The sequence below is a fragment of the Neophocaena asiaeorientalis genome, unplaced genomic scaffold (genome assembly GCF_003031525.2).
Source record: "Neophocaena asiaeorientalis asiaeorientalis breed wild unplaced genomic scaffold, Neophocaena_asiaeorientalis_V1.1 scaffold807, whole genome shotgun sequence".
NCBI lineage: Eukaryota > Metazoa > Chordata > Mammalia > Artiodactyla > Phocoenidae > Neophocaena > Neophocaena asiaeorientalis.
In genome coordinates this window covers 300,274-366,657 of record NW_020173723.1, presented here as the reverse complement: position 1 = coordinate 366,657, position 66,384 = coordinate 300,274, and the positions used below count along the sequence as shown (strand labels likewise).

General features: G+C 42.9%; 2 protein-coding genes across 7 annotated transcripts in view; both read left to right on the top strand.

Moving 5' to 3' along the window:
- Positions 1-10,372, top strand: part of TCTN3 (tectonic family member 3) — a 40,228-nt gene extending 29,856 nt beyond the window's left edge. For 2 of the 4 annotated variants that reach the window (XM_024750668.1, XM_024750665.1), the window contains exon 14: positions 9,511-10,372. In XM_024750668.1, the coding sequence (XP_024606436.1) occupies positions 9,511-9,765 (255 nt within the window). In that variant the 3' untranslated portion in view covers positions 9,766-10,372. Of the gene's footprint in view, positions 1-4,725; positions 4,841-9,510 lie in introns of those variants that run through there. The other 2 variants (XM_024750666.1, XM_024750667.1) reach the window with 2 other exon arrangements.
- A 4,841-nt stretch (positions 10,373-15,213) lies between these two features.
- On the top strand, positions 15,214-61,479 carry ALDH18A1 (aldehyde dehydrogenase 18 family member A1). Of its 3 annotated transcripts, XM_024750687.1 has the most exons (19): positions 15,214-15,441; positions 15,983-16,107; positions 18,672-18,787; positions 30,238-30,452; positions 34,912-35,061; positions 35,150-35,254; positions 38,951-39,109; positions 39,525-39,615; positions 43,158-43,282; positions 44,116-44,260; positions 44,946-45,019; positions 46,210-46,303; positions 48,788-49,008; positions 51,642-51,779; positions 54,442-54,637; positions 54,741-54,862; positions 56,865-57,051; positions 58,082-58,177; positions 60,449-61,479. In XM_024750687.1, exons 3-19 carry the CDS (start codon positions 18,700-18,702, stop codon positions 60,628-60,630), a joined length of 2,388 nt encoding a protein of 795 aa, XP_024606455.1. In that variant the 5' UTR covers positions 15,214-15,441; positions 15,983-16,107; positions 18,672-18,699; the 3' UTR covers positions 60,631-61,479. The 3 variants fall into 3 exon arrangements, with proteins under 3 accessions (XP_024606455.1, XP_024606454.1, XP_024606456.1); XM_024750686.1 differs by lacking the exon at positions 15,983-16,107; XM_024750688.1 differs by lacking the exon at positions 15,983-16,107 and having other exon boundaries at positions 38,951-39,103; positions 60,449-61,457.
- Positions 61,480-66,384: the final 4,905 nt, after the last annotated feature.

Here is a 66,384-nt window from a genome sequence, read left to right as displayed (position 1 = left end):
CGAACCCATGTCCTCTGCATTGGCAGGCGGACTCTCAACCACTGCGCCACCAAGGAAGCCCTAGCTAGTGGTTCTTAATTTTATGGATCCTGTTGAGAATCTGTTGAAAGCTATTCACTTACTAGAAAAATGCACAGACACACAACATTCTTTATATAGTTTCAAGGGATTTATTGATTTCTTGAAGCCCAGCTAAGAATCTCTGCCACAATCTCTTAATTAAACAGGCAGTATACTAGGAAAGATAAAGAACACTAAACAAAATAAGAATAATTCAGAATTAGATTTTTTGAAATAATTGCTGTGAAAGAAAGGACTAGGAAGTGGCTGGATTGGTAACAAACAGTTCTGTTTCTCGTTTCTGTTGATGTATTGGAGAATACCAAACGACCTCTCTTCTGAGAAGGGGCAACAGTAACACCGCCAGTGGACTTGGTTGCTATGACAGTCAGTAAAGTTTCTGTTACTAAAGTCTTTCTTTTTCAGGGATCAGTCAACCACTATTTGCTTCTCTCTCGATGAATGGTTAGACTATAGAAGTTCTCTGCCCCTTTCTGTGGTTCTTAGTAGCCTGTATAGAACTTTACCTAGTTCTATAGGTAAAGTTCTGTTATCTTATTACCTCTTTTCATTTTTTTAAAGAACTTTTTAAAGTTATACTCATTGTTCCATATGTTAAAATGTATAACCACCTAAGATCTCTCCCTGACACATGATGTTTAGGAACATTTACTCTAACATATGCATTCTCTTTGACTCATTTGAAAATCTTGATAACTTCATTGACATCTTTAAAATAAGTGAGGGTATTAAAATTTTTTTCATTGGTTTTTCCCTCAAATATATGTTTTTCCCCAAGAAAATATGGAGAAATAATGTATATGTTATCTGGAAAGTGTTATATATAAATAATTCATTAGTTATTTTTCAGAAATTATTATTGATTTTACTGTATTTAAATCACTAGTTCTCCTAAAATCAGTTTTAATACCAGATATCAGCAAACTTCTTAAAAATCATGTACTTATAAGTTCTAACAATCATAATAGATACCACCATTTCTGATTGTCTTAGATTAAATGAGACTCATGAATATAACAAGCAGATGCAGTTCATGTTTTTGCATTGGATTCTCATTTGGACAAACAATTGTAAAATATATTTTGGGATAGTTGAGGAAACTTGAATATAGACTATATTTTAGATAGAAATACCATTAACATGAAAAAATAGAGATTCATTTTTTTAAAGTAGATTATAAAACAGCCTGTACAGTATGATCCCATATAGTTAAAAATGCATATATCAATGTCTGTATGTATAGATAAAGATGTAAATGTTAGTAGTGGTATTCTTGGTGATGGAAATATGGTGTTTTTATATCTTGTTTATTTATCATTATTCTTTAATTTTTTTACAGTATAATTTACTGCTTTTGTAATAATTAAACTTACTCAAAGTCACTAAGAAAACATCTAAAAATAACTAGATGTTATTTTCAGGAATTCCCTGGTGGTCCAGTGGTTAGGACTCTGTGCTTTCACTGCCAAGGGCACGGGTTTGATCCCTAGTCAGGGAACTAAGATCCTGCAAGCAGCACGGCATGGCCAAAAATTAAAAATAATTATAATAATTAGATGTTATTTTAAAGATGAATTTATTCAGTTTCATTTACAATAGCATGAGAAAACATAAAGTACTTAGGAACAAATTTAGCAAAAAGAATGCAAAAACCTCTTCATTATAGAACATTACTGAGAGAAACTATAAGAGAACTAAATAAATGGAGTGATATACCATGTTCATGGAGAAGAAGACAGATCCATTATCTGTCCCCAGATGGATCTATAGAATCAATGCAAACCCCCAAAACTCCTAGTAGGCATTTTTGTGGAAATTGACAAGCAGATTCTAAAATTTACATGAAAATGCAAAGGACTTAGAATAGCCAAAACAATTTTGAAAAAGAAGAACAAAGATGGAGGACTTTACTGATTTCAGGATTTACTCTAAATCTTAGTGTGGTACTGGTAACAAATAGACCAATGAGAAAAAAACAGGAAGTCTAAAGATAGATCCACAAAAAATTCAATAGGAAAAGGACTTTTTTTAAAACAGTTTGTGCTGGAACAACTGGATAAAACTGGAACTACTGAATAAACATATGGGGAGAAAATGAACTAACTCGATACACAAAAATACTTATGCCTTGATCATAAACCTATATGTGAAATCCAGAGTCATAAAGCTTCTAAAAGAAACAGAATATCTTTGCAAATTTGAAGTAGGTAAAGATTTCTTGGGCAAGAAACAAAAATCATTAACCGTAAAACTAAAAACTTGATAAATTCGACCTCATCAAAATTTAAAATCTCTGCTTATCAAAAAATACCGTTATGAAAATGAAAAGCCAGACTGCAGTTTGGGAGACCATATTTCTCAATGCATTATCTGACAAAAGATCATATCGAGAATATGTAAAGAACACCAACAAATAAATAATGCAAGGACCAAAAAAAAAAAACCACTAGAAATGGGCAAAAGATTTGAACAGATACTACATAAATGACCAATAAACATGAAAAAGTGCTCAACATCTTTAGTCATTAGGGATATGCAAATTAAAAGCATAAGACACCACTCACTAGAATATCCAATAGAATATGCACTAGAATAGCTAAAATCAAAAAGACTGTGATAACGTGAAATCTTGCAAGAATGTAGAACAACTGGAGCTCCCATACTTCGCTAATGGGAATGAAAAATGGTACAATCACTTAGTCTTACAAATTCATCTTCTCTATGACCCAGCAATTTTTCCTGGTTATTTACCCAAAAGAAATTAAAACATATGTCCAAAACAAGATTTGTACAAGAATGTTCATCACAGCCTTAGTCTTAATAGCACATAGTCCATAGTCTGAAATATGTAGTTACAAAAACATAAATCTAAGAGATGGTATCCACAGCTTTTTCTCTAATAGTGATAGTTTTCATTTGTATTGATTTGACATAGAGGATTAGCACATAATGGTTTAAAAGTTATCATTATAAATATGTAATATAGTAACATATAGGGTGTACTTCTTATTACCAAAGCCAAACAGAATCTAATCCAAACTTTTCATGTTATGAAACAGTAAATCTTACTTGGGGACAAAGTATTTTGCTGCGTGTAAACTGAACTGAAGCAAATAAATCTCCTAAGCTTCACAAAGTGTTAAAACAGAATTGCTGGTGGTAAACATCATAAAATATTATAGCTTAAGGTAGAAATAAGTTGTCAACCATACATAACAGAACTAGATCCATAGTAAAAGAAATTGTGCTGACTTGGCTTTGTGCCTTTTGTTTTGATAAATGAGATGACCAGACTTTTTTTTTTTTTTTTGACTGTGTTTGGTCTTCGTTGCTGAGCGTGGGCTTTCTCTCGTTGCGGCGAGCAGGGTGCTACTCTTCGTTGTGGTGTGTAGGCTTCTCATTGCGGTGGCTTCTTTTGTCTCAGAGCATGGGCTCTGGGCTTGCGGGCTTCAGTAGTTGTGGCGCCCAGCTTAGTTGCCCAGCGGCATGTGGGATCTTCCCAGACCAGGGCTCGAACCTGTGTCCCCTGCATTGGCAGGCGGATTCTTGACCACTGTGCCACCAAGGAAGTCCTAATAACCGGACTCTGAGGGTTTTTTGGGGTTTTTTTTTGCCTGTTTGTTTTTTTGTTTTGTTTTGTTTTTTTCAGTATTCTTGCTATACATGCTAAACAGTGAATTCTCTAATTTTGCTTATATGTAACTTTTAAAATGCAAATAAAAAACTTTAGACTTAAGAATTCATGTGTAACACACTGAACTTTAAAATCTTTTTCATGTGGCACTAAAACACAGGTTCTAAAATGGGTCAGTAACATTCAGTATTATCCAGTGACCTGGCAAGTGCATTCAAGTTCCTTTTAATTATTGGATCATCTACTAGACTGCACTTGTTCCAAACCTCCACATAAATATGGAGGCATATTTTTAATATATGAAGAATAAGCATTTCATTTGAAATATTAACAAGTAAGTATATGAATGAATGAACCACAACCTTTAGAGATCCTAATTACAGTGTGGTGGGAAGGATAAGGAGTCAAAGTAACCTGTAATTGCTGACTCTCAAATTAGCTACGGCATACTTACTACCTTGTGATTTATTTACCTCTTCTTACTTTATATTAGTTCCCTGTCTCCAAAATACCTCTACTTATTTGTGCAAAAAAGGATCTTTGTTGAGTGCCTCCCCTGTGCCAAGTATCATGCTTGGTGCTAGGTACAGTGTGGTAAACAAGATAGACGTCATCCACCCTTACAGAAGGTGTGGAGCAATACCGAGGTGAGGTTTGGAACACTGTTACAGAAACTATCCAGGATATGCTGATAGCCTGGGCCCAGATGTGAGGGCTGCAGGAAGGAGACAGAGTTCAGATTTATCACAGATAGGACTTGATTGCTTGGATGCAGAGGTTGAGGGAGAGAATGAGTCAAGGATGATGGACAGTTTTTAGTTTGGGCGTTTCATTCAGTTCTTTTATGTCTTATATGGTAATAGCCTGTTGACTACCAAATGTAATCCTACTTTTTGCAATAACCCTTGTATTTTTCATCCCCTCCCCCACCCGCCACCACCACCACCCTTTTTTAATTTGGTAGGTATTCTGAAGTTTTTCTTTCTTTTTTGTTTTGTTTGTTTTGGAAGGCCACCCTCAAGCTACTGGAACCCACTTTACCTGTCAAGTGCCTGGAAATATACATCTCCCAGATGGCTCTTAACTAATGACTTAAGGGCATAGGAATATGAGAGCCCAACTCCCTTGCCTTGGGTTGGGAGCACACAATTGTTGGAACGGTAAATCCTACATTATAGCTCAGAATTCCCCTGCAGATTAGGCTAATGCTACATAATGGTATAATATATCAAATTACTTAATAATTGTATAATTTATCAAAATAATATGTAAACATATTTTTAAAGTCAAAAATGCTAGAAAAGAGGATCTCTTAACAAAAAATCAAGTCCCATATCCCCCCTGCTCTCCAGAAATTAACCTGTTTAACTCTTCCTCTTTCTTGCTGGTATTTGTCTCAATTTCTAAGCAATATCATACTCAGTTATCTCTTGAATTTAGAGTTTATATAATCTATTGACATCCTATCTTGGTAGATGAGTTTAGCTTTGTTACTCTTCTCCTACCCCTCCCACCACTCTCCCAGTATAGTTACATCAAAATGTTTTATTAAGTCAATATTCAGTGTTTCGTTTCTGTGATCATACATTTATGTTGAGCCAAGTAATTAAATTTTTGTGAAATGTTTTATCCTTCCTAAAATTAATAATTACCTCATATTTCATTTCTTTAATTTTCTTTGAGCTAATGACTAAAACTTCTCACATACTCTAACAGCTCTGTAAAATTTCTCTCAATGCAGTTTTCCAGCTGCATTGCCAGCTGAACTTGCCAATAGTGCTACTTGTTCTACCTTTCCTACGTATTTTCTTCATGGAGACCTCCATAACCTGATGTAAAATGGACTAGTTGCTGCCCAGCAGCTGTTTTGGAGCTTTCCTTTACTGTCATCTTGGAGATTCCCCCTTGCTTCCTACTTGTGTTAGAGTTGCTGTTAACTAGACATTACTTTTTCATTTTTCTTGGCTTATTCTCTTGTTTTGGTGGAGCTCAAATTCTAATAACATCTTTGAGAAAAGGAGCATGTAAAATACATTTTTTTCTTTAGTTCCCACATCTAAAGATAACTTTATTTAACCACCATCGTTATCATTATCATGATGCATAGTTGATCATTTGGCTAGGTATAGAATCCTAGATTGAAAATAATTTTCACTCTCAATTTTGAAAGCATTCCTCTAGTTTCCAATATTGCTGTTGAGAAGCCATTTTAAGATATTATTTTGACCCCTAATAGTCTGAAGTTTCCACAGAATGAGGCCTTGGGTAGTATTTTTTCTTCATTCATCATACCGAACAATTCATGGGATTTTTTTACTCTTTTAAAGCTCAGATCTGATAAATTTCGATTATTATTATATGTTTAATAATTTCCTCCCCACTATTTTCTGTTCTTTCTTTTTGGAACTCCTATTAATCTGTTACAGGATCAATATATTGATTTTCTAATTTTTTCTTTTCTCTTATATTGTCTCTCTGTTTATCTTTTTGTTCTTTCTAGAAGAGTTCCTCAACTTTGTCTTTGAGTCTTTTTACTGAATTTCTTTTGACTATCACATTTTTAATATCTGAGAGCTCACTCCTATTCTGTATCTTTTCATAATATCCTTTTCTTATCTATTTTTAAGATATTAACAATTTTTTGTCTTCATCTTTAATCTCTGTTTCCTCTGAATTTGTTTATCCCATTCATTTGGTACAGTTTTTCGCTTTAAGATGAGAAACTTCTCCCACTTACCTGGCAATCTCTAGCTGTCTATCCAAAATAAGAGTAAGGTGCTAAACTGATGGAAAGCTCTGTGATCATGAGTGAGACTTATTGACTTGTAGGCTTCACTGTAGGGTGGTTAGGTGCAGTAGCTTTGAGGGTTGTAGGACTGCCAATGTCATTATCTTTTTATCTTCTTATTGGGACTGTTAATTTTCTCCAGAAAAAAACCCCTCCTGGCTCCTGACTGAAGGGTATGTGTGTAAGACCATCTCTCACCATTTTGAAGCCAGACTGGGGGAAGGGATTTCATTATACAGAATAATTGCCCTATTTTTAGTTCCATACCTCACTCTGTCCTTTTCTTTTTAATTTATTTTATTTATTTTTTTATTTTTGGCTGCATTGGGTCTTCGTTGCTGTGTGCAAGCATTTTTTTTTTTCCTCTAGTTGCAGAGAGCGGGGACTACTCTTCTTTGAGGTGCGAGGGCTTCTCATTGCGGTGGCTTCTCTTGTTGCAGAGCACAGGCTCTAGGCTTGCGGGCTTCAGTAGTTGTGGCTCACCAGCTCTAGAGCGCAGGCTCAGTAGTTGTGGCGCACGGGCTTAGTTGCTGCACGGCATGTGGGATCTTCCTAGACCAGGGCTCGAACCTGTGTCCCCTGCATTGGCAGGCAGATTCTTAACCACTGTGCCACTAGGGAAGCCCTCACTCTGTCCTTTTCTATGTCCAGTGGCCCTAAATCCAGAATTTCTCTGGTTTAAATTTTCTAGTCTCTTGTTGAGATAGGGAAAGGGTGGTTGTCTGATTGCATTGAGGAGGGTATCATTCAGTAACCATTTTCTGTCCCTGCTTCATCCCTATTTCCCTGTTGTCTTCTGTTACTGAGTCTTTCAGGGTTCTACAGAGATCTTCTTCTAGTCTCTGAAGGCTTTTAGGTTTGGCCTTCTTTCCCTCTGTGAAACCTTGCCTCCATCTGTTTTCTGTATTCACATATTATGATATCTCTCCATTTCAGTGAAGATGGAATTTTGTATCTGTTTCTTATTGTATTGGAATGGTTTTAAGATATACAGAGAGAAGACATGTCTTTACATTGCCATCCTAAAATCAAGTCCAGTAGTAGCTCTTGATGAGCCTAATCCCAAGTGAGTCTGAAGAAAACAGTTCCAAGAACTTTTACCATGTGGGATTTCCCAGCCATTGAAATACCACTATAGACTTAAACATATATATACACACATATATATGTGTGTGTGTATATGTATGTATATATGTGTGTGTGTGTGTATATATATTTGGGTAGACATGGGCCTAAAGTTTGCCTTCTTGGGCTCATAGCTATCTAAGAGGTCAGTTCTCAGTATAGGCTGACCCCAAGGCTCCAGAAGTTCCCTGATTTTGGAGTTTGCAGGGGCTAATGACACTTTTCCCTACCTCAGCTTGAAACCAATTAAAAGAGTCAGGTGGAGATCAAAATATCAGCTTTATCACTAATAAACACTAGATAGGTAGATTTGGCTTGGGTGTGTAGCAGTGAGCTTCCTAATGTAGAACTACACTCTTCCATTATGAGGCCACTACCCTAGTTATAACCAGAACACCTGGGACTGCTTGTAGGCAGTTTAAAATCTCCCCTCCCCCTAAAGGCTCTGAAATGAGTCAGAACAGCCCATTAATTAAATCAACTCTTAGGCAACACTGAACCCAAGGCTGAAAATTCATTCCCTATTCTATTTCCCATCCCAAAGTGTTTCTAGCTATCCCAGCTCATATAGCTCATCAGGCATTCTGCAGTGAGGTTAAATAACAATGTTAACGTATTTCAATAATATCAACTGCAAAGATTTGCTCCAAAAATTGAATATATATCCTTTCCCCATTATAAAGTTCCTAGGGAAAAATTAAAATCCTAAACAGGAAATCCTTTTGTAAGTTAAAGTCCAAAGAAAGTTTATTACTTAATCTTAAGTAATAAACTCCTCCCCATTTTCTTTGGTTAGTCTCAGCCAGTTTTCAATGCCTGGCTAGAGTCAGGATACCCTCAGCATCTTCAGCCTAAGCTGGCTGTACTTGGAATGTATGTGGGTCTTTCAATGCCACAGAAGTTACATTAGTTCTGTGCCAAGTCCCATATGAGCTTCACTGTTTAAAAAAAAAAAATCCAAAGAGTTAGTATGACATGCAAGATTATCACAACACTGGCCCCATATCCATTTATTTTAAAAATGCCTGTGGAAGGGTATACCAAGCAAAATTATGTTCCCAGAGCCTGATATTTACTGTTGCCAAAGACCACAGCAGAGATATGTGGCATCAGAGTAAAGGAAGGTAAATAAAAATCTTCATTTCTGGTTCAACAAGATAGTTATTTACTGTCAAATTATAATCAAAAGTTTGCCTAGTGAGCAGAGTCAGAACAAAGGGAATTCAGTTTAGACAAACTTAATTCCAGTCATCAGGCTGCAACCATATCTACCCAAAGCTATGTCTGTTAGATCAGATACTTGAGTCAGCTTGACAAGGAGCATCTTTTTCATTTGACTTGAATTGGTGTTTTGTTGGGAGGATCCTTTCTAACCCTGAGATTCTGTGAATTTGATGGTTTTTCAATCTACATTACTGAGTTCTTTGCTTTTTCCATGAAGTTTCACATTTCTTTCTACAACTGAAGAAGGAATAGAAATACTGCTAGTACGTGTGTACTGTTTTAGAGCCTGGAACCTTTTGGGACCTGATAAGGTAGAGCTGCTAAACACCTAACAGCAGCAGTTTCTACCTGATAAGGTAGAGCTGCTAAACACATAACAGAAGCAGTGGCTTCTTTGATATCAGACAGGTCCCCAACTGCGGGAAGCTAGAGTCAGTCTTTTGGTAGGTGTAACTGTTCACAGTTCTGGTGTCCTCGAGTATTGCTAAGAAATTAATTTCCTTGTGTCTCACTCAGAAGGAGAACTACATAGGATCAATATGAGAAAAAGGTCTGTCTTGCTTAGAGCAGTGTGTTTTGAGTCTTTATTCAGGGAAGTAATAATAACAGTCAAATTGGAGGGCTATTTGAATGGGTACCAAGCACTAACCTGTCACAGACGAATTTCTTCCTGCAGGATTCCCAACAAGAAACAGAAGTACCTTTGACAACTGTTGTGACCTTTGTGGACATTACCCAGAAGCCAGAGCCTCCAAGAGGCCAACCCAGAATGGACTGGAAATTGCCATTCGACTTCTTCTTTCCCTTCAAAATGGTATTCAGCAGAGGAGTAGACTCTCAAAAAGGCTCAGTCTCTCCAATTCTTATCCTGTGTCTCTTACTACTTGGAGTTCTCAACCTAGAGACTAAGTGAAAAAAAGGAGAAGAAGCAGATTTCAATTTTTCCCATGGGAAGTTCAGAGGCACCCTGCTTATCTTGGCTAAACAGATCCTCACCTGCTCATGACCAGAGGAGAGCATTTAGGAAAACAGAGGACGTAAATGAAGGAGTGGAATTGCTGGGCAATATGGTAACTTTATGTTTAATCTATTGAGGAACTGCCAAATTACTTGCCAAACTGGCTGCACTACCAGCAGTATGTGACGGTTCCAGTTTCTCCACATCCTTCCCAATATTTGTTATTTTTATACTAGGCATCCTAATGGGTGTGAAATGGTATCTCATTGTGATCTACCATGCCTTTTTAAACTGTAGTGTATGAGATCTTACACTAGAAATGAGCACATCTGCTCTTCCAGGGCAGGAATACCCCAAGTATTCTTTTCCTCTCTACCCCTCTGCTAATTTGATTAGCTTGTAAGCCTAGTTTCCAATTACAAAGCTGCTTAACATAGATAAGATTTTATGATGTTCTTATCTCCAGTCACTCCCCTTGTAACAGACCTTTGAAAAACATTTTTTTTGTTTTTTGCGGTACGCAGGCCTCTCACTGTTGTGGCCTCTCCAGTTGCGGGGCACAGGCTCCAGACGCGCAGGCTCAGCGGCCATGACTCACGGGCCCAGCCGCTCCGCGGCATGTGGGATCTTCCCGGACTGGGGCACGAACCCGTGTCTCCTGCATCGGCAGGCAGACTCTCAACCACTGCGCCACAAGGGAAGCCCTGAAAAACATTTTTTAAAATCATCTAGAGAATAATGCAGTCTTCTTCCCTCCCTTTATTTATACAGGAGGTCTCTTACTGCACGAGGTCTCTATTGTAATCATGTATTCAATTTAAGGAGCAAGTTTTACTGTAAAGGGGTATATGCAATTTGGATAGAATGAAATTGAAATCCCAGCCGGCCCGTTACAGGTATGGAGAAACAGGTACTCTCAAATACTTTTAGTGAGAACATAAACTGGTAGAAACTTGGAGAGAAGGGCAAATAGCTATTTAATATGTATCAAAAGCCTTAAAAATGTTCACAAACTTTAACCCAACAATTCCACTTATTAGACATTATGGGGGGGGATGTCCAACAATAGGGAATTAGTTAAGTAAACTATGATGTATCCATAGATTGCAATGTTGTACAACCACCGAAAATTGAGTAGACCTGGCTTTATTGCCATAAGAAAACATTCATGATCTATTTTTAGTGAATAGGCTACAAAATAGTACATATACTTTATGGTGCTATTTTTGTAAAACAAAAAATATTTATACATATGTACTTAAACATCTGGAAAGCTAACATGTCTAAAATGGGAATTTTTTCTTAATAATAAGCATTTCTGATTTTTATAATCAGAGAAAATAAAACTGTATTTTAAAGAAAATATTTGTTCTCCAGGAAAAACCTCCCTGTTTATTGTATATAGGAATGTTCCTTATTTATGAGTAACTTCCCATTTCTGTTGATATATTTGCTTGTTTGGCATTCTGGGCCTGTCTTTTAAAGCAGGGGTTCCTAAAGGCCAGTCACATCATAAACTGGGGTTCTTTAAAATGCTGATTCCTCGGCCCTGCGTCTAGAGATTCTAATTCATTGGGGGCTCAAAGAATCTGTATCTTTTAAAGGCCTTCCTGGTGCTTCTGATGTTCAGCCTGGTTTGTGAAACTACAAAGTTATATTGCATAGTCTGGCTGAAACTGGTTAAGCGTTTGTCCTAACATTGCCAACTCACGTAACATGTCTACCGGCCTAGCCTACTCCCTTTTCTCGGAGAATCCCCTCCACACAGAGCTCTGCTGTGTTGGAGTTACCTGCATGACCCCTCCTCTCCCTGCCACAGCTGACTAGACCAAAAATGGAGTCCTGGACCAAGTTAGGCCAGTAAGATTTTTTCTCTAGGAATATGAAACTAGGATGACGTCTAAAAGTCAGTGGGGAGGAGGCACTAAAGATATTTTAGGGCTGAGGAAGACATTTTCCACCAGATGTTCACTAATGAAGAGTGTATCTTAAACGGAGAAAAAAGAAGCAGATTGCAGACAGAAGTGTAAATAGGAAACCCAGAAATGGAGGAGAATATTGGTTCCCAACTTCCAGTTCCTTGTACCCACCTCTTATGACATCCAATTTTACCTTCTGCTCTTCTTTACATTTTACTCTTTCTAGTAAATTGTTTTGTGTGAATAAGTTTCTGTTACTAACAATTAAAGAACCTGAGACTAAGATAACTTTATTTTTTAAAAGATTTATTTATTATTTATTTTATTTTTGTCTGCATCAGGTCTTAGTTGTGGCACGCGGGATCTTTCATTGCAGCGTGCGGGCTCTTCGTTGCAGCATGCGGGCTTCTCTCTGGTTGTGGCGTGCAGGCTCCAGAGCGTGTGTGCTCTGTAGTTGTGGCGCGTGGGTTCCAGAGCTCATGGGCTCTGTAGTTTGTGGCACGCAGGCTTTCTAGTTGAGGCGCACGAGCTCAGTAGTTGTGGCATGCGGGCTGTTACCCCGCAGCCCGTGGGATCTTAGTTCCCTGACCAGGGATGCAACCTGTGTCCCCTGCATTGTAAGGCAGATTCTTTACCACTGGACCACCAGGGAAGTCCCCTAAGATAACTTTAACCTAGTACTCTATGGCAGGTAAAGATGCAGTCTTCAATCCTGCATTCTTATAGTCAAGTTCTAAATAGTCCACTTCCTTTGTGACTTTCTGGTCATGTCCAGCCCTATTTCCACTTGCTGAGACAAAAGTTAAATCCCTCCAATCCAAATAGAATCACTTTTTTTTTTTTTAAGTTACATGAAGGAAAGATACCATGGCTGTATTATTTCCTTGATTTCTTTTTTCTTTCTTTCTTCATTTTTTTTTGGCTATATTCACTAGTTTGTTTTATTTTCTATTTCCTTCATTTCTATGGAAAGGCAAACTAGATTATAATTCTGGTATTTGATTTTTCCCAACCCACAGTCACATATCCCACTCCTTTCTCTTTATTGGTGAAGTAGAATATTAATAGTAAGACAGTAATGAAAATAAATAGAAAATATTTGGACAATGTTAAAGGATTTTCATATTTGATCTTTTTGTTTTGTTTTGTTTTGTTTGCGGCACGCGGGCCTCTCACTGCTGTGGCCTCTCCCGCCGCGGAGCACAGGCTCCGGACGCGCAGGCTCAGCGGCCATGGCTCACAGGCCCAGCCCCTCCGCTGCACGTGGGATCCTCCCGGACCGGGGCACGAACCCACGTCCCCGCATCGGCAGGCGGACTCTCAACCACTGCGCCACCAGGGAAGCCCCATATTTGATCTTAACAATGCTATAGGCTAATTTATGTAGAATATAGTATATAGAATATAGGCAAGTATAGAAGATAGACAAGGGCATTATTATTAACACGTTGCTTATTTGAGAAAACTAAGCCCAAGGAAATTATTTGAGAAAACTAAGCCCAAGGAAATTAAGTCCATTCATTTATCAAATATTTATTGGCTATTATGTGCCAGGAATATACTTCCCTGCTCTTGGGAGCTTATATTCTAGCAGGGAAGGCAGACAAACAATTAACATAAGGTGATGTGTGGGTTATGGACACATTAAGAACAGAACAGCACTTCCTGAGTGGAGAAAGCCTCTGTCCCTAATGATTTTAGCTATACCCACAGTTACCTATTTTGTTCTAAGTTCATGGTGAGAATCTTAAAAGCTCAAGTACCCAATGAAACTACTGGAGGGCAGTTTTATTTCTTTTGTATCCCCTACCCTAGTTTAAATCCAAAGTGCTCAAAACTTAACACATGTTCGGTGTTCTCATTCGTCACCCAAAAGAATTGCTCCCCGCATCTATTTCCTAACACTGTGTTGCAGCACCACCAGATTTGCAACTACCCCTCCTTGTCTCTCACGCTCCCCCTTTCAAGTATTTAGCGAGGTCACCTCTCCCTCCTTTATGCTCCCTGCCCCCTACTGGAGCCTTTTCCCCAGTCATCATTTCTTTACTTGGGCCTTTGCGATAGGCTAACCAAGCTCCCAGCTTATACCCCTCTCTACTGATTTCAGACACACAAATCTGATCATGCCACTCCAGTACTTTAAAAGTCATGGTTCTCTAACTTTGAGGATGATAAAACTTGAAACCTTTAGCATGGCACAGAAATTTTGCAAGATGCCCCTACCCCACCCAACACCCCACCTATCATGCAGCCTCTCCTCATAGGGTGTCTCCTGCCTCTGCATATTCCATTCCCTCTTCCTCCTGTGATCCTGCTCCCCTCTTATACGTGAACTACTTACTTCTTGTCCTTCAAAGCACAATTCGAGGGCTTCCCTGGTGGCGCGGTGGTCGAGAGTCCGCCTGCCAATGCAGGGGACACGGGTTCGTGCCCCGGTCTAGGAAGATCCCACATGCCGCGGAGCGGCTGGGCCCGTGAGCCATGGCCGCTGAGCCTGCACTCCGCAATGGGAGAGGCCACAACAGTGAGAGGCCCGTGTACAGCAGGAAAAAAAAAAAAGCACAATTCGAATATCTGCTCTTTTCAAAGCCTTGCCTGTTGTGCCCCTGGGCACCCCCTCCTCTAATATTAATCACACAGTGCTGTAATCTTTTGCTCACCTGTCTGCCTTCTCATAAGGCTATGGACTGATCTAGAGAGATGATGATGTCTTCCTCCAAACCTAGGGAATGCCTGCTACATGAAGTAGCCAACGTTTTAAGAGCGAGGGAATGAATAAATAGGCTCAGCAATGTTCTCAGGGACAACTACGCAAGGGGCAAGATGCCTTCCTCGTCACCGACCTCCACCCAAGTGCTCTGCCCTCCCCAACCCCCCGCGTGCCCAGCGTGCCCAGCAGTACCTCTGTGCCTATGCAGGAATGTGCCCTTTGAGGAAAACACAGCAAGTATAACAGAGGGAGAGAGTCTGAGCTCTAATTTAAAGGGTGGATCCGCATTCACCTTTGGAATGGTGTCAATTGCCAGGGATTAAATACAACTATTTTAAACTACAGTAGTCTCACCAATGCCCTTGCTGAACAAGAGTTGGGCTGGGACACTTGGGGAAATCTCCAGGCGACTAGGGGGCAAATCATTTTATCACAGTGCCAACATATTTCCATTGAGGCAGCAGAAGTTTGCCTGGATTGTGGGATCCTCAAATTGTGTACATTGATCCAACCGATTGATATTTCTGAGGTGTGCCTGGGATATGATGATCAACAGTGACAAACACACCGTATGGGATCGACCAGCAGCTGAGGGATCCAGGCATCTTTTCTGCCTCCCTGTAAGGCCCGATGGGCGACCCTCTTCAGCCCAGTTCCCGTCTGCTCCTGGGACATGGACATTCACCAAGAGCGCTCCAGCCCCGCCCCGTCGCCCCCGCCCCCGCAGTCGTTCGCCTGGCCTCAGCGGGCTGGGCTCGCCACGTGGAGCGCGGGCCCGATTCTCAGAAGGCGCCTACGCCATTGCCGCGGCGCAACTCCGGGCCGGCCCCTTGCGTCGCGTCAACAGCGGAGACCGCGCGGCCTGGGTTTACTCCAACGCTGTGGACGTAACGTCATCCTTGAGGGACGTGGACGGAAGAAAAGGGAGTGTAAGCCGGCTCCAGAATCCGTCTGCGTGTAGTACGGGCCGGGCGCCGGGGCTGGGCGGCTGCGTTCAGGAAGGTACGGGAGGGCGGCGAGGATGGCGGGGACAGTGGCGGGGATGAGGTGGCGCCGGTGCCTCCGCGGGGGCTGAGGCGCCGCCCGGGCTTGGGCGAGGGAAGGTGTGTGCGCAGGGTCGCGGGCGACCGAGGGGGCTGCCGGGGCGCGCGGCCGCAGCAGCGTGGCGGGTCGGGCCCGCGAGTGAGTGTGGGAGCGCGGAGGGATGGTGGCAGGCTGGGCCGCCCAGAGCGCGTTGCACCGCCACATGCCCGGACGCGGAGGCCCAGGCGCAGCGGGGACTGCGGGCACCCGAACTCCGTGGCAGCCCTCGGATACACCCAGATGCAGGAACTGATCCATGTGGAGGCTTGACGACCCAGCGGACCCCTTCTCCGCCCAGGAGTCCGGAGCCAGCTACCAGTGCACCTGCATGGGTGGTGGGGTTTCACCCTGTTTGTGACTGTCCACGCGGCGACTCTCAGGGGCGTGTGTGTGCAGTCCCTCGCAGCCCGCCCGGGCTTTCGTGATCCCCTCTTGAAAACCATTCCGCCCCACCCCGCAGCCGGAGAGCTCGCTCACCACCGCCTTTCGCAGCGTGGCATACGGTCTGTGAAGAGTTCCTTCTGGCACATCAGGGCGGACCCAGATCCATCCCCTCCCCCATCACCTTTCTCTGCTCTAGAGGCGGTGAGCTTTATCATTGGGTCTTTGTCTTAAAGTGGTGAACCATATACCAAGCCTGTGTTTCTGGGCGACGTTTGTTGAGACTAAAGTTCAGTTCTCTGTTCAAGTAAGAAAGATAAGGGTTTTCTATTTAGAACCTGTAAAAAGGTACTTGAGAAATGTCCTGAATCAAAACATGGAAACTTTTCATTTGATGACATGGAGTCTAGACAGACACACATAACCTTTGCTCCCTGGAATTAGCCGTGTACTTTTTGAGGGCATAATAAATTCTGGCACGATGAACTATCCTTTGCAGTGAGGTAGGGGTCAGTCAGAGGCCATGAGACAGGCAGGGAGGCCTGGTTTCTAGATCAGTCTTCAACCTGATAACTTACCTTAAACATTCAGAACTTTCAGTTATTCATAGATAAGAGAGAGGTAAACAGTCCATAAATATAATTTATGATTACATCTGTCTGTCAGAGGATATGGAATTCTTTGTGCCTGTGACAGGTCCTGAAAGAAATAAAGAAATGCATTGTAAGATATCATTAGTGTCTGAAATACAGACAGAGGAGAGCAGATGTTTATTGAGCATCTCTTGTACCCAGGCATTCCATGCATTCTCTCACAATAATTCTATGAGGTGCTTACTGTTATTGTCCCTAGTTTACAGATGAGGAAACTGAGACTTAGAAAGATTGGAAGACCCACAGCTAGCAAGGCACACAGCTAGCAGGTGCAAAGCTTGAACCTAAATCTCTCCAACTCCAAAATCCTTGTGTCCCATGTTTACCATGCTGTCAGTGGGAAGTTTATAATCTAGTTGGGAAAATCAGCAGTAGCACATGAACCAGTCAGAAACTAATGCTAGAGTTGCTGGGGAAAGTTTGTGAAGGAGATAGAATTAGAATTTTAGTGTCACTATTTGATTATTTTACCCTTTTGGCTCTTTCTAGGGTTATTTTGGAGAATTCATATGTAAATAATTGTTTAGCAATAATTACTGAAGGAATTTGTAAAAGCAGCAAACATAGATCATGGGCTCACATCATGCTTCAGCGTTATGCAAATAATTTTCTCTTCGGACCTTCCATACTGTCACAAACACTGAAGTCAACAGAGAGCACTTAACACTTTCTGTTGCCTATTAGAGGCCATATCTTTTACAACAGATGTATCCTGCCAGTCTCTTCTCTCTTCTTTCTGTACCTTTGTGCAGTATAAATTGAAGAGCATTAACCATTCCTTGTTTCTCTTCACTTTGGGGCAAAATGCTAGTCTTTTGAGGCATGTTTAAGCACGTTGAGACATGTTTAAGAGGGTTGACTATATCTACCAATACATAGAGAAGTTAAAAGGAGACCCGCAAGCAAAGAACACACAGTGTTTTTCTTATCTTGTGAAAACAACCATGTCCCTGTAGTGTAACAGCTGCAATAATGAATGGCATATTCTCTGTGTTTTTTTATATATATATGTGTGTGTATATATTTGTATATATATGTATATATGAAGATAGATAGATGAAGAAGCCCCCTACCTATTTGTGAAATAAACTAATCTTTGTCTAAAACTTGACCTACCGTGGGAAAATGCCCACAGCCACTATGTTCTCAGCTCTGAGATTTCTAGGTATGTACTCATCCTCCAAGAGATGTGCCCACGGTCATTTCAGATGCCAGCCATTTGCAGGCATTGCCACTCCTTCCCAGGGATTCAAGAGTGTGCTTTGGATTCCTGTGGACGGCAAGAAGAAAGACAAAAGAGCAGCCTCCCACCTTTCCTCCCTTTTCTTGTGTCAGCAAGGATCAAGCTGACATTTCAAATATGTGGTTTTCAGAGTTCTGTCGGGAGGTGCTAGCAGGAAGGTGGAGATGGCTGCTTACGGAATGTTGAATCTGTTTTTTGATCTGTTGGAGACTCCTTAATGGTGTAGGAATTGTGGTGAAGATTTAACATCAATACGTAAACATTATACCTTAAAGATTTTTTTGTCACTCAAAATATTCATAATCCTTAGTTTCAATTTGTCTACATAAAAACTAAAATGGTTGGGACTTCCCTGGTGGCACAGTGATTAAGAATCTGCCTGCCAGTGCAGGGGCCACTGGTTCGAGCCCTGGTCCAGGAAGATCCCACATGCCGTGGAGCAACTAAGCCCATGCGCCACAGCTACTGAGCCCGCACGCTGCAACTACTGAAGCCCATGCTCCACAACAAGAGAAGCCACCACAATGAGAAGCCCGCGCACTGCAACAAAGAGTAGCCCCCGCTTCCCACAACCAGAGAAAGCCCGCGTGCAGCAACGAAGACCCAACGCAGCCAAAACATAATTAATTAATTAATTAATTTTAAAGAAAAAACTAAGATGGTTGTAAGAAAGGAAGAATAGAGTCAGAGCCTGGGAAGGAGCCATTTGTTTTTTCTCTCTTTTCTATGTGTAGAAGAGGTGGGAGTTCCTCTAATACAGGGGAGTTTGGAGCAGGAGAGTCAAGTTTTTACTCTCAGTGTGGGGAGGTGGACGAAAATAAAATGAATTGTCTGGTATTTTGATTCTTCATTTTTTAAAATGCATTCTGCAGATACCTCGGTCAGTGACCACCTTGCAGCATGTTGAGTCGAGTCTGCCGCTCTGGGTCCCCGTCCTTCACCCACCGTCTCCTGCCCTGGGTCCAATCCACAACACTCTCCAGATCTTGTAGGTACCGTAGGAAACATAAATATGTGGGAGGTTTGGTCCAAGTGTGTTTCAACAAGGTTTTAAAAAGTAAAAAAAATGTAATTTGGCAGAATTGGACAAAGGCAGTAAGCCAGGAAGCAGCCTACTGGTGAAACGTCGTGTTTGTATTTACCAATAAAGGGAAATTTTTGGAGGGGATAGATAGGTTTGTGGCATAGATTATGGTGATGGTTTCACGAGTGTATACTTACCTGCAAACTCATCAACTTGTGTACATTAATTTTGTACAGCTTTTGGTATGTTAAATAAATAACTCAAAATTTTAAAAAAATTTTAAAGATAAAGTGTTACCTTTATTTAATCCCCCAGGATTTTTTGCATGCTATTTTTCTTCATTCCTTCTTTGTAATTAAGTGTTTAATTTTGAGATAATTATAGATTCACTTGCAGTTGCAAGAATTAATACAGAGAGATCCCTTATATCCTTTCCCCAGTTATCGCAGTATCTCAACCAGGGTATTGACCAGGGTGGATAGAGTCAAGATAAGATTTCCATCACTACAGGATCCTTCAAGTTTCTCTTTTCTAGTTGTCCTCTCCTTTCTGTCCCTAACCCCTGGCAGCCTCTAATCTGTGCTCCATTTTTATAATTTTTAAATGTTATATAAATGAAATCATACAGCATGTGACCTTTGGGGGTGACTTTTTTTACTCAGCATAAATCTCTGGAGATTCATCTAAGTTCTTGTGTCTGTCAGTCTGTTCATTTTTATTGCTGAATAGGATTTAATGGTATGGGGGTACCACAGTTAGCGTAACCATTCACCATTGAAGAACAACTGGTTGTTTAACATTTTTTGTCTGTTACGAATAAGGCTGCTGTGAACATTCGTGTATAGGACTTTGTGTGCACATAGTTTTGGTTATCTGGGATAAATGTCCAAAAGTTCAGTTTCTGGGTTGTATGTTAGCTGCATATAGTAGTTAGTTTTATAAGAAATGGCAAACTGTTTTTGCAGAGCGGCTGTACCATTTTACATTCATACCAGCAATGTATGAGTGATCCACTTTCTCTTCATCCTCACCAGCATTTGATGTTGCCACTCTTCGATTTTATCCATTTTGATAGATATATAATGATATCTCACTGTGGTTTTAAATTCCTTTTCTCTATTGACCAGTGAGGTTGGACATCTTTTCATGTGCTTATTTGCTGACTGCATATCCTCGTCAGTGAAATGTCATTTGCTCATTTTTAATTGGATTGTTTGGTTTTCTACTTTTGAACTTTGAGAGTTTTTTAATGTCTTCTACAGACTAGTCCTTGGTTGGATTTGTGATTAGAAAGTATTTTCTCCCAGTTTGTAGCTTGCCATTTCAGTCTCTTAACAGGGTCTTTCACAGACGAAAGTTTTTTTTACTTTGATGAGGTCCAGTTTATCAGTTTTTCATTTTATGGATTGTACATGTGAGGTCAAGTCTAAGAACTCTTTGTATAGCCTTAGATCCTGAAGATTTCCTGTTTCTTTTTCTAAAAGTTTTGAACTTTTGCATTGAAGTCCATGATCCATTTTTGTTTTCTTTTGTTTTTTTAGCATTTTTAGTCACCACTCTCTCACTTCATCCCAGCTTACCCTTCCCCTCCCCATGTCCCCAAGTCCATTCTCTACTCTGTGTCCTGCCCCTGTCCTGACCCTAGGTTCTTCAGAACCTTTTTTTTTTTTTAGATTCCATATATATGCCTTAGCATATGGTATTTGTTTTTCTGTTTCTGACTTACTTTACTCTGTATGACAGACTCTAGGTCCATCCACCTCACTACAAGTAACTCAATTTTGTTTCTTTTTATGGCTCAGTAATATTCCATTGTATACATGTGCCACATCTTCTGTATCCACTCATCTGTCGATGGACACTTAGGTTGCTCCATGTCCTGGCTATTGTAAATAGTGCTGCAGTGAACATTGTGGTACATGACTCTTTTTGAATTATGGTTTTCTCTGAGTATATGCCCAGTAGTGGGATTGCTGGGTCACATGGTAGTTCTATTTTTAGTTTTTTAAGGAACCTCCATACTGTTCTCCATAGTGGCTGTATCAATTTACATTCCCACCAACAGTGCAAGAGCGTTCCCTTTTCTCCACACCCTCTCCAGCATTTATTGTTTGTAGATTTTTTGATGATGGCCATTCTACCTCATTGTAGTTTTGATTTGCATTTCTCTAATGATTAGTGATTTTGAGCATCCTTTCATGTGTTTGTTGGTACTCTGTATATCTTCTTTGGAGAAATGTCCATTTAGGTCTTCTGCCCATTTTTGGATTTGGTTGTCTGTTTTTTTGATATTGAGCTGTATGAGCTGCTTGTATATTTTGGAGATTAATCCTTTGTCAATTGCTTCGTTTGCAAATATTTTCTCCCATTATAAGGATTGTCTTTTCGTCTTGTTTATGGTTTCCTTTGCTGTGCAAAAGCTTTTAAGTTTCATTAGGTCCCATTTGTTTATTTTTGTTTTTATTTCCATTTCTCTAGGAGGTGGGTCAAAAGAATCTTGATGTGATTTATGTCATAGAGTTTTCTGCCTATGTTTTCCTCTAAGAGTTTGATAGTGTCTGGCCTTACATTTAGGTCTTTAATCCATTTTGAATTTATTTTTGTGTATGGTGTTAGGGAGGGTTCTAATTTCATTCTTTTACATGTAGCTGTCCAGTTTTCCCAGCACCATTTATTGAAGAGGCTGTCTTTTCTCCATTGTATATTCTCGCCTCCTTTGTCAAAGATAAGGTGACCATATGTGCATGGATTTATCTCTTGGCTTTCTTTCCTGTTCCATTGATCTGTATGTCTGTTTTTGGGCCAGTACCATACTGTCTCGATTACTGTAGCTTTGTAGTATAGTCTGAAGTCAGGGAGCCTGATTCCTCCAGCTCTGTTTTTCTTTCTCAAGGCTGCTTTGGCTGTTCGTGGTCTTTCATGTTAACATACAAATTGTATAATTTTTTGTTCTAGTTATGTGAAAAATGCCATTGGTAATTTGACAGGGACTGTATTGAATCTGTAGATTGCTTTGGCTAGTATAGTCATTTTTGCAATGTTGATTCTTCCAGTCTAAGAGCATAGTATATCTCTCCATCTGTTTGTATCATCTTTAATTTATTTCATCAGTGTCTTATAGTTTTCTGCATACAGGTCTTTTGTCTCCTTAGGTAGGTTTATTCCTAGGTATTTTATTCTTTTTGTTGCAATGGTAAATGGGAGTGTTTCCTTAATTTCTCTTGCAGATTTTTCATCATTAGTGTATAGGAATGCAGGAGATTTCTGTGCATTAATTTTGTATCCTGCTACTTTACCAAATTCATAGATTAGCTCTAGTAGTTTTCTGCTGGCATCTAGGATTCTCTATGTGTAGTATCATGTCATCGGCACACAGTGACAGTTTTACTTCTTCTTTTCCGATTTGGACTCATTGTATTTCTTTTTCCATCTCTGATTGCTGTGGCTAAAACTTCCAAAACTATGTTGAAAAATAGTGGTGAGAGTGGGCAACCTTGTCTTGTTCCTGATCTTAGTAAAATAGTTTCAGTTTTTCACCATTAAGGACAATGTTGGTGTGGGTTTGTCATATATGGCCTTTATTATGTTGAGGAAAATTCCCTCTATGCCTTCTCTCTTAGAACTGCTTTTGCTGCATCCCATAGGTTTTTGGTCGTCGTGTTTTCATTGTCATTTTTTTCTAGGTATTTTTTGATTTCCTCTTTGACTTCTTCAGTGATCTCTTGGTTATTAAGTAGTGTATTGTTTAGCCTCCACGTGCTTGTATTTTTTACAGATTTTTTCCTGTAATTTATATCTAGTCTCATAGCGTTGTGGTCGGAAAAGATACTTGATACAATTTCAATTTTCTTAAATTTACCAGGGCTTGATTTGTGACCCAAGATGTGATCTATCCTGGAGAATGTTCCATGAGCACTTGAGAAGAATATGTATTCTGTTGTTTTTGGATGGAATGTCCTATAAATATTCAGTCAGTCTATGTCTTTTGGTTGGAGCATTTAAACCATTTACATTTCTGCAGGGTTTTTATCACAAATGGGTATTGAATTTTGTTGAAAGCTTTCTCTGCATCGATTGAGATGATCATATGGCTTTTCTCCTTCAATTTGCTAATATGGTGTATCACATTGATTGATTTGCGTATGTTGAAGAATCCTTGTATTCCTGGGATAAACCCCACTTGATCATGGTGTATGAACCTTTCCATGTGCTGTTGGATTCTGTTTGCTAGTATTTTGTTGAGGATTTTTGCATCTATGTTCATCAGTGATACTGGCCTATAGTTTTCTTTCTTTGTGGCATCTTTGTCTGGTTTGGGTATCAGGGTGATGGTGGCCTCATAGAATGAGTTTGGGAGTGTTCCTCCCTCTGCTATGTTTTGGAAGTTTGAGAATGACAGGTGTTAGATCTTCTTTAAATGTGTGATAGAATTCGCCTGTGAAGATATCTGGTCCTGGGCTTTTGTTTGTTGGAAGATTTTTAATCACCAATTTCAGTGCTCTTTGGTGTGTCTATGAACTTAATATGATTTTAGGCAGCCTCTCTGCTAATGGGTGGGGTTGTGTTCCTGTTTTGCTAGTTGTTTGGCATGGGGTGTCCAGCACTGTAGCTTGCTGGTCATTGAGTGGAGCTGGGTCTTAGCGTTGAGACAGAGATCTCTAGGAGAGCTCTCACCGATTGATATTACGTGGGGCCTGGAGGTCTCTGGTGGTCCAGTGTCCTGAGCTCGGCTCTCCCACCTCAGAGGCTCAGGCCTGACACCCGGCCAGAGCACCAAGACCCTTGATAAAGAATGCTGCTACACACGATGGTTTGACCGGAAGTGCCAGTCCCCCAATTTTTTTAACCCCTCACAGTGATGGCACAGTTCACACCATAGAAAGTGATGTGCTCTAAATGTCAAGGCTCACAGGTTTTCTTATCAGAATTTCCATGAATCAACACAACATTGCAGAGAAGCAAGTATTCTCTGCTGCTACTGTACTCCAGGGCTGGGCAGACAAAAGCAAGAGCATCCTGAGAAAGGCTACCATGATGGGGTCCAAGTTCACAGTAGCCAGCGCTCCCCACTCCAAAACTCAAGGTGTCCAGACAGCTGCTCTGAGCTGGGGTCTGCCCGCTCCCTCCAGCACTCCCTCCATGATCCATTTTGAGTTAATATTTGTATAAGGTGTGATGGTTAGGTCAAGGTTCATTTTTTTGCATCTAGAGGTCTACTTCCAGCACCATTTGTTGAAAGGCTGTTTATGATGTTTTGAGTTGCCTATCTCTTGATAACACCTAAATGTTATCAACAGTCTGTCTCAAAACCTTACTGCAAGAGGACTTGCTTATCAGCTAATCAAGCTTATCATCATTGGAAAAATCTGTTTCCTATTCGTGTAAAGTTTAAAAGTTCAGGGTCTGGAACTAGGCTCCCTGTGTTTGAAAACTATCTCTGCTACTTACTTAGTGACCACAGCTATGGATTTCGGTCACATTTCCATGAGTCGGCATTTTGGACCATGCTCAGCTACACAGTGGTTCCGTGTCCTTGTCAGCTCTCCATTGGCTCAGGGTTGATTGTTGAGGGCCACGGGAGAATCTGCTGGGATGATAGATCATCTGTGTTCCACATGGCCTCTCATCTTCCAGCAAGCTATCTGTGGCTTCTTCACATGATGCTTCCCAAGAACAGCAAGCTTGGCAGTGATAAGGTCTCTTGAGGCCTAAGCTCAGAATTTACACAGAGTTAGGCTTCTGCTACATTTTATTGGTCAAAGCAAGTCATAGGGCCAGCCCCTATTCAAGGAGTGGGAAAATAGACTCCACCTGTTAATGGGAGAAGCTTCAAGTATTGTGGCCATTTTTCCAATCTGGTAATGTTGGTAAGTTACTCAACTTGTCTGAGCCTCAGTTTCCTTATTTATAAAATGAAGCTAATAATAATAATAACTAATTCATAATAATACCTAACTCATGAGTCTTAACTCATGAGAATTCAGGAAGATGATGATAACAATAATGATGATGATAGGCATAGCTAACCCTTTTTTTAAAAAATAAATTTACTTATTTATTGGCTGTGTTGAGTCTTCCTTGCTGTGCACGGGCTTTCTCTAGTTGCAGCAGGCGGGGACTACTCTTCATTGCAGTGCACAGGCTTCTCATTGCGGTGGCTTCTCTTGTTGCATAGCACGGGCTCTAGGCGCGTGGGCTTCAGTAGTGGTGGCACACAGGCTCAGTAGTTGTGGCGCATGGGCTTAGTTGCTCCGTGGCATGTGGGATCTTCCCAGACCAGGGCTTGAACTTGTGTCCTTGCATTGGCAGGCGGATTCTTAACCACTGCGCCACCAGGGAAGCCCATAGCTAACACTTTTTTATATAAAGTGATGTGCTCTAAATGTCAAGGCTCACAGGTTTTCTTATCAGAATTTCCATGAATCAACACAACATTGCAGAGAAGCAAGTATTCTCTGCTGCTACTGTACTCCAGGGCTGGGCAGACAAAAGCAAGAGCATCCTGAGAAAGGCTACCATGATGGGGTCCAAGTTCACAGTAGCCAGCGCTCCCCACTCCAAAACTCAAGGTGTCCAGACAGCTGCTCTGAGCTGGGGTCTGCCCGCTCCCTCCAGCACTCCCTCCATGATCCATTTTGAGTTAATATTTGTATAAGGTGTGATGGTTAGGTCAAGGTTCATTTTTTTGCATCTAGAGGTCTACTTCCAGCACCATTTGTTGAAAGGCTGTTTATGATGTTTTGAGTTGCCTATCTCTTGATAACACCTAAATGTTATCAACAGTCTGTCTCAAAACCTTACTGCAAGAGGACTTGCTTATCAGCTAATCAAGCTTATCATCATTGGAAAAATCTGTTTCCTATTCGTGTAAAGTTTAAAAGTTCAGGGTCTGGAACTAGGCTCCCTGTGTTTGAAAACTATCTCTGCTACTTACTTAGTGACCACAGCTATGGATTTCGGTCACATTTCCATGAGTCGGCATTTTGGACCATGCTCAGCTACACAGTGGTTCCGTGTCCTTGTCAGCTCTCCATTGGCTCAGGGTTGATTGTTGAGGGCCACGGGAGAATCTGCTGGGATGATAGATCATCTGTGTTCCACATGGCCTCTCATCTTCCAGCAAGCTATCTGTGGCTTCTTCACATGATGCTTCCCAAGAACAGCAAGCTTGGCAGTGATAAGGTCTCTTGAGGCCTAAGCTCAGAATTTACACAGAGTTAGGCTTCTGCTACATTTTATTGGTCAAAGCAAGTCATAGGGCCAGCCCCTATTCAAGGAGTGGGAAAATAGACTCCACCTGTTAATGGGAGAAGCTTCAAGTATTGTGGCCATTTTTCCAATCTGGTAATGTTGGTAAGTTACTCAACTTGTCTGAGCCTCAGTTTCCTTATTTATAAAATGAAGCTAATAATAATAATAACTAATTCATAATAATACCTAACTCATGAGTCTTAACTCATGAGAATTCAGGAAGATGATGATAACAATAATGATGATGATAGGCATAGCTAACCCTTTTTTTAAAAAATAAATTTACTTATTTATTGGCTGTGTTGAGTCTTCCTTGCTGTGCACGGGCTTTCTCTAGTTGCAGCAGGCGGGGACTACTCTTCATTGCAGTGCACAGGCTTCTCATTGCGGTGGCTTCTCTTGTTGCATAGCACGGGCTCTAGGCGCGTGGGCTTCAGTAGTGGTGGCACACAGGCTCAGTAGTTGTGGCGCATGGGCTTAGTTGCTCCGTGGCATGTGGGATCTTCCCAGACCAGGGCTTGAACTTGTGTCCTTGCATTGGCAGGCGGATTCTTAACCACTGCGCCACCAGGGAAGCCCATAGCTAACACTTTTTTATAATACCAGCTAATGTTTATGGAGGGTTTACTTTGTGCCAATCCTTGTTCATGCATTAACTCATTTCATTCCCCACAACAACCTTATGAGATCAATGAGATAATAGCAAGTAAGTGAAGGAGTTGAGATTCCAGCCCAGGGAGTCTGACTCCAGAGCCTACACTTGTCCTTTCATATATCCTCTGCCTCTGTATAAGGTACATGAATAGTTAACACAGTTCCTGGTATATAGTAAGTATTCGCTTCAGTATTTTTATTGTTGATATTATTGTTTATTCTCATTAGACTCATTCACAGAAGGAGGCACTTTCTGATCTTATCCCTAGATTTTTCTTTGTATCCAGATTTTTCTGGAACCCCATGTTCACTGACCATGATAAGCAGAAGAGCAGAAAAGAAATTAAAAAGGCAAAGTGAAAAAGCATAGAAATACAAACAGAGGGAAGTGGAAGACCAGGAAGAGAGATAGAAACCATGTCAGGGTTCCTTCCTGTTCAGGCCTGGAACACAGCCTCATTTATTACTGAGAATTAGGACTCTGGTGCTGAAAAGCTAAAGGGCTTCTCCTCCCTTGCAGTGTGACCCATGGCACTTTTGAGGAATATGGACAACCCCCTCCCCCTAACACATTTGCATACACATATACCTCGGTATCCCCTCATCCTTAACAGGAGGAGATGTCTTTTCTTTGAGATTTAGAGCCTAAAGTTTCCTTAGAAGATGGGAAGAGATTACTCATCCAGAAGCCATGGATTTTTCTTAACTAATCAAGGCCTTCTAGTCCTTCATGTGGACCCTAAAATGTATAATACACTGCAGCACATAAAAAAATCCCCTCAAGAAAGATAGGGTCAATCTAGGAGGGTGAAAGCGTTGTTGAATAGGAAACCCAGAAAAGCCCTGGACCCCATGGAGCTCTCCTTGGTGCAGAACCCACTGGATATGACTGAGCTTTTACTTGCTTAAAACCTTGTTCAGGGACTTCCCTGGTGGTCCAGTGGTTAAGACTCCGTGCTTCCAACGCAGGGGGTGTGGGTTCGATCCCTGGTCGGAGAACTAAGATCCCGTATGTCACGCTGCCAAAAAAACACACCTTGTTCATAGATGTAGCCTCTTCTTGAAGCTTATCAGCCCTGATCTGCTGTGACCCAGTTGCCTGCCGCGAGAATGACCCTTGACTGCCTGGCACCAAGCCACGCCACCCTCCTCTGCTGATACAGACTGCAGATCAGGAGTTTCATTCATGCTAGTCTGGCCTGGTAGGACTGACCTGCTTGCCACCACCTATGTCCCTGAGGTTCCCTCTCAGGCTGCCCACCCATGCTCAGCACTTTGCCAGGCCAGGACATGCCCTGCAGTACACAGGAGAGAAAAGTAGGCAGCAGGCCTAGTTCTGACAGCTGTCAAAGAGACACGTGATACTTGGGTGCAGCTCTGAGCTGAAGATGATGAGGGGTATGATCGCAGGTCCAAACTCCAGGGGAGTAAGTCTCTCCCTCTACCACCCCTCCCTCCACCAGGTCAGCGAGGCCAGAACTATTATATGGGTACAACTTTTTTTTTTTTTTTTTCGCGGTACGCGGGCCTCTCACTGTTGCGGAGCACAGGCTCCGGATGCGCAGGCTCAGCCGCTCCGCGGTATGCGGGATCCTCCCAGACCGGGGCACGAACCCGCGTCCCAGCATCGGCAGGCAGACTCTCAACCACTGTGCCACCAGGGAAGCCCATGGGTACAACTTTTAAGCGTAGACTTAGGTGTGTGCATTGCTTAGGGTAATATTCCTGAAGGCGGGGCCAGGGCACCTATACTGATGAGCCTGATGGAGAACGGGAGCTCTCCATGGAACGGCCCTCACAACACACCGGTGCTTTCGTCCCCGGGGCTCCCCCAGCAGGAACAGGGCAGCCCATAGCAGGGGTGCCAAGCCCCAGTTCTATCCCAGATGACGGGCTTACTGTGCAGCTCTCTGCTGGGGACTGGACTGCAAGCCTGTTGTTAAAAAAGACCCGCATCATCTGTCTTGTTTCTCCAGCAGACTTGAAACATTGTCACTTAAAGAAACAGTTATTTAAGAGAGAAGGAAAGCCTCTTTATGACTTCATTTAAAATGTTCTTTCTCAAGTTTGTGCGTGAAGGAGGCAGAGAGGGGGGAGAACGGGGATCTTCTCGTCCGTGAGAATAGGATTCTGCCTGCTTTACCCACCATTTCTGTAGCGTAGAGAGAGACAGTGGGTGCTTGATTACAGCTAGATGGGTCAGAGTGGTCAGGCGTTAGAGGCACTGGGTAGAGAAATTCTGAGAAATCTGTCTGTAAATATAAAGGGAGGTGATAACGGTTGATTCAAGTGAAGGAAGTTACTCTGTAGTAATACAGTTATAGTAAAATAGTCTGAAAGGTGGCTCGGAATGATTACTTTAGTAACTCATTCCAATATTTATTAATGTCTATAGTGATACCTAGAGAACTTGTTGTGGGGGAAGGCAGTCAGCAGTGGTGAAGAGGTTCAGTGCCTGACATTCAGCAGTGATTGTTAGATTTTCAGCTTTTTAATCAAGTTTGGTTTTTTGTTTTGGTGGGGGTTCTTTTGGTTTTTTGTTTTCGTTTTTGTTTTACCTCTTAGAAATTTTGTTCCGTGTTACAAGAAAAAAGAATCAGGACAGAATTGATTAGGGGCAGATGTCTAAAGGGATACAAAGAAGTATCTGACTCCAACGTTACTTTCCCTTCAGAAAGTGCTCCAGTTTCTTTCATGATTGTTACAGGCAATTTGTAGGGAGATTAACTATGATTTTTTATTACTTAATACCAGTTACTTTGTTCTGTATTGTCTTAGCTAATCAGACTCACTTTTTTTTAATAGCGGTGTGATTTCTTTAAAAGCACACATATTTTTCTGATTGTGAAAGCAATGCATTTTTACTGCATAAATTTGGAAAACAAAACAAGAATAAAAAAGAAAAATAAATCACCCGTAACTCCATCATGAGATAAAATAATAATATTTTTATTTATTTATCTTTTCCTATGCATTTAGACATGTATGTGAAACTAACATATGAGCATTTTCCTATGTTATTAAAAATTCTAAAAGTATTTAAATCTTTCGGCCCTTTATTGGACGTTTACTCTGCTTCCATTTTTCCTGTTATAAATAATACTGATGAATAGCATGCTGATAAATCTCTTTGTCTCCATCTCTGATATGTTCTTTAGAATAAATTTCTGAACACGGAATTGCTGGATCAAAGTTGTAAACATTTTTAAGGCTTTTGATATATTTTGCCAACACGTCTTCAGGGAAAAATGTTTCATTTAAATTCTTGACCAGCAGTGTTTGAGTGTACCTGTCACCTGTGTACTGGGTACAAACTCCACACAATACTAGAATAAAACATGCTAGATCGGTGTGGCTTTTGATATACTGGTTTTATGCAGTTAAGAATGTTAAAGCTATTTTTTGGCGGCCAAACTGGTTACTATTTTGCACGCATATTTTCAATGAGAAATTATATTGTGTATTTCTATCCTTTTTTTCTTGCATTTGACTTTGTTCGGGGGCTGCAGGTCGTGTCCAGCCTTCAGCCATCAGACATGTTCGTTCTTGGAGCAACATCCCCTTTATCACGGTACCCCTCAGTCGTACGCATGGCAAGTCTTTTGCCCACCGCAGTGAGCTGAAGCATGCCAAGAGAATCGTGGTGAAACTCGGAAGTGCCGTGGTGACCCGAGGGGATGAATGTGGCCTGGCACTGGGGCGCCTGGCATCTATTGTTGAGCAGGTAATTGCCAAGATGGAAAATTCAACTGAACTAAAACAAAATCTGCTTTTTAAGCTGTCATTTCAGGTTTCTTAGCTCGTAAAAATAATTCTGATTTGAGAACAAAAGATTTGAACCCAGTCTGAAAACTCTGTTTCCTGATGAAGGTGCCACTGGGAGACAGCATCCCAGGGCAAGCAGAGGGGGTGTCAAGGAGTGGAGTTGATTTCATGCAGTTCATCCCTCAAGCTTCTTAGTGAGAACTAGCTTTGTATGTCAGTGATTCTTAATCCTGGCTGCACATTAGAATCGCCTGAGAGGCCTGGAGGTGCCTGGGCTTCACAGTCAACCATTTAATAAGTATCTCTGGGATGGGGCTCAGAAGCATCTGTGTTTTTTTTTTTTCGTTGTTGTTGTTGTTTGCAGTACGCAGGCCTCTCACTGTCATGGGCTCTCCCGTTGCGGAGCACAGGCTCTGGACGCGCAGGCTCAGCGGCCATGGCTCACGGGCCCAGCTGCTCCGCGGCATGTGGGATCTTCCCGGACCGGGACACGAACCTGTGTCCCCTGCATCAGCAAGTGGACTCTGAACCACTGCGCCACCAGGGAAGCCCAGCATCTGTGTTTTTAAAGTTCCCCAGGTGATTGATATGTAATCAGGGTTGAGTACCCAGATGGACTTGTGTGAATATTGAGCTTTTTTTTTTTTTTTTTTCCTGTTTTGCTGGGCTTTATCTTTTCTAGTTAGACTAGAAATCTTGAAATAAGTATGAGCTATCATTGCAAAGATTTCCCAAGTTCAGATTATAGTGAAAGGACTTACCAGACTCCACAGAGAATACCCATATAAGGCTTTCATTTAAAGGCAAAGGGATACAAGGCCACAGAGGGAGTGTAAGCAAGCATTGAGGGTCTGAGAGACATCCTATGCACAAGCCCATCCCCCACCCCCTAGGGTCTTTTATTTGCACAGAGACCACACTCTGTCTCCAGACTGAATCACCAGAAGATCTGTGCAAGGAATCTTGGCTTTGGAAGGCCTCACAGCAGAAGTTTTCAGTGGGAACTTTATGCCCCACTGGCCATGGAGTCAAACCAGGCTGACCACTGATAGTTTATCAGTAAAGAAACTGACCTTCGGGGTCATCATGGGAGTTTTGGACTTTAAATATCACATCGCAAATCCCACTACCTTTATCTTTTCCAAGAGCAGGGATCAGCAAATTTTTTCTGTAAAAGGCCAGATACTAAATATGTTAGTCTCTGTAGGCTGTACAGTTTCTGTCTCAGCTACCATTGTAGCACAAAAGCGACCTTAGACAATACATAAATGAACAAGCATGGGCTGTGTTCTGATAAAATTTTATTTTCAAAAACAGGCACAGGTCAGATATGACCTGCAGGCCATAGTTTGCCAACCCCTGACCAAGAGTCAAAAAATCCCAAACATCCAAGTATCCTGGAGATAAAGCTAGAGCTTTTCCATTCTAGCTGTAATTCAGCTCTATCTTCCATAGCCGTATTTTCAGTTTTAAAAAACAATTTTGGGCTTCCCTGGTAGCGCAGTGGTTGAGAGTCCACTTGCCGATGCAGGGGACATGGGTTCGTGCCCTGGTCCGGCGGCTGGGCCCGTGAGCCATGGCCGCTGAGCCTGCACGTCTGGAGCCAGTGAGAGGCCCACGTACCACACACACACACACAAAAAACAATTTTGCTGGAGTTGGTATTAGAAAACTACTAACCTGAAATTTGATGGAATTTTCTTCATATATTTTCTGTACTAAGTAATTATTATCAAATCTGCCTTTCAGATTGCGTCCCTCAGATCAATGCAGTGTAACAAATATTTACCAAAGGGCTACATTGTGAGGGCCTTAATAGACCTCTAACGGCTGTCTCTGCCCTTGGGGAGCCAGACTGGGACTCCCAAAATAATTAGGTGATTGTTCAAGACAGATAATATCCAAATGAGAGGGCACAAATGACAGTGACTGACAGGTCCAGAGGTGGGAAAGTCGAATGAGAGTGTGGTCATTCTTGGGACTTCCTAGGAGAGCTGAGACTCAGGGTGGGCCTGTGTGACTGATAGGATTTGCACCAGCAGAGGGGAAATGTTCCATGCTGCTAAGTGCACATTGTGAATGGTGCCCCTGGAATTGTGTAGCCTGATGTTTCTGGGGACGGGGAGGCTCTACAAGTAGTTTCCAGGTGGGAGACAAAAGCAGGAATGAGTATGGCATGCTGATGGGCCAGAGAGGAGGTGAGAGGAGTGGTGGCGATCTCATCAGGGAGAATGTGTATAATTCCATTAGGCAGGGCTTTGAAACCAGGTAGAGGACTTGGGGTTCAGTCTAGGAGGAAGATTGAAGATTTTGAGCAAAGGAGAAACTTGATGAAAACAGTGGGGAGAACCTGGTAATGGTTTGCTTAGGTTGCCAGCTCTCCTTCTGGGGACACCCCTGGACCTTAAGGAACAGTTTTCTAGATCAGTGCAGTACTAACATATGGAGTCAACTGTCTTGTCCAAGGGATCTGATCATGTTAGATGGACTCAGGAGCTGACTTAAAGAGGCTTCCATTGGTCAGAGATGGGAATATCTGAACATCAATAATTACTGCACTGGATTTAAACACATGAAATATGTTTAAATCTATGAATCACAATTATACTTAAAAAAATTCATTGGTCATCTTGAAGGATTCTAGAGAACCTACTCATTTTGGAAACTGGTAAATAAAGGGAAAGAGACACATATCTGTGCTGCCTTTCATATACAAACCATACCTCAAGGTAGCCAAATATTTAATGAAGGAAAGTTTCCCTTTATGGAATTATTCCAGCCTGTAAATAAAGAAGAAATGCATGAATTAGAATATCAGCATTTTATAGCCCCTAATGAATTAATGGTGATGATGGTGATGATGATCAACAGTAACTAACATCACAAAAAGAAAGACAGGCCTTATGTATCCCCTTGATGGACACCACGACCTGTAAAGAATTCTTGACAAAAAAAATCAAGCCTTCATACCTAACAGCAGTTTGCAAGAAATAGAATACTATACCACAGAGACAGAAGCAGGAAAGTCAAGGCTGAGAAACCCTAAAGGACAAATAACCCAGTTTCTTTAACAAATTACAAGGGAAAAAATTATAGAGAGGAACCTATGGATTAAAAGTGAATTAAGAGACACTTCAGCTAACTGCAATGTGTGGACTTAATTTTCACCTTAATTTGAGCAAGCTGAAAAAATTGGGGAAATGTGAACACTGACCAGATATTTGATATTAGGGAATTATTGAAATATTTTAGATAATGTTTTGTGGATGTGTGCCTATACCCTCTGTTTTAGCAATTGCTTTCTGAAATATTTACAAATGAAATAATGTGTCTGGAGCCTGGGATTTGTATTAAAATAATGGTAGAGGGACTTCCCTGGTGATCCAGTGGCTAAGACTGTGCGCTCCCAATGCAGGGAGCCCAGGTTCAGTGCCTGGTCAGGGAACTGGATCCCACGTGCCACAACTAAGAGTTCACATGCCTCAAGTAAAGATCCTGCGTGCCTCAAGTAAAGATCCTGCGTGCCTCAAGTAAAGATCCCGCATGCTGCAACTAAGACCCAGCGCAGCCAAATGAATACATAAATAAATATTTTTTAAAAATAAATAATTAAAATAAAATAATGGTGGAGCTATAAAAGGAATATTGGAGAGTGAGAAATTGGCCATGAGAGGTGGTTGTTGAGCTGGGTGAAGAGTACATAGGGTTTTGTAGTTCGATTCTTACCACTTCGGTTAAGTATGAAATTTTCTGTGATGATAAGTTATTTTTTTTAGATCATGGTTTATCATAGCTGTCTCCGAGTTCCTGAGCTAGGTTATAGGTTCAAGCATCAGGAGGAATGGACAGGTTAGGAATATTGAATCTTTGAATCTTTCATGTGGATCCGTCCTAGCTGGGAAACAAAGTAACCAAAACTGGTTCTAGGCAGACAGAGTGGAATAGCACTGTCCCTGGTCTAGCCAGAGGCAAAGCATGAGAATCAGACATGCCCCAGAAACAGCTTCATCTCCCCAGGTCATGCCTTAGAATTTGAGAAGCCACCTGCTAAGTTTATGTTGCAATCCCTGGCTCCAGACTTGTATTCTGGGCTTTATTTCCTGAAACAACTGGATCTTCCGCATTATAGACTCCTCCACATATCTTCAAGTCCTGTGGTTGCCAAACCTACCTACACACTGGAATCTCCTTATTAAAAACTCCTCATTTCTATCTGCCACCTACTTATCAGATTCGAGGAAGCATGTAGGACTCTGTATTTTTACCAAACAACCTGGGTGATACTTCCAGAGCCAGCCCAGTGCTGGTCTGTAAACCGGCATTTGGGATCCACTCATTAGTCCACCCTCCCTGAATCTCTTGTGATGAAAGGAAAGAGATATTACAAGGACTTGTGCCTTTTCCTTCCTCAATATCAGGTGTCCGTACTGCAGAATCAAGGCCGAGAGATGATGCTGGTGACTAGTGGAGCTGTAGCCTTTGGCAAGCAACGCTTGCGCCATGAGATCCTTCTGTCTCAGAGCGTGCGGCAGGCCCTACACTCGGGGCAGAACCAGCTGAAGGAGATGGTAAGTGTGGCTTCCCCACCCCCTATAACAGGGTCCTCAGGCCCCCTTCCCTCGCCCCAGCCACACCTTGTCTGTTGGCATGTTACAGGCAATTCCAGTCTTAGAAGCCCGAGCCTGTGCAGCCGCCGGACAGAGTGGGCTGATGGCCTTGTATGAAGCCATGTTTACCCAGTACAGCATCTGTGCTGCCCAGGTGAGAGGCTGACCTCCACAAGGGGGGTGTGGGACCTGTGAGGGTGATTCCCGTGGAGCAAGGTGATACGAGCAGGGCTCTGGAGCCATACTGCCAGGATACAGTCTCAGCTTCACTACTTGCTAGTTGGGAGATCTGGAGAAAGTTTTTAAGTCTAACCTTTTTGTGCTTCAGTTTCCTCGTCTGAAAAATGAGGATGTCATCAGTGCCTATTGCAAAGAGTTTTTGGAAGGGCTCAGTGAGAAAATATATGAAAAGTATTTAATATGTCTGTTAAATAGTACTTTCTCAGTAAGTGTTAGCTCTTGTTATTATACAAATAACTCTTAGGACTACTACAAGTACTGATACTTCTGAAGATAGAAAGGTTAGATATCTTTATTTCATTGGCTTCTTTGACTTCAGCTGGCTTGTTTCTCTTTGCACGTGGTTGCCTTATGTAATAGATATCTACTAAGTGTTGAAGGGAAATGCTGGTGGTTGGTTGTTTTTTGTTTTTTTAATTATTTAACTTTTTTTTTTTTTTTCCGGCTGTGTTGGGTCTACGTTGCAGTGCACGGGCTTCTCATTGAGGTGGCTTCTCTTGTTGCGGAGCACGGGCTCTAGGCTCGTGGGCTTCAGTAGTTGTGGCTCGCGGGCTCTAGAGCACAGGCTCAGCTCAGTAGTGGCGCACGGGCTTAGTTGCTCTGCGGCATGCGGGGTGTTCCTGGGCCAGGGCTCGAACCTGTGTCCCCTGCATTGGCAGGTGGATTCTTAACCACTGTGCCACCAGGGAAGCCTGGTTGGTTGGTTTTTAATTCATTTAGCAAATCTTTATTGAGCACCATGTGTACCAAGGAGTCTGTTAGACATTGGGGATACTGCAGTGAACAAATCAGCCATGTTCTAGTCCTCATGTAACTTAAAAAATTTTAATGGTCCCCCCTGAATGTGCTAGAACCTTCTTTCTACATTATTTCTTTTTTACCTAAATTTCCAGAATTTTTTCAGTTGTGTTTTTAATCAGCTATACAACTACACACTAAACAGAAACATCTAAATATCACAAAACAACTGAAAAAACCTTACTCCCCAAGGTACTTTCAAATTTGCTGCCTCTGATCCTATCATTTACACAGATGTTATTATACACAGATGATGTTACGTATACATCCTTTCAGGTTTGGCCCTTGCATTTCCTATCACTTTTTCTGTTCTCCATCATTTTTTTTTTTTTTTTTTTTTTTTTGTATGTGTTGGGTCTTTGTTGCTGCCTGTGCACAGGCTTTCTCTAGTTGTGGCGAGCAGGGGCTACTCTTCGTTGCGGTGCACGGGCTTCTCATTGCGGTGGCTTCTCTTGTTGCAGAGCACGGGCTCTAGGCACGCGGGCTCAGTAGCTGTGGCTCACGGGCTCTAGAGTGCAGGCTCTGTAGTTGTGGCGCACGGGCTCAGTTGCTCCGCAGCATGTGAGATCTTCCTGGACCCGGGCTCGAACCCGTGTCCCCTGCATTGGCAGGTGGATTCTTAACTGATGCGCCACCAGGGAAGTCCCTCTCCATCATTTTTAAGTTGTTATCCACAGTGACGTTCTGGCATTATACCAGAGTGTCCTTGAGTAAGGGAGCTGAAACAGAAAGGCATGGACTTGGATTCTTTTGTTTGTGGCTGGGACCCCACTCTCTGTAATCCTAGATTTTTTTTTCGGTTACATAAATGCAATGGAAATCTCAATTTTTGTCTCCTTTTATTATCAGCTCTTTTTTCCTCCATAGTGCAATAACAGTTTTAGTCTTTAATTTTTTTTTTAAGTGCATGGAGCCAGGTGTGGAAACTTAGATCCAGGAACTATGCTTTTGTTTTGTTTTGTTTTTTCCCAGGTATGATACTTCTTCAGGTTTTTTGTTCATTTGTTTGTTTTAGTGAAAGTATCATTAAAAATACTGTACATTAGCCGTTTTTATTAATATTGATGTAAAAGAGCTCTGTGCCCTCCAGTTTCCAGCAAGCCTTCATCCAGGGGCACCTTCACTCCCACACCTTTGCCTTCCCCATGATCTGATCTGTAAGAAATCTGTACCCTTTGCACCTTATCCTGTGGTTCCTTGTTTTCTTTAGTAATCTTGTTTTGAAGACCATTATCAGGGGCTTTTGAAAATCTCCCATAAGTTGTTTGTCAGATTAAAGACTTAAACAAGGACAACAGCTATTTTTCATTCATAGAAATGAAACTTATTTGCATCCTAACAGATTGCCCTTCTCCAAGCACATACTTTTCTCTCTGGTCTCTTGTCTCGCATGTCTTGTTAAGCTGTTGGAGCCACAGGTGTTTTCACTGGACCTTTATACCTCTGGCTTGCCTCTCCTACACACACGTGTTTACTTTTATTGTTTGACCTTCCACCACCAGAACCAGAATCTATATATTCACCTTTGTCCCAGGCCTTTTTCCTACAGGGCTAAACTTTCTGAAAAGACATTCATGATCTAACCCGTTCCATCTTCCCCAAATCATCAACATTTTTATTCTCTATCCCAAGAGCCAGTGCAGGGTCTGGCATTTCAGAGGTACTCAATAACTTTTTTATCAAATGAGTGAGTAAATTATTTCCCTTGGTGATGTTATCGTTTTGTCTTCTTCACCCACATTTTCCATATCATTAAGGCTGCTGTCATCTTCTCAGTTACCATAGCCAGACCCTAGTTCAGGGCTTAACCATTCCCACTTGGACTGTTTCAGTACCTTCCAAGAATTCTTGGCCATCCTCCTCCAGCCTTTTCCTACGTCAGCGCTGCCCTACATCACAAGAACCCTCTTCCACGAACGTTGCAGAGATTTCACTGAAACATTTATTCCTGAGCTTCGGAGTTTGTTACCATTTTGTTTCTTACTGTCACCCGCCTTTATCTTTCTCTCCTGCTAAACATTGCCTAATACCCTGATTCAAGCCAGGGAGTGGAGCTGTTAACCGGCCCCCACACCCAGCTCTCCACTCTGCCTTTGAGCAGCTTGTGTGCATCCCGTCCCCTGAACAAAGTTTTGTCAGCCCTTCTTTCAGTTTGTGACTAAAGACTCACCTCCATAAACCTCTCAGACTCATCCCACTTGACCGTGTCTTTGCTGACTCTGGCAGTGGTCAGCCACAGAGCAAAAACAGGAACAACATAGCCCTATTCCCTGTGGTTTAATACATTTTCCAGGCAGAGTAACCATTCATTCATTCACTCACTACATGTTTCAGCACCTACTATGTATGGCCAGACTTTGAATCAGATGCTGGGATACAAAGATATTTTAGAAATTTATGGCAGTCATTACTCCCTTCAGTATCCCTCTAAAGCAGATACATTCATTTTCTTAATTTTGTAAATGGACGAGATTTCATAGCTCTCTGAGGATTAAAGTACTTTTGCAAGTCTTAAGCATCCTAAAATAAATCTTCCAGGTGATTCTGACTTTTTTCCAATATCCAAAAGAATTGGATAAGTCTCCAAAGATGCGTGTTCCATTCTTAACTCCTCTACTCTTAGCATCCTTTGGATGCTGTTCCTCGGAAGTTCATCATTTTCCTGTCTCCTGCATTTTTCAATCTCTTTACCCCTTTTATTTTTATTTATTTTTTTAACATCTTTTTTGGAGTATAATTGCTTTACAATGGTGTGTTAGTTTCTGCTTTATAACAAAATGAATCAGCTATACATATACATATATCCCCATAGATTTTGGTGACCAATTTGGATTTTCACGATGAGCAGAAGCGCCGGAACCTCAATGGAACACTTCATGAGCTCCTCCGAATGAACATCGTCCCCATTGTCAACACAAACGATGCTGTTGTGCCCCCAGCAGAGCCCAATAGTGATCTCCAGGGGGTAAATGTGGGTAAAGTATTACCGAGGGTTGAGCATGCTGTAGACACTAATGCCATGCTATGCTGCATGTACTAACACTGGACGTTGGGCATAAACAAGATGGAGAGATGGGGAGAGAAGCTGGCATCCTGGAGCAGTGGCTGCATAAGCTCTTCTGAAGACGGGGGGTTTCGTTCCACTGGGTGAGGCGCAATAGTGATTTAAGGTGGTGCTGTGAGCATGGCTTGTGTATGTCAGTGGATAGAAGGGTGCATATTTGGAAAGGGGGTTGCCAGTAGGCATGGTGTTTTGCAAACTGAAAGGCCTGTAAGAGCTGTCATGCACATACTCAGGGTTGTTAATTTTTCCTGCCAGAGCCTAGCTGAGTACTTCCGTGAACTTTTTGAACTGCAAAGCTCACAACTTTTTATCTGCATTTTAGGTTATTAGTGTTAAAGATAACGATAGCCTGGCTGCCCGTCTGGCTGTGGAAATGAAGACTGACCTCTTAATTGTTCTTTCAGATGTAGAAGGTACAAAGTAATGCCTTTTCTTTTTATCCAGTCTTTGTTTTAAATACTGTATGTGTGAGCACATGAGTTCCCCTCTTTGTTTGAGTGCTTCTGATCTTTTTAACTGTGGACCATTATTTTCTGAGCCCTATGGTCCACAAAGGGTTTTATGATTCAAAAGAAGGTGGGGGTGGTCTGGGAGATGAAGTTTGAATGCTGAAATGTTGTTACCTCCAGGCACTTTAATTTTTTTTTTTATAACCGCTTTATGGAGATACAATTCACGTAACATACAACTCACCTATTTAAAATTTATATTTCAGTGATTTTTAGTATATCCATACAGTTGTTCAACGCTCACCACAATTTAGAACATTTCTTATCACCCCATCAAGAAACCCATACCCATTAGCAATCGTTCCTCACTTCCCCTGAAACTCTCCAGCCCTTGGCAACCTCTAGTCTACCTTCTGTCTCTGTTGATTTGCTTGTTCTAGACATTTTATATAAATGTGATCATACAGTATGTGATCCTTTGTGATTGGCTGTTTTCACTTAATGTTTTCAAGGTTTATTGATATTATAGCACATATTAGTACTTCATTTATTTTTATTGCCAAATAATATTCCACTATATAGATATACTACATTTTATTTACCTACTCATCAGCTGATAGACATTTAAGCTGTTGTGACTAATGCTTCTGTGAACATTTGTGCACAAGTTTTGGTGTGAAGATGCTCTTTATTTTACTTAGCAGTAGAATTGCTGGATCATATGTTTAGCCTTTTGAAGAAATACCAGCCTGGTTTCCAAAGCAACTGCACCTTTCTACATTTTCCCAGCAGTGTATGAGGGTTCTAGTTTCTCCACATTCTCACCAACATTTCCCTCTTGGTATCTGCCTTTTTGATTGTAGCCATCCTCATGGGTGTGAAGTGATACCTCAATGGGGTCTTGATCACTTTTAGTTTTAGTGTAAATCACAAGACACATTATTTTAAATTGGAGCCACTGCAGAAAATCCAGGCTGTATGACCACTGTGTTCTTCTGTGTTACTCTTTTCCTCTCTGCTTTCGCCTTCTTCGTGGAGGGGCCCCTCTTGGCTCCAACTTGGCTCTCCATTCACTCGTCTCACTTTCTGAAGCTGTTCCCGTTTTACATTTTGACCCATAGATATGGTAGATGTGTCTAAAATAGGCCAAACCTACAGGATCCCAAAAGTCTCCCATTACATTCCCAGGAAGTCAGAAAAACCTATTTAGTTCCCTGCCCACACCCATGGCAGGTTAATATGGCAGGACTTGTTCCCCAGTTTACACTTCAGCAGCATAAGTGAAGGTCAGGGGGCTGCCTGGTGGAGGCAGGGGCAGGTACCAGTGCTGTGATCTGTCTCCTGCGCACGTGGAGGGTCAGAGATATCATACTTACAGATCAGTATCTTTACCTGTATGAAGTCTTGGTACCATGTTTATTCACTGTAAATTTGAAGTCTCAGGATAGGAACAACTAAGCTGGGGTAAGAGTAAGCCACTCTGGAGAACAAGGCATTTTGGTTAGTCACAAGATTTTTTTTCAACTTCTGATGTGTACAAATACTGTGCTAGGTGCTTTATAAATGTCAATTTATTCACCCTTGTAGCAACCCTGCAAAGTAGGTAGGTTAGCCTATTATTCAGATGAAGAAATTAAAAATTGAGTTCACATTAGTTAAATGGTTTATTCAAAGTCACGTAGCTAATACTTGGCAGAGGCTGGTTTTGAATCTAAATCTTTTCAGTTTAAAAATCTACACTCTTCTCTCCTATACTGCCTAGCAAGGCAAAGGATATGCGTTTGAGAGATCAATATATAAAATCCAACCTGAACTAGACTCTAGTCAACCTTAGTTTTAATGCAGCCTCAAACACCAAAACTGCTCGTTGGCAGGCTTGTGCTTTTCACTCTGATTAGTTATCCACTGAATATTGATTTTTAGAACATTATCTGAATTTTAAATGCGCTCTTGGTGGGTTTGAGAGCTGCTATAAAGAAGAGGAGGAGGCAGAATATCAGAATGCTAGGAACTCCTAGGTGTCTCTGAGGGTTTGCCTTAGAATTGTCCAGTACTACTCATGGTCTCATAGCATAGTGCCTTCTGAGATGAACCCAGCAGAAGACCCTGGGAACTGTGGGGTGCTGGGTTGAGGCGGATAGGGGTTGTGAGAGGTTATTTCTCTCTCCCTGTAATTGCTGCTCGTGGTTTGCACTACTTTGTTATGCGCTGGACACTAATGTCCTCACTGCTCTGATTCACTTACTCTCCTAAGGATGCACATGGCACGGTTGTGTTAAAGATTTGGAATAGGGCTTCCCTGGTGGCGCAGTGGTTAAGAATCCGCCTGCCAGTGCAGGGGACACGGGTTCGAGCCCTGGCCTAGGAACACCCCACATGCCACAGAGCAGCTAAGCCCGTGTGCCACAGCTACTGAGCCCATGTGCCACAACTACCGAAACCTGCACACCTAGAGCCCGTGCTCCACAACAAGAGAAGCCACAACAATGAGAAGCCCGTGCACTGCAACGAAGAGTAGCCCCCACTGTCCGCAACTAGAGAAACCTCGTGCACAGCGACGAAGACCCAACACAGCCAAAAATTAATTAATTAGTTAATTAATTAATTTTTTAAAAATGATTTGGAACAGTGGAGCACAGGGGTATATTTTAGCACAGGAAAAGCAGTAACTTAAAACCCAAAAACATCACTGCCTAAAATGTCCTTCAGCCAGTTCCTGACCACTAGCAGTTCCTCCCTGTCTGTGTCCCTCTTAGACCTTGACATGACTCCATTTTCTCAGGCCCTCTTTTCCCCTTTTAAGGCTCAGACACATTCCTTTTTGAAGTGAAATTGTGAGGATTTTTAATCTCGGATGGTATGCATGTAACATTTTGTGTACCTCTTATTTTATGTCACGCTACTCAGCTATAAAGAGGACACAGGCTTTGTGGTGACAAATCCAGACTGAAAGCCAAGAGTCATGCGCTCTTCTGCTGACTCAGCCTAACCTTCAGAAAGGCTTACCCATAATGTGGGGAGTATAATGTGACTGTGAGAGTTAATGAGAACCTGTTCCATATGTCATGCCCTTGGAAAGAGTCACATTAAACAGTATACAGCTGCTGCACTGTTTGTGAAAAAGCCACTCATCTTTTTCAGTTGCATCCTTAAGGTTCAGCATCATAGTAGAAATGGCAAAGGTGAGGATAGCTTCCCTGTAGACTGTGGGCAGGGCCAGTAAATTCTGTGCCAGGGATATGGCCGTGCTCTGTTGCTGGCAAACATTCATTCATCAGGCAAAGTTATAAAAGTATGTAAGGTGCGTCCTCCCGGAGCTGGTTTTCAGTGTGAGTAGACTCCACGAATCCCTTGACCTCTTTTCTTGTTTGAGCTGGTGGAATAGCAGAATTTATCTGGATGAGTTGAGTACAGAGTAGTTATAGTTGGCAGGTCCCTGTGGAGGTCTGTCTTGGGGGATGCTCACTTCTGTTAAACAGCATTACCGACTCTTGTCCACTTTTTAGGCCTCTTTGACAACCCCCCAGGGTCAGATGATGCAAAGCTCATTGATATATTTTATCCCGGTGATCAGCAGTCCGTGACATTCGGAACCAAGTCCAGAGTGGGAATGGGTGGCATGGAAGCCAAGGTAAGAATCTGGTGCCTTTATTGCCTGTAACAATTTAAAAACCAAACTGTATTTTATCCTTCTTACTTTTGTAATTGAGGGCTGATGCACATACACACTTAAAGATACACATATCTAAATACAGGTTTAATGCATATTGTGTACTATATTTAGTCATGTCTTTCTATGTATTTTTATTAATATATTAAGCGTGTGTTCATATTATAACCTCCTCAAGGGCAGGGTCTATATATTTTCATAATTCATAAATCCTCTAAGTGTTAAGTGTTAATATTAGATCACGAACCCGCGCCCCCTGCATCGGCAGGCGGATTCTCAACCACTGTGCCCCCAGGGAAGCCCCAGAGCTCAAATATTTCTTGATGAAACCTTTAAAAAGTTCTTCTCTCCCATTAATTGTTCTAAGAAGTTATACCCTTTAGGTACAGAATCATACGTAGCAATGGCAGAGAGGAGGACAAGAACCCCAGGTACAAAAGCCCAAGAGTGCTCACGATCAGATTCCAGGCAAGCAGCAAGCTGGACGCTGCAAGCTGGCACAATAAGTCCAATGTAGAAGTTATGCGTCCCAGTACTAGAGAGTCTTTAGAGAACACGCTGAGCACAAGGGGCAGATTGGTTTATCTTTAGACAACACATGGCAGGGTTGGGTTGGGAAGAGTGCATGGGCTGGGCGTGTCTTGAGAGCTTCTGAACTGTGCAGAACCTTCCTACAGATAATTAAATTGCTCAGTATCACGTTGTATTTTCTATGTTTTTGCGTGTTTAAAGTGCAGGGGCCTAGACCCTACAAAGGTCTGAATCTCATCCATGGATCTAACTTCTCCCGTTAGGTGAAAGCAGCCCTCTGGGCTTTGCAAGGTGGTACTTCTGTGGTCATTGCCAATGGGACCCACCCGAAGGTGTCTGGGCATGTCATCACAGACATTGTGGAGGGAAAGAAAGTTGGCACCTTCTTTTCCGAAGTAAAGCCTGCAGGTAAGTAGTTCTTCATAGAGTCCCATGGTCTGTGGATGATTGCTAGTAACTCCATGGCCTAGATGGGTCTGAACACTGAGCTCTCCCTCTGGGAGGAGAGCTTAACAAAATTCATGTGCTAACATTATGAAATATGGTATAGTTTCGAACACTGCTTGCAAAATTGGATTCTACTTTGGTTTTGTAAAACTTATCTAACCTGCCTAACTAGGCCTCCTGTTCTCACTAAAATCACTAAGTGAAAGAATATCAGCATCCATTTTCTCAGGAAACATTTGCTAGGCCCATGCTGGATGCCAGATACTAATGAACACTGGAGATGCAAAGATGCACAAGAAACAGTATGTGCTCTCTCAGGTGTTCCCAAAGATAGCACTGCCATATAATCTGCATTCAGAAATGCAAACACATTCGAAAATGTAAGCCAAAGTGGAATTGAGCAGAACTCTAGAAGACATAAATTATATTGTCTGCCCCACAAATGCAGACAGGTTCTTGTGTTTCTGCCTGAGTTAATCTGGTATGCTCTTCTGCCAGTTTATTGGTCAGAGTGATATCTGGATGTGAAAAAAGCACGCCAAGACCCTGAGCATGTGCTGTGTGCCTGCAAGGAGCCCGTGCACGTCTGGGATAGTGAGGGGGCAGTGAGCTGACCGTGAGCTGATGTTTGCAAATGCTCTTGCAGGCCCTACCGTGGAGCAGCAGGGAGAAATGGCTCGATCAGGAGGAAGGATGTTGGCCACTTTGGAACCTGAGCAGGTAATAACCCTAGCTGATAGTTTTGTTAGTTTTCAGAGTGAGTCATAACTGTGAGGTTTAGTACACAGTCAAGCCCGATGTTTCCCCCTTCATTCCTCGAGTCCTGTAGAGTTATATCTGAGTTACAACTCTGATTCAGATTTGTTCTGCCTTTTTTCTTTTTCTAAATTTCATTTTCCCTATTGTCTTGTATAGGCTTGAAGCCTAAGGTAGCTTTGCATCACTATGATGTTTTGATCAAAAGTATCATGAAAATCAGACCAGAGAGGCTTCCAAATCCTGCCACATACTGGGCAGGGAAATGTAGGAGAGTAACTTTTCCCACCTCATCCAAATCACCAAGATTACCTAGAAGATGGAAGTTCAGAGCCTGCTCCATAGCCCTGCCCTGTCCACAGTGACTTAGTCAGTTGAAGTAGCAGACACGATGAAGTGTGAGAAGGTCAGGTGGAAGCAGGGTGCTGGCTTCCCAAGGGTTGTGGTGTTGAGGCTGGATTTGAAAGTGATGTATATAGGTTTCTTCCGGGGAGTACTTTGGCCTGAGAAGGGAGAAGAAAATTTTAAATAACTACAAGTAGGAAAAGGAAAGCCCAGGAGAACCCTAGCTTCTCTCTCTATTAAATCACTTCTTTTACTCCTTTAGTAATCACTACTCTGATTTGCCATGTTTCCTTATCTAGGTGGGTAAGGATTGGGGTCTCCTCCAGCATCCAGGACTGGGTTTTTCCCCTTTGACTGAATTCATTTAATAAATAATTGTCGAAAAAGAAGAACTAGATGCAAAAACTTACGTGGGAAATCAGCTTTACAGCTGGTGCTATTAAATAGGTGAGATGTGTATGTCATGCTGATTCAAAGTGCAGGTGCCTGTCTCATGGACAAACTGAAAAATTCGTCATACCCTCTCCCCCACCACAAGGCTGTGGTTTGCTAATCATCATGATCAAGAGTGGTAAAAGAGGAAGAAAAGTGAGAAGAAATGGGGAGGTTAGTAGTGAGAGAGGAAGGAAAAATGAGGGGAGCAGTGGTGGGAAACGAATGAGTGAAGTAAGGAGGTTTCAGTAGTTGATGACTGGGATTTAGGAGCAAGGCCTGGCACACTCAGAAGAGTAGGTTTAAAAGTGTGGTGTGCGTTCTTTATGGGGTAACATGTTTGCTTATTTGTTTTAATGTTTTACCTTTTTTCCTAGAGAGCAGAGATTATCCATCATCTGGCTGATCTGTTGACGGACCAGCGAGATGAGATCCTGTTAGCCAACAAAAAAGACTTGGAGGAGGCAGAAGGTAAAGACCAGGCAACTTAGTTATAGAGAGATTTATTTTGGGCTTTATTCTTTGTTTTACTAATAATTCTTATAGTCTGCCTAAAGTCAAGATGGTTATGGAAGAAATTACATACTGTATACATCATTTTTATTGAGGGTTGGTGGCTGGTATTCGTTGGGAGTTTTCAAAGTACACATACTACCTCCACTCCTTTTCTCAGATATTCCATATAACACCTACCCACCCCCCACCCACTGAGGGGCTTTTTCCTTCCATTCCCCACAGTCACAAGCCATGGCTACTGTGGCAATTTCAAGACAAAAAAGAAAAAGATTGAGGACCTCACTATTTTAGACATTAAGCTAATAGCAGCTAACATTTACTGAGGCCTTTCTGTGTTTCTGGGCATTATGCTAAGGGATTAAAAGGCAGGATCTGATTTTCTCTTCAGAACATGGTACCTATAAGGTACCTACTATTTATTATCCCTGTTTTACAGAGGAGAAAACTAAAGCGGAGAGAAGTTGTTACATGCCTAAAACCATACAGCCAGTGGCAGATCTGGGAACGAAACCCAGATGGACAGTGCATATAAAATAGTTGTGGAAATAGTTTGTGCAGCCTGTGTTGAAAGATAGCTTATCTCCTAGTTCCTTAACCAGTATGTAGTCTGCCATCTAGAAATGCCCTTGAGGTGCTAATGGTAGCATAAGTGAGATGGCTGAACTCTCATTGAAGACAGCTAAATATGTGGAGTCAGGTAGGCCCTCATCTTTCTCTCCTTTTCTTAATTCTCTGTCTTTTCCACCCTAAAATAATGGGGGTTGATTTTACGGGGTTTTTAATTTCCTTTTCTTGTGAATAAATGTGCCTCAAATTGAACATCCAAATTAGTGGTGTTCCCTTTAAAGAAACCTTGCAGGGCTTATCAACATTATTTTCATTCCTTAAAACATTTTTGAGCCATTACTTTGGAACTTGCTTTAGACTTTACATCTGGTCTTTTGAATTTTTGCAGTATTGGAAAGCCATAAAAAATTTAAATAAATGGAAGAAATCTTTATTACTATTATTGTCATCTTATCCAGTTCTTTAAGTTAAAAGAATTAAGACCCACAGGGGTTAAAGCTGCTGCTCAAGGTCACACACCTAGTTGTTGGTAGAACTCTGACTTCTGATCCCAGTTATCTCTCTCTGGAAATCCGCAAAGACACACATGGCTTAAGAACAAAGTCTCAGGTATACACAAGCGTGGTAATCACCTTTAAGTCCGTGAGCCCATTTCAGGAAATTTATCCCTAAGAAAAGATTGCAAGGGGAAAAAATAGCTCTGTATATAAAGTTTCTTAGAGCAGGATTATTTATACCATTGAAAACTGGAAACAACCTGAGTGTCTAATAACATAGGTACAGTCATGTACATTGAACTGTATCAACTCAATGGAATATTTAGTGGTAATTAAAATAATTTTGGCAACATGGAAAATGTACGTGCGTTGAGGTGAAAAACTAGAGTATAATATTTAATATGCACTACAATTAAAATGATTTTTAGCACATGGGGAGAAGTGAAGAAAATTAATTAAATTGATGTAATTGGTTGATAAAATTATGGTTTAATTTTTTTTCTTAATATAAGGTTGGCTCCTCCCCTCCAAAGTAGAAGTCTTTTTATAATTTTGTCTTGGTGGTTGTGACTATAAAAAAGAAGGGGAAATTCTTCATAATATCATTCAACATTAACCATAGTAATGATTTGTGATACATGATTCCAAATGGTTTTCCTGGGTATGTGTGTGTTTGTGTGTGTGGAGAGAGAGAGGATCACACTGTGCATGCTGTTATATGCAAATTTAAAGAAAATTCTGTATATGAACTTACCATAATTCTATTTAAGTTTTTATTTCAAAAGAAAACTTCTTTATTCCTTCTGCTTATAAAAATAATTCACTCATTATAAAAAATTTAAATAACGCAGAAAGATAGGCAGAGATCATCACTGTTCTTGATGCTTTCCGACATCTCTCTGCACATGTATATACAATGTGTGATAACTAGGGTGATGTCATACATGCTGTTTTATAGTTTGCCTTTTTCACAAACTACATCCTGGACAGCTTTCCATATCAGTAAATATAGACATTTATTTATAGTAACTGCATTGTACCCCATTGGCTGAATCTATAGGTAGAATCCAGTTTCCCACTATAATAGAAATGCTGTGATGAGTATCCTCACTACATGCAGGTTTGCTGATACAAATGACAAATTTCTGGAACCGAAATTGCTGGCACCAAGGGCGTGGGTGTGTCCATACCTTTACATGATGATGTATACTGCCCAACTGCCCCTCCCAGAAAAGCTGTGTAAATGACATGTCCTTGTCTCCCTGACACCCCCTGAGTTCCATGTCTGTTCCTAACACAGTGCCATGTGTTCAGTAAAACAGCCATAGCCCGCCCAGGTCTACCGCTTCATCATGTGCTCTTCACACCTCTTCAGGGAGACTCGCAGCTCCTCTGCTGAAACGTTTGAGCCTTTCCACGTCTAAACTGAACAGCCTGGCTATCGGTCTGCGGCAGATCGCAGCCTCCTCACAGGACAGCGTGGGGCGGGTTTTGCGCCGGACCCGAATTGCCAAAGACTTGGAGCTCGAACAAGTGACTGTCCCAATTGGAGTTCTACTGGTCATCTTTGAATCTCGCCCTGACTGTCTACCCCAGGTATGTGACTAATGCCTGCCATTAGGGTAGGGAATTGGAGGAAGAGCTTCTTTTCAGGACTCAGATAAATCTCCCGAAGATATCTTTCTTTTCTTTCCTTTCCTCCCTCCCTCCTTTCCTTCCTTCCTTCCTTTCTCCCTCTCCCCTTCCTTCCCCCCAACCCCTTTCTTTCTTTTCTTGGCAGTAGGACAGTTCCAGCCATTCCTTCCTTCCCCCAGAGGTAATTTTTGAGACTTTATTCTCAGGTTGCGCTTAAGGCAATTTATGTTTTTGATTTTTCTGGTAATTCTAAAAAAAGTAATTCATATGTCCATTTTACAGTTGAAGAAACTGAAGCTTATAGAAGTTAATTTTCCTGTGACATTTGTAAGGATGGAGCTGGGCCTCCAGCCCTGATGAATCTCCCATGCCATGACACGGGAGTACATTTCCAAAAAACTTAGGACTTCCCTGGTGGTCCAGTGGTTAAGACTCTGTGCTTCCACTGCAGAGGGTGCGGGTTCAGTCCCTGCTCAGGGAACTAAGATCCCACATGCCGTGCAGTGCGGCCAAAAACAAAAACTTAGCTCACTGGAGCACTTTGTTCCCTGACCACAGGGTCCCTGCTAAGCTACTGCAGGCTCATTCATCCAATAGCTGGTTTTGCCCATGTGAAAAAGACCCATTTATTATCAGTGTCGCAGATGGCTTCCTGTAGGTACATCTCTTAGGAAAAAGAACTTTCAGTAGTTAATGGAAACTAGCGTGTGACCCCCTTTAAGAAATCTGACAAATCACAGGCTAATTGAGGCAAAACCATGTGGCAGAGGTTTTGCCAAGTGGCCATGCTCTGAAGTACAAGGTGGTATTAGAGGGTGGTCTTGCTCATTGCCCTAAATTCTCGCCCAGAAATCTGGAACCACTTCCCCACTGTACTGTCCAGTAGGATGATACCAGCCTTTTCTTTGCACTAGCCCCAAAGTCTCACAGAGAGATTCTATTTAAAAACAAACAAAAGGGACTTCCCTGGTGATGCAGTGGTTAAGAATCCGCCTGCCAATGCAGGGGACACGGGTTGAATCCCTGGTCTGGGAAGATCCCACATGCCGCAGAACAAGTAAGCCCGTGTGCCACAACTACTGAGCCTGCTCTCTAGAGCCCGCAAGCCACAACTACTGAGCCTGCGTGCCACAACTACTGAAGCCCACGTGCCTAGAGCTCAGGCTCCGCAACAAGAGAAGCCACTGCAATGAGAAACCTGCACACCGCACGAAGAGTAGCCCCCGCTCGCTGCAGCTAGAGAAAGCCAGCGGGCAGCAACGAAGACCCAGCACAGCCAAAAATAAATAAATAAATAGATAGATAGATAGATAGATAAATAAATAAATAAATTTATTTTTTAAAAATAATTTTAAAAATAAATAAATAAGAACCAGTACCTTTTTACGCTAGGGCATAGGTGACCATGGGAGTTCCCCATGCTCTGTGGAGGCTATTCCCTGACATGACCTAAAACCAGCTGGTCCACCAAGGGACTCTCATACCATTGGGGTCTGTCCTCAGCCCCTTTCTGGCTGTATATCTGTCTCACAGAGAACCCCCAGAGATAACTGCAGAACTCCCATCAGCTGGTAGAAGTGGGTCCTAAGTCTCTCTTTAGGCCGTGTTCATGAAGTTTTCTCTGCTGCCTTTTATCCATACTAGCGAATACTTCATGAGGGAAAGGTTTCCTCTTCAGCCAGTTACAGCTGAGGTTCCTCACATGGCATCACAGAATCCATGAATCCTAAAAGTTATATGTAGAATGCTGTGTGTTTGTGCATTTATCTGGGAAAAGTTTACATAATTTTTGTAAGGGGTTCATGAGCAACAAAAACAAAAGGATTAAGAACCATTAATCTGGAGATTAACGTGTTCAAGCAAGTTTTTTAAAGTTTCTTTTGATACATTACAAAAACGGGAAGATTTTCATTCATCCTGAGAGCATTCAGAAAGTTCAGCTTCAGGCCTTGGATGATCAGGTGAGTGTCATTAGCTCTTGGCTCTAAGAGGGTAACTAACCCCCCTCCTGGATGGCCTGCTTCTTCCTCCCAGCAGTCTCTGCCCCAGCTGTCCAGGGGCTGGCAGCTCTAGTCCTCTCCAGGGTCTCAGCACCAGCCATTAGAGCTCTCGGAACAATGACAGGGCCAGGGTACGATGTGGCCAGAGATGCCGCCCAGCCTGAGTCAGGTGGAAAAACACCTGAGTCAAGAGGCCGCTGAGCACCTGTCCTCCACCGTGGCCAGAGAGGGGAGTGCTCATGTGACCCTGGGCACTTAACTCAGGTTACAGCGTAATGGTGCTAAGGAAGCTGTACAGTAGAGTTCCTAAGGTCCGGGGCTTTGGCTCTGGAGTCAAGGCCCCCAGCTCTGCCGCTTATAAGCTGTGTGACCTTGGGGAGTCACCAACTTCTCTGTGCTTCAGTGTCCTTATGTGTAAAGCAGAGGATAAAACAGGTACTTAATTCACTGGAATGTTGTGAAGATGAAACATGGTAGGCCTTACAAAGTGATTAACAGTGGTTGGCACAGGAAATGTGCTCAGCGAGCACTAATGTTACCCTTACTTTTACTGCTTTTTCCCTTTGGTTCATTGCTCTCCTCTTTGATCTGCAGGTGGCAGCCTTGGCTATCGCAAGTGGTAATGGCTTGTTACTCAAAGGAGGGAAGGAGGCCTCACACAGCAACCGGATTCTTCACCTCCTGACCCAGGAGGCCCTCTCAATCCATGGAATCAAGGAGGCCGTACAGCTGGTAGGTCCCTGGGAATGAGCCAGGTCAGGCCCGGAGGGGCCAGGTCAGGTCTTTGGGTGTTTGAAGCAAAGCTTAGGCCACATAAGGCCAAGCCAGTGCAGACAGGTTTGATTGGAGGAGCAGCAGGTCCAGTGTGCCGGTGACATTAGACAATGGCAGGGCTGCCTTGACCCAGATGGGTCTTGAGTGGCTCAGGAAGGTCCCTCTCATACGGCTGTGTCGTGGTACCGCTGATTTACAAGAATGCCTGTTAGCCCTTCATTCTTAAGGTCCCAGGCAACAGGAATACCAGACCCAGACTGTGAGTGAGGCCTGGGTTCTGCTCACTGGTGGTGATTTAGGCCAAGTCAGACAGATACATTTTATGAAGGTTTGTCGGAAACCGTCATGCAGCTTGTAAGTATGAGGTCATGCTGTTAACACTATTATTATGGTCATTATTTTAACCATTGTGTCACTCTCCTCAACCGTCCAGTGGAGGTTTTGTAGTACTAGATAGTTTTATTGAGTACCTACTGTGGGCAAGGCACTTTCATTTCATTATCTCATTTAATCCTCACAACAACCTTGTGAGAAAAATTATTAGGTCCATTTTATAGATGGAAGAAAAATAGGCTCATTGGTACAATAACGTAGCCAGAATCACCCAGAATTTAGATTTGGCCCTAGGTTGACTCCAGATCCTTCTATTTTTCCCTTGAGGCCCACTCACTCCAACATTCCAGGATTCCGTTGGCTGCTAGGAGGGTGTCTACAAACCTGCCTTGTTACATGCTCCCTGACAAGAAGCTGGGTTATTCTTACAGCAACATAGTGGGTAGAAAGAGCACAGGCTGTAGGGGCTCCAATCCCAGCTGCTCCATACCCTAGTTTTAATTCGACAGATTTCCTCCTCTCCTCCTTCTTATTGATGTATAACATACATAAAGTACCCTAATCACATGTGAACAGCTCTGTAATTGTGTCCGCTTACATACACGCATATAACCACCCCCCGCATCAAGATACAGACTATTTCCAGTACCCCGAAGTCTCCCTTGTGCCCTTCCCCATCAGTAGGCCCCACCCCACCGCCAGGAAACCACTCTCTTTTTACTTTCTTCACATTAAATTTCTTTTGCCTATTCTTGAATTTCATATAAGTGAAATAATACAAAACGCACTCTTTTATCTGTATTTCTTTTGTTCAGGTATTTCTTTCTCATGTCCATGAGATTCATCCTCATTGTTGCATCTAGCAGTACTTTTCCCTTTTTTATTGCTGTGTAGTATTCCATTTATATGCACGTACTACAGCTTATCCTTTCTTCTGTTGATGAACATTTGGGTTGTTTCTGGTTTGGTGCAATGCAGATTAAAGTTGCCATGAACCTTCTTGTACATGTGTGTATATTTGTACTTCTCTTGTGAGTAACATGTCCATATGGGGGAAATTAAAAATCAAGAGGAAGGAAAAAATGTCCATAATCTCAGAGTTCTAACACAAGCACTTTAGTCACTCCAGCCAGCATCCCAGGGTAGAGGTTGTCAGCATAAGTCGTGGAGAACCGTGACTCCCTAGCAAGACCAACATGTCATTAGGCTGTGATTAGAGAGCCAACGGAGCAGCCACTTCCTTTTGTGATCTTCATAGTCTGGCATACTCTGTACCTCCTCGACCTTCCAGAGATAGCACGTTGTACTTCTTCTAGCATCTTAAAAATGTCTGTCCTGTGTTATGGCTAGTCATAGGGTAGTCCTGTCTTCCCTATCAGACTCTTGAGTTCTTTGAGGGCAGGGACCCTGTCTTGCATGTTTTGTAATGCAGAGCACAGGACCTAATGTGTAGAGTTTGATAAGCATTTGCTGGACAACTTTCAATTCCCATGATCAGGAACTTAATCTTGTTTTTAATATTTATTTATTTTCCTTATTTATTTATTTATTTTTGGCTGTGTTGCGTCTTAGTTGTGGCACATGGGATCTTTGTTGAGACATGCGGGATCTTTTCATTATGGCGTGCGGTCTGCTCGGGTTTCTCTCTAGTTGCAGCACGCAGGCTTCTCTCTAGTTGTGGCGTGCAGGTTTTCTCTCTGTAGTTGTGGCACGTGGGCTCCAGGGCACTTGAGCTCTGTAGTTTGTGGCACCCGGGCTCTCTTGTTGAGGTGCGTGAGCTCAATAGTTGGGGCACACGGGCTTAGTTGCCCCGTGCCATGTGGGATCTTAGTTCCCTGACCAGGGATCAAACCCACATCCCCTGCATTAGAAGGCAGATTCTTTACCACTGGACCACCAGGGATGTTCCTTAATCTTGTTTTTGGAATAAGTTTTCAGAGCATCAGACTTAGTTCTCAGGAGATATAGACATTTATCTGTGAAAGGGATGCTGCTACTTCCATATTTTGTGTGATCAGAAGATGTCATCTTTATCTTTTTTTTTTTTTTTTTTTTTTTTTTTGCGGTATGCGGGCCTCTCACTGTTGTGGGCTCTCCCGTTGCGGAGCACAGGCTCCGGACGCGCAGGCTCAGCGGCCGTGGCTCACGGGCCCAGCCGCTCTGCGGCATGTGGGATCTTCCCGGACCGGGGCACGAACCCGTGTCCCCTGCATCAGCAGGCGGACTCTCAACCACTGCGCCACCAGGGAAGCCCCTCATCTTTATCTTTTATTCTCTGCCTTTTCAGGTGAATACCAGAGAAGAAGTGGAAGATCTTTGCCGCCTAGACAAAATGATAGATCTAATCATTCCACGCGGCTCCTCTCAGCTGGTCAGAAACATCCAGAAAGCTGCTAAGGGCATTCCAGTGATGGGGCACAGTGAAGGCATCTGCCACATGTACGTGGACTCAGAGGCCAGTGTCGACAAGATCACCAGACTAGGTGAGCTCAGTGGTGTCCCGTTTTATGCAGGCAAAATACTTGTCATGTCCTTGGCGGCTCAGGATCATGTTAATAAAAACCATTTTTTGTCCTCCTCTTTCAGTTAGAGACTCTAAATGCGAATATCCAGCCGCCTGTAATGCTTTAGAGACTCTGTTAATCCACCGAGATCTGCTGAGAACACCATTATTTGACCAGATCATTGACATGCTGAGAGTGGAACAGGTAGGACAAGTCCATCACTTCCTGTCTTCCCTCCCGAGATTTAGAAGCCTGTGGGATCAGACTGGGAGCAGCTGCCATACCATTTAAGGAAGTGTGAGAAGCAATATTTTTGAGCATCTGCCATATACAAAGTTCTGTGCTGAGTACACAGTGAGTAAGACATGCCTATGCCTCTGACAGTCTAGTGGATGGAAGAAACCCATACACAAGTAGCTTCATTCCAAAGTGGTGTGTGTTCAGTGTTAAGAGGGTTCAAAGATAAAGCAGGTCACGTGGCAGCCCACTGAATGGACTCTTTCCTGCCACCTCTTATTCAGGTGGCATACAGTTTATGTTTCTGAACACACATTCTTGTTGGGATTTGATTTGAAAAGATTGTGCAGAAATGTTTTCAAACCAAAGATTTATATATAGCTGCTCCTCCACAGATGTCTTCAATTACCGATATTAATGTGCTTATTGACACAGTGATATTTGGGAGTGAGCAGTTTGTATAATGTCCTCTCTGGATTATTTTCTTACCATGTCATTAAGATTATAAGCCACCAGTGCCAGTAAGTTTTGAGTATAAGTGTATGCTCCATCCTAAATTCCTGATTGCAGGCAAGATAGATGTTCTCCAGGTGAAACTGGACAATCTTAAATTTTCTGTCAGGATGCATTTTAGGCTTTAATATCGGATGTCAGAATTATGTAAACTAGCACAGCAGTAGAGAAAGTGACTGCTGGTCTTCGTTGCTTTGACCCTGAGCTTGTGTCTCTTCCCTTCCATCCTTTTGCTGAAAAGGAAGACCTCAGTCAGCTTATGAATGTGGCATGGTCCCAGTTTGGAAAATGAAAATAAAGGTACCCCACAAATTATAAGGGAGTTAGATCACATGATCACTTCGTTTGGGGCCTAACCTTCCACTGGTGGCCTGTTTGAGTGCTGACGTATGCCAGGCAGCACACTGGCCTGGACTGGACAGGAGGAAAGCTCTCCTGTATCCAGGAATAAAGCCCCCAGTTCTGATTCAGACAAACCCACAATATCCTCAGTCATCCTCATCATTGCCTGGAAATCCCTCAAGTCAGAAGGAGCCAGTATGTGTACTTCCGCACCTTGTAGTGCAGGAAGTACACCAGAGGACGACTTGCACGTGGACGGGGTTCCAGCCCCTGGGGAACATGGTTGGACCCCAGGCCTGGAGGAAGTGTGGTCCCAGATAGGAAAACATTCAAGGCCTTGGGAGCAATGAGGACATGACAAATGTGGTTTGTTGTGACTTGAGCCAAGTCAAGAGCTTGGCCCTAAAGAATCAAGGCGTGAACGCTGCCCTGGGAAGGTCTCGGAGAACAAGGCCTGAGTGGGATCACACTGTGACCGGGGTCCCCAATGACCAGCCTCAGCATCCTTAAATTCCTCCAGCCAGAAGCAGGATTAGCCCCAGAATCTGGACCTGAGCTGAACCTGGAAATGGGGCCAGACTGACAAAGTCAGAAATCTAACGACTAACCACAGTTTGAAGTGGTTTCCAACCAAGTACTGTTTTCCTCTAAAGCACGCCTAGGACTTCTCCAGGGCAGAGGGAGTAGAAGTGTGTTTATGGCATCTCCCTCTTTCCGTCTGAGTCCAGTGCCTAAGTCCCACATGCTAAGAATGGGATTTTTCTCGTCACGTGTTCGTTTTAGTAAAAGGCCAGCAGTCAAGGGCTTATGTCAGTAGCCCATTAAATGCCTTGCACATTCTTCACATTCAGAGGCTTCCTGCTGAAATCCCTGCTCCAGTTTTCCTGGGGGCCCATTGCTGACAGGTGGCCGTCAGCATTTCCCAAAGCAGAGCATCCTGGAGGGTGGAAGGCTGCCTCTAAAAGGAAGCAGGGACTAGTTTAGTTTCCAGGCCACAGGAGCCCTGGACTCGTCATCTTCAGGCTCATCTTGCTGTTGGATCCCAGAGGGAGGAGTGTGTGCTTGCCTCTTTCTGCTGTGTTTATGTCGTTGCCCCGGACTTCCTCTGTCCCAGGTGAAGATTCACGCAGGCCCCAAGTTCGCCTCCTATCTGACCTTCAGCCCCTCCGAAGTGAAGTCCCTCCGAACTGAGTACGGGGACCTGGAACTGTGCATTGAAGTGGTGGACAGTGTGCAGGAGGCCATCGACCACATCCACAAGTACGGCAGCTCGCACACGGACGTCATCGTCACAGAGAATGGTAAGTGTGCAGGGGCTGCAGCACACGGGGTCTGCGGGGTCTGCGTTTTCTGCCTTGATCTCCAAGCTGACCCTGCTCCTCTCAGCCCCTCTTAGCCTGCAGGAGAACGTAATCTCAGTGGACTGATAACAATGCCTGGTGTGGGCGGCACTTGCTGGTTTGCTGAGTGCTTTTACATCTGTTATCTCGCTGTGTTGTCACAGTGGCCCCGAGGGAAGAGGCAGGGAAGAGGTGATTCGCTCCACTTTATACGTGGCTCACTCTGTCTCAGAGGCGTTACCATTTAATCCATGCAGCAGTCTTTCCCGGTTGCTGAAATAAACCCATTTTACAGCTGAGGAAATCAAGGTTCAGGAGGTTAAGCGCAGAACCAACTAGTTTAGGGCAAAACCAACTCTCTACAGTCACTCATTCCCTCCACAGGTGAGCCTGGGTGTCAGGCACTGGAGGCCCGATGGTAAAGGATGCCAGCATGGCCCCCTCAGGGAACTTCCAGTCAGTTTACTGGGGAATCACAGCACCACCAGTGAAAACAGTTAATACTTGAGCACTTGCCATCTGCTAGGCTCTGGGATGAGTGCTCCATGCTGTTGGTTCATTTTATCCTCTCTGCAAGCCTGGGAGCTGGGTGATATTGTCAGTCCCCATTGTACTCAGGCACAGAGAGGTTCAGAAGCCTGTCCGCAGTCACCCAGCTGGTGGGTGTGGAGTTGGAGTTGAGACTTTGGCATTTGACTCAGAGCCTATAAACAGATAGTGTAGACAGGCCATTGCAGCACTGAGGGTATGTCTGCAGGGAGATCTGGATTCCAACCCAGTCTTTCCCAGGTACCTACTCCTTCAACAACAGGACTGATGAAGCTGGTTTGCTTTCTTTCTGTTTTAGATTTTTCACAAGTCTGCATGTTTAATACGTGGGGAAGCACCTCAGGGGCCTGGGCCCTGCCCCAGTCAGGCCCTGTTGAGTGGCTGGAAGCAGGGATGTTCTCCCTGGGCCATCCTAACTCAATTTCTTCCCTTTATGCTGTAGAGAAGACAGCAGAGTTCTTCCTCCAGCACGTGGATAGTGCCTGTGTGTTCTGGAACGCCAGCACTCGCTTCTCTGATGGCTACCGCTTCGGACTGGGTAAGAAAGAGTCTGGTCGGGGAGAAAGGAGTCCCTTGTGGATCACTGTGTGGCCCCCAAGGAGCATGGTGAGGGTGGAGGAGACACCTGGCCTTTACAGTCACGTGCATGATCAAGACGATGCAGACATACCGAGGGAAGGTTGGTTTATGAGAGAGAATGATAACAGCTACCATGAACTGGTAGAAGTCCTGTGTTCTAGGTATTTCACATGCTAAGAAGGTAGGTACTTGTATTTCCTTTTTCATAGATGAGGATACTGAGATTCAAAGAAATGAAGTAACTTGCCCAAAGTCATGCAGCTGGTGTTCAGACCCAGACTTCCGTGAGTCCAGAGCCTGGACTCTGCCACGTACAGCAGACCACAGTGTGTCTGCATGCATGGATTATGACAGGTGTGCGTGAGAGCACTGCCGCTGCAGACTTACTCCTTCAGAGGGACACAGCCAGGTTGCCTCAGAGCTAGGAATCCACCCTGAGGACAGGACAAAAGAAGGTGTTAGTACCTATGCTGGGCTGAAGTATGAGCATCAGAAACAAACAGGTAAGTCCAGAGGTGCAAGGTTGACTTCTAATGCAGACTTTGAAATAGAAAGCTTCACAAAGACACCCTCCCCACTTCCGTCATTAGTAATAAATTCTCCATCCCCCAGTAGTATGAGGAGCCCTCAGACAGTCGCTGGTTTTCAGGGGTACCATTTTACAAAGCTCCAGTAAGGCATTTGTGGCACATCTGAGAATTATTTCAACTACTTAAAACATTTTAATACCGCTGAACGTTTGAATAGAGAACTGCCAAGAGAAATAGTTCTCACTGAATTGTTCAAGGTTATTAAAGGGAATTTTGCTGTTATTCTTAGTCATTGGACTCTTTATTTTTAGTTCCCTGTTTCTGTTGTGTTGGGGTTTGATTTAATTATCACATCACTTGCACTGATCTTTGTATTCCATGTTCTTGAAGAAGACATAGCACACTTGTAAGGGCTGAGGTGCCCAGCTTTCAAGTGAAAGTCCAAGATGGGGGAGGAGCAAAGACCACTCCATTGTCTTTCCATCAGCCGCTCAGAGCAAAAGCTCAGACTCTGGTTGGGTTAAGTTCCTGTGAAATGCATGAATAACAGTAACAGATAATATTTATTGAGCATCTGCTATATTTCCGGCACCGTGCTAAGTGCATCACATGCATTATCTCACTTAGTTCTACATAATGGATTCTATTATTTTCTTCCTTTTCCAAAAGAAAAACCTGAAGCAAGAGATGGTTAGGTAACCTGCCCAAAGTCATGTGATCTCTACGCTATTCACCCAGAATTTGAAGCCGGTGGTCGCCATCTCCTTGCCGACCACTGCCCCAGGCACCTCTGCATTCGGGTCCTCGCTTGCTCCTCTCTGCCCGCAGCGGCTCTCCACTGCTGTCCCCTGGCCAGCTTCTCATTCAGGTTTCAGCCAAAGGCACCTCCTCAGGGAGGCTCCCACTGACCACCCTATCCAGGGTGCTGCCTCCCTGCCACACAGTCTCCATCCCAGCACCCTTCACTGCACCCCATCACCACATGGAATTATTTGTTGAACTGTTCTTTGGCTACCTTGCCCACAAGAATACAAGCTCCGTGAATTACATCAGTTGTTCACCACTTCATCCCCGGGTCCCAGCCCAGTGCCTGCTCAGTGAAGTCGTGATGAGCAAAGGAGCCCTGCCTCAACTGCACACGGTGCAGAACACCAAGGCAGACCAGGGAAGAGCCCCGCTGCCCCACGTCTGAGGCTGGAGCAGGAGGGAGGAAAATGAAAAGCTCTCTGATGTAGTCAGCAGCCATCTCGTGAGCACCTGGGAGCTAGGCGTTCTAGGGAGTACCTAGAACATGTCCCTCACCATCTAGGGTTTAAAGGATACTCGGGGAGATGAAACCTCTATACACTGTCGTACACCAGAAACAATACCCAAATGTCAGATGATGGTACGCCATCCAGACACAAGACAGATATCGGAGACAGCACTTGTAGTATTGTCAAAATGGACTGGGGGTAAAATACAAAAGAGAGGCCCACGGTCAGGCCCCTTCTTCTTTTCTTAAAGAAGGGGCCTGACCGTGACTCACAGCAACCAGAGAACATGTTTATGGGGACAGTGGAAGTCAGGCTAGCCCAGGGAGGATGGGTCAGGAGAGGGCAGAGAGAGGGGGCCAAGTGAGAAGGAAGAGACGTAGACCTGGCGGGCGGTCAGGAAGCAGAGGCTGGGAAAGCCACACCCTCATCCGTGCTTTTCCACAGGAGCTGAAGTGGGGATCAGTACATCTCGAATCCACGCCCGGGGACCAGTGGGACTGGAGGGACTGCTTACTACCAAGTGGCTGCTGCGAGGCCGGGACCACGTGGTCTCGGACTTCTCAGAGCACGGAAGTTTAAAGTACCTTCACGAGAACCTCCCTGTTCCTCAGAGAAGCACCAACTGAAAGCATTCAGAGGAGAGCCGGGCATGTTCCGAGCGGTCTTCACAGTTAAACTCACCTTAAGCCTCTCAGGGGGTGAGCCAGGTCTTTTCTCCCACCTCCTGGAAGGGCCTGCCTGTTGGAAAGTGCCCCTCAGCATTTACTGGGCCGTGTGGCAACATCAGCCTGGGCTAAGGACTCTCATTGCCGCTCACCCTTTTCTTTCTTTCTTTTTAAGGTAGAAAATAATTGCTCTGGATATAGGGATTTTGCTTAATTGCTGCAGGGGGACTTCGCTTCACATAGTGCAGTTCCCTTCAGTGGTAGAAACAGAAAGGTGCGGTTTCCCCACATAAAAGGCAATGGAAAAATCATGGTCGCTTTTTACCTTTTATCACCTCAATGAGGTAGAGTCTCCCTTGGCATGTGGTGGTTATAAGAGCCAGTCGTACCTGATAAGTCTCCACATTTCCTTTCTTTCACACTTAGTCGTCTTCACAAAGAAAAGATTTGGAATTTAGAGAGAGGCAGCTCTTTTTAGCATTCTCATTAGAAACAATCACAAAAATAGACTGAATCATCTGCACTAGGAAGACTGACCTTTTGTATTTATTTGTGGAGTAAATATAAATAAGCGTTCCAGATGCTGTAAGCCTCTGAATCCAGGAGCTTGGCACTACCTGTGACATGGCTGGAACCTGGAGCTGCAGACAGGAGGTACAAGTTTCAGGATGAAGGACCTACAGCCATTGTGCTTGAAATTTTTATATGAATTATTTTGTCATCCTGTCCTCTCCCTCCAAAACAAAAATTAGAGGATTATTTTAATACTTTGGATTCTTGCCCCCTTTTTGAGAAATAAAGTTCTTATGAGAAGCCTGTGTGCATGATTTAAGCTTTCTCCGTCACTTGTTGTTACCCTCTTCCTCTTCCCTCCCTTGTGGCCCTCACACCCCACTGTTACACAGTCTCTTCTCTGGAAGTTGGTTGGGGACAGAGGCCATCTGCCTCAGCAGTGTCAGTGGAAGCAGCACAGGCAGATTCCCAGGGGAGGGACTCAGGCTGAGAGAGAGGAAAGGAGAACATGATATGAAGCCCCAGGAGCTTAGGGACTAAAAACACGGTGATGGTCTGAAGTTCATGGGTGTGAGTGACATGAGCATGCTGTCCTTGTGCCGTGTCCACACGGCATCCACGTGGATTGTTCTGCCCGTCGCGTTGCCTCAGGATCGCCTGCCTCAGTGACAGCCCTAAGCCCTCCCTGCCTCCCTCCATCCTGTTCTTAAGGTCCTTGGTGCCTGACAGTCTGCAGTTGAAAGATTTCTTGTCTCATGGGGGCCCTCCCAAAGAAATAAGTACTGACTTACATGTTTCTTTTTATCCTCTGAGGAGGTTTTATGAGCACAAGAATTATGGTGTCATGTGGGGAACATGTTCCCGGCTGGCTCCAGGCTGCACCTCTCATCCAGACCCTTACATGGTCGGCCACGTTACCCTGCCTGCCCCGCCCTCTGAGTGGGGAGTTCTGGCATAGCTTGCCTGAAAAGGCAATAAACAAAGTCCTGCCTGAAACTCTATGGCAAATACCACAATCAGCTCCCCAACCACACAACAAACGCCCCTGGAATCGAAAATAGAAAGTGACCCAAGAAGGCCAAGCCCTTGGGGAAGACTCCACTGAGGAGGCAGACCTGGAGCTGGGCCCTGAGAAAGACAAGTTGTAGGGTAAGGAGAGGCAAGAGCGTTCAGGCAGGGGACTGGGGAAGCAAAAGCCAGAGGTGCAGATGAAATGCAGGTCTGGGGAGCAGTGAATATACCAGCTTGGGGCTGAAGTTCATGTGGGTAAACAGGAAGGTGGTACATCCAAGACAACTGGGAGGCAACCTCTACCGGAGCCACCCTTCTTAGGGCGTGGGATGGGGGTGAGTTTAGTGCAGAAAATGCAGCTAAAGCTCAGTCATCCAACAAGTCCATTCTCCCTTATGCAGCCACCTCAGTCCTTAGTCCATTTCTGCAGAGAGTGTGGGCCATCAGTCTCCGTTTTTCCACCAAAAGCAGAGAGATTCCCAAAAGAAGGCCAGGAGGCAGCCGTAGCTTCACAGGGACCCCCACCCAGGCAGTCTTCCAGTATGTGGCTTGTCCTAACTATAGGAATCTGGCTTTTTATTCTGAAATCCCTTCTGTGGTCCTGCCCTGCTACTTCCCTTTCTTGGCCACCAACTCCTGGCAGCACCGGCTGTGAACCAACCAATCCTGAAACTCCCACCTCCCCACCGAGGGGGAAAAAAAGCCCTCAACAAATGTTTTTATTCATCAAGCCAAGTTTACTTGGGTTTAGATTTTCTGTTACTTAGAAATAAAGATGGTAATAATTATAAAGGTAAATATAATAGTGATAAAATTAATGCCTGAATGATTCAGTATATTCATATATTATGGGGGCATTTACAGAATTATTCATATGGGAGGAAAATTGGGCAGCCAAGGACTGGATTATAGTAGGTGTTATTTGTCTGCTCTATATCCTTTATTTTATGAAACCATCTCTTCTCATTTTGCAGTAACCCAGCTCAGTCTCTGTGACTTGGGGTGGGGGGCAGGTGTTCATCTCCCTCTGATAAGCCACCTAGTAAGCCTGTCTTCGGATTCCCTGCTGTCTAGCGAGGAGCAGTGCACACAGGTGCTCACCGACCACCTGGTGACATGGACTACCTGGGCAGAGTTATGGAGGTGGAAGTGGGACTTCTCTGAGATCTGTGGACCATTCGGGACACTGGTGGGAGGGTGGCAGCCTAAAATGGTCATATGTCTTTGCTGACCCCAACTCATTTCCTAGTAACTGAGCAGCGTCGTCATTCTCGCCTAGCCGTGCAGGAAACATGCCTTGGCGTCTGTTGGAGTGGAAGGTGGGTTAATGGTACAGTGTTTTTTCTGCTGGTGCTCCGGCAAAAATCAGTTCTTTTGGCAGCACTCCCCCTCCCCCTTTAGTGAGGATGAGTTGTAAAACTTCATTCAGTATTCAGTCAGCACCTATTATGTGCCATGTGCTGGGAATAAGACATTATCCCCCCCCACCGACCCCCGCCAATGGTTCAAAGCTTAACCTGAGCATTACTGCTTTATCCCCAGATAATTATTCTTCTTAACTCCCAGTCTCTACCACCTATTTTACCCCTATTCCTAGGAGAAACCCTTTGGCCAGTAAGAAGACACCAGACTAGACAGATCTCCAGACAGGAGGAGACGCAGGTTCACTACCACCTCAGAAAAAAAACAACTCGCTGTGGATTCCACCTGGCCCTAAGATTCCTCCAACACTAGAGGGCAGTCAGGCCCCACAGACCTAAGGAGGTCGGTCCAAGTCTGAATGAGCTCCATGTGCCAGCATCCTCCGACTGTCCACCTGGAGATGAAGTGCTGGCACAGTAAAATAACTTCCAGAGATCCATTTACTTAGAAGGTAAGAACATAGGCTTTTTTTGGATAAGAGGCAGATGAGAGTTTGGATCTTGATTCCACCACCTGCTAGCTGTCTGAGCTGGGGAAAGTGTCTTAACATCTCAGAACTTTGATAAACTTATCCATAAGTGGGTTTTGTGAAATTATATATAAAACACTCAGCACAATATCCAGCTTATGGTAAATCTTGAATAACTGTTAGCTGCGCTGTTTATTTTGTTCTGAAGAATAGCTTTTGCTTAGTTCTGTACATTGCTATTTTATTTAAAGTCCAAACATCTCTTCCTAGGAAATGAGGTGGGGACACTCTTAGGAGATAATCTACTATGTACCAGGCACTATAGCAAGAGCCTTACAGATGATGCCACAGCAATCTGAATGAATTATCTCTATAGGCACAGAAACCAAGGATCAGAGAGGTTGAATAAATTCCCAGGTCACACGGTTACAAAGTGGCAGAACCTAGATTAGAAACAGATAGCTAGACTTCAAAGCTCTTCACCACCACAGCAGGCTGTAGCAGTAGTGTTTTCCCAGAAGTTCCTGCATCTTAGCCCAAGGCAAGTTGTAAGGCAGAAGAAGGAGGTTGCCATAGCTACTAACTAGACCCCTTTTCAAGTAATCAGATCCTAGGTCTGCTCCAGTTTTGCAAGAGGAGATGCTTGTCTGGAAACTCTCCTCAACACCTGCCCCTGGAGGGAGCCGACTGCACCTGAATTATTTACAGAGTCCCTAGACATTTGATATAATGAGCAGGTGTGGATGCTTCTCCAACTTTCCCCCAAACATGCCTTTACTGACCCCCTTCCCCTCCCCCTAGTTGCCTATGAGGAAAAAGAAGCATCAACCTTCCCACATTGCATGTGTGTCTACCTCCTTCATTCTCCATTCCAAGAATTATCTGTAAGAAGTGAACCATTTTCCTTGCAAATTTCAAAATAATGTTGGTTTGAGTTGAAATTGATGGTATAAATAGGACCCTAGCTAGTAAATGGATAAATTTTTCTACTGATACACAGTTCCTTTTCCTCTATCCTAAGGTTATACAAGTCAAACGTAAAGACTGAGTTTGTCAAAAATATTCATTCTATGGATTTCAATTACATAAAGGAAAAAAAAACTATGCTTAGAAAAAAGGCTAGAAGGAAATATGAATGTAAAGGTGGCGCTTGGCCTATAGTTTTTATACCATAGTAGCATATGGAGTAACAAAATGGCAGTTAGTAATAAATTCAGTGATTAGCGTCGTGAGTTTTCTAGGGTCTGTTCCCCACTCACACATCCTCATGTGAGTGCTCACATGCACCCCTTGCCTGGACAATCCATCTGTCGCTTCCCTTCTCTCCCTTCCTATTCATAGGCCAGTAGTGGGGTAACTGTGCAGCCTGAAATTGTCCTGGTAAAGAATTGCTTCCAGGTCTGTTCCTCATCCTCTCTATCTAGTCTGTGAGTCTGTGTTGTTTCAGCATCTTTTGTAGTACCCCAATTAGATTTTCATGTGAAATCAAACTGAATCCATTGAATCATAATAGTATTTTAGGTATATATCTCTTTACAGTGAACTATTTGAAAACAATTAGCCATTAAAAACCTTGTTTGTAAAGAATATTGATTGACATGGAGAAGAGGCTCACTACAAAATGTTGAAGAAAAAACTTGGCTTTACCTCTATCCGTGGTTCCTCCATATCCACAGATTCAACCAGCCATGGACTGTGTAGTACTGTAGTGTTTACTGTTGAAAAACATCTGTGTATAAGTAGACCTGCACAGTTCAAATCTGCATTGTTCAGAGGTCAACTGTAGTTATTGTGGGTCCAGGACAGTAGAACTTCAGCCATATCTGTAATATTTTATCTTCCTTGAAAAAATAATTTGAAGCACATATGGCAAAATTTTAAGATTTGGTCTTGATGGTGGGGGCAGTGATGTCTGTTATATTACTTTCTCTGTTTGAATTCTTTCATAATTAGAAAACAACAGTGAAAAGATATTTATTGTTCATATTGACATCTTAACCAAGTTATTTTTGATCGAATTTTCTTGTATCCCTGTTATAATGCCTGGAATAATGTAGGTAAATAATAAGTATTTTCTTTTTGAAAAGAAAAAGAAAATAAGAAAAAACTTGGCTTTAAAGAGGTTAGTTAAAATTTCCCAATTATAATATATATATATTTGGTTAGGAAGAAGACTGGAAAAAAATGTATCAAAATATTATGAGTGATTGTTTTTATATTTTTATTGAAATATAGTTGATTTACAATGTTATATTAGTTTCAGGTATACAGCAGTGATTCAGTTTTATATATATATATAT

What these genes read in the sequence shown, in the direction of transcription:
- ALDH18A1 (XM_024750686.1), top strand. Translation starts at nt 18,700, where the DNA reads ATGTTGAGTCGAGTCTGCCGCTCTGGGTCCCCGTCCTTCACCCACCGT. An exon ending in ACATGCTGAGAGTGGAACAG is followed by an intron (nt 54,863 to 56,864) that starts GTAGGACAAGTC and finishes CCTCTGTCCCAG; the next exon opens with GTGAAGATTCACGCAGGCCC. An exon ending in CGTCATCGTCACAGAGAATG is followed by an intron (nt 57,052 to 58,081) that starts GTAAGTGTGCAG and finishes TTTATGCTGTAG; the next exon opens with AGAAGACAGCAGAGTTCTTC.